We start from the raw sequence: 70,189 nt of genomic DNA, 5'->3' as shown, positions 1-70,189 counted from the left end.
AAAACAGGTAATATTTGTATTTAACCGTTACACATTACATATTTGGACGAATGTGGATGAACCTGAAAAATATATTTTTTGGTCTGCTCCTCAGGTCTCAAAGTAAAGGTAGTTAAAATAAAAAAACGGAAACAAATGGGTATTTAAATAGGAGTTTCTCACTGACAGGAAAAGGGCTATCAGAAAGGAAATGGAAGTAAGAGCGTGTCACACACACACACACACACACACACACACACACACACACACACACACACACACAACACACACACACACACACACACACACACACACACACACACACACACACACACACACACACACACACACACACACACACACAAACAAACACACAGGCACACACACAGACACACACACATACACATGAGGCTCCGCCTACAGCCCTTGGCTGGCCATCCTGTAGCGTGTTTCTGAGAACAGTTTGAGGCAGGAACCCCCCCCCCCCCCCCTCCCATCTGCATGAGCCATGGCTGCCTGCTTGTATTTTGGTAATCGTCATCCTCCCTGACCTGCTGGCCCGATCCTGGCGCCAGAAGTCTCCGAGCCCCCCCCCCCTCCCTCAGACCCCGCGGATAATTTAAACCAGCTGTTGCAAGGTGCCTCACTTGGTCCCACCCACCACACACACTCACACTTGCCTTCTCCGGAGCCCCCCCGGGGTCGTCCATGGAAAACACCAGTAGGCCGCCCGGGGCTCTGGAAGCCTTGCATGGGGTCTCTCTCTGGTCTTGACTAACTGAATCCAAATCCCATTCCTTCACTGTAACAGACCTCCCGTAAAGTGTTGTTGTGTGACTGTGTGTGCATGTGTGTATGTCTGTCTGTGCAGGTGTGCTTGTTTGCAAGAGAGTGTGTGTGTGTGTATGTTACATTTACATTTAGGGCATTTAGCAGACGCTTTTATCCAAAGCGACGTAGAATAAGTACATTTGTCATTAGAAGTGCATCAAAAATCACTGTCGGTACAGCAAGGATGTTCATAGAACCAAGTGCAAGTACAACAATCGCTAGGCTAACCAATTCCCCGTGTTACACCAATGATAGCAGCTACTGCAGTTGCTACACAGTTAAGAACTACGTATGTGTGTGTGTGTGTGTGTGTGTGTGTGTGTGTGTGTGTGTGTGTGTGTGTGTGTGTGTGTGTGTGTGTGTGTGTGTGTGTGTGTGTGTGGTGTTTTGTGTGTGTGTGTGTGTGTGTGTGTGTGTGTGTGTGTGTGTGTGTGTGTGTGTGTGTGTGTGTGTGTGTGTGTGTGTGTGCGTGTGTGTGTGGATGGACTGCTGCTGTATATTAAAACATACATTACTGTGAGTGTGCCGTCAGTGTCATGGGGTTTATGGTTGTTGTTGTTGTTGTTGTCATTGTGCTCAGTACAGTTACACTAGTAGTGAGAGTGACCCACATTCCCCAAACCATTCACCCCTGATCGTATGGAATGTGTTTCGCTAATATGGAATCACAGAGCACACTGATTCGATTTATCATTTTTCGCTCTGCTTGTTGTTTGTGAGCCTCTCTCTATCTCCGGCCCCTCGATTGGAGTCACATGAAGAGCATGATGAGTGCCCTCGGTGATCCAGAGATACTGGGGAGGGCATTCAGATACGCCATTGGTGGAAGGGATGAGAGAACCAGAGAGAGGGAGAGAGAGAGATAGACAGAGAAAAAGAGAGAGAGCGCAAGAGAGATAGAGCGAGAGAGAGAGGGAGAGAGAGAGAGAGAGAAAGTCCTCAATGTGCCATGAATAACTTTCCCCCTGAAAGAAATTTCTGGAGCAGAGGACAGGAAGTGTGTGAGTGTGTGCGTGTGTGTGAGTGAGTGCTTGTGTATGTGTCTGCATGTGTGTGCGTGTCTTTGTGTGTGCATCAGTATGTGCACCTTCATCCATTTGAATGGGCTTTTCCTATGATATGCACGATTTTGTCTGGTGTGGCAGCACTCTGTGCGAGAGGTGCCTCACTGTCTAAGGCCTGACCGCAGTGGGACCCAGCTCCAAGGATCTGGGGAACCCAATGCGTTTGATCCCCTCTCCCCCAAATCCAACCTCACTGCTGAGTAATGGATTGTTGGGGGTTCTGCGGGTGTGAGTTTGTGTGTCTCTGTTAGTATGTGTGTGTGTGTGTGTGTGTGTGTGTGTGTGTGTGTGTGTGTGTGTGTGTGTGTGTGTGTGTGTGTGTGTGTGTGTGTGTGTGTGTGTGTGTGTGTGTGTGTGTGTGTATATGCATAACAAAGAAAGAACAGTCACGCAGACGGAAATAAATAAAGAAAGACGGAAAACAGACAGAGAGAAAGACAGGCTGTCGGGAAAAAATATTGTGAGAATGAAACAACGAATTAACAACAAAAGCAAACATCTGGATCAGAATCCTTCGTGGATGGGAAGGTGGGGGGTCGATGGTTGGGGGGGGGCAGTACGTTTGTTGCTGGGCAAAGTCTGGCTTCTATGGGAAGAGTACTGGTTTGCAGCGAGGGTCTGGGGGCAGGATGGAGGGGGCGTGAGACTGGTACAAAGGCTCGTTCTGCCGGAGAACCATGGAGGAAAAAAAATAGTTCATGCTGCTTTGGGATTTCCTGCCTTTGCCCTGACTGCCCCCCTCCCCCTCTGATCGGGCCCGGCCCATACGTGGCTCTTTAGTTGACAATAGTTTCCAGAGCAGAGACGTATAGCAACAGTCCGGGCTTCAAATAGAACCTTAAAAGAACTGCACGTGTAATACAGTCTCCAGACCTTGAGGTTCTGAGCTAGACCTTTTGCCGGGCCGTTTTGCATACTTCAATTACTTCCCCCCCCCTCGAACCTCCACCCTCCACTTTTGAGCCCATGAATAGTTTAGAACGGATCGCCACATCAACACGTGTCTCCTCCACTCTCGGTTGTCCTCTTGGCATTCCCTGCTTTTCGCTTAGGATGGCGATATCTGATATGTGATCAACTACAGCTGGAATACACATCAGCCCCCCTCCCATCCCCCCATCCCCCCTTCCCCAAACCCCCCCTGTCGCCTGTGAACACACATGCACGGCGGCCCGTGACCTCTGCACACACAAACACTCTCACCCGCCACTGGCGTTAGAGCGCAGGGGAGAGGAGTGGGGAGACAGGTGCCTTCCCATTTGTCGCCCCCGCAGACGTGTCGCCTGGGTGTCAAACTGGAGGTGGTTGGTGGGTTGAGGATGGGGTGGACGGGGGGGGGCTCTGTGCCAGTATTGAGGGATGAAGGGGACGGCATAATGTAGTACAAACCACCCCCCCCCCCCCCCCATCCCAGCAGCCCTTCTCTGCAGGGGGCTTTGATCTTAGGTGTGAGTGTCACAGCTCGAGGGACATGTGTTGTTCATTAGCGGCGTGGTGAGAGTGCCGGAGGAGTAGCCGCTGGACCCCCACCCCCACCAACCCCCCCAGACTGCCCCCACCAAACACCTCTCTGTCGCCTCTTTGTTTGGGACACAGTGGCGTGGAAGTGGCTGTGAAGATAAAGCTCAGCCATATTATTGCACTTCCCGCCCTCTAGCGCTGCTCAGCCGTGTTAAAGGCGTGAAGGCATTGGGTCTTCGGCCACAGTGTGGTCTGACACAAAAGTCACCTCCTATACCTCAGCTCACCTTTGTGCTTGTGTGTGTGTGTGTCTGTGTGTGTGTCTGTGTGTGTGTGTTTTGTTCACGTTGACTGGATTCAATATAACAGTGGCAGTGTGTTTTCGTGTGTTTTTGTGTGTTTTTGTGTGTGTGTGTGTGTGTGTGTGTGTGGGGTGGGAAGTGTGTGTGTGTGTGTGTGTGTGTGTGTGTGTGTGTGTGTGTGTGTGTGTGTGTGTGTGTGTGTGTGTGTGTGTGTGTGTGTGTGTGTGTGTGTGTGTGTGTGTGTGTGTCGATGCCGACCCGATAAGGGGAGGAAGTCCAATAGACGGGTTTCATTGAGGAGAGCTGCTGCCAACAGGGCCTATCCTGCTAGAGGAGGGGGGGAAATGGAGACCAGATGTCTGAGATCCAGCATGAACATGTCATAGCCCTGAGACCCTGTACGCTCCTCCTCGGCCCTCCTTGGTGGAAGCCGGGCTGTTCTGCGTGCTGTCATCGGGGACGTGCCTCGGCCCCTCTACCACCTTGCCTCTCCTCTGATGGATGGACGGCGTCTCCAGAACCGTTCCCGGAGAGAATCATGGAAGTCCGCCCTTCTAGAATCAAAGCAGTCCCAGCGGTTCTCTGTGCTGCCTTTCTACTGCTGTTCTTTAGGTTTCATGCCTCTCCACATTCCTCACATTTCAGGCTAACTTCCCATATCCTTGGGCCTCGGATGGCAGATCTCTCAGCGCTCTCTCAGAGTTCTTTCTCTTGTTGGGGAAAATAACAAGCAACGGAGTAATGACTTAACAAGCAACAGGATAATAGCTTCAGCATGTGCAGGGTGGTGTTTGTCTATCTGTGTGCATGTGTGAGTGTGTGTGTGTGTGTGTGTGTGTGTGTGTGTGTGTGTGTGTGTGTGTGTGTGTGTGTGTGTGTGTGTGTGTGATTGTGTGTGTGTGTGTGTGTGTGTGTGTGTGTGTGTGTCTGTGTGCGTCTGTGTGCGTGTCAGCGTTCACATGTGTGTGTGTGTGTTTGTGTGTGTGTGTGTGTGTGTCAGCGTTCACATGTGTGTGTGTGTGTGTTTGCACGTGCACTCTTGTGCGTGCTTGGCCGTTGTGTGTTTGAGTGTGCGAGTGTGTAAGTGTGCCTCTCCCTGGGTCCATTGTTTGCACAACACAGGCGGTGAAAAAGCCCCGGCACTTGGGGAGCACTGCATGAGAAGCTCCAGCGCTGATGAATACGCTGCACCCTGCCAGGGACTGTCAGGGGCCTTGACTCAGTTTAACGGAGGGCCGCCGGACCCCCTGGCCCGCCACTGCGACTTGGATGATCTGGGAGGGGGGCGGGGGGGGGGGGGGCGGGTGGGGGGACACTAAGGGTACTTTCCATCGTAAACGGCTGCTGCCTCGGACTCCCACACTTAGAAGGAACGACTTGCTTTTCAGACATGCTATGTTGCAGTGGTGTGTTTGATGCATGAGAGTTTTTGTGCGTCTATGTGAGTGTGTGTGTGTGAGAGTATGTTAGTGTGTGTGTGTGTGTGTGTGTGTGTGTGTGTGTGTGTGTGTGTGTGTGTGTGTGTGTGTGTGTGTGTGTGTGTGTGTGTGTGTGTGTGTTTGTGTGTTTGAGTGTATGTGTGTGTTTGTGTGTGTGTGTGTATGTGTGTATGTGAGTGTGTGTGTGAAGAGTGTGGGCGGGTGAATGACTGAGTCAATATGACAGCTGTTCATACTGTAAGAGTGAGTGTGTGAGTATGGTGGGATTGTTAGTGTTTGAATGAGTTGGACTGTCTCCCCCTCCGTCGTCGGGTGTTTTGAGGCGCCGCATCTGCTCCTGGATCAGCGTCTCAGCTGTTTCCTGGGCCTCCATTCTCTTTGATCCCCCCCTCCCCCCTTCCTGGTGACAAATGGGCACGGTCACCTCAGCCTTAGCAGTGACAAACCGATCTGGCTCTTTTTCCCACCGTCGACTCGTCAGTCTCCTTCACACATCTCACCAACCGAGAGTCTGCCAGGGCACCTTTTGTCAGACTCAAGAAAAAAAGAGCGACATGAATCAATAACCACTCCGTTGTGGGTCTTTCTTTTTGTTCTTCAAAGTCAGCATAACAGTGCCAGCGCGTGATCCAACACGTCTCCCTCTGCCTCTTTCTCCTCCTCTTCCTCGCAAACAACAAGCTTTTTTAATCGTTATCCAACAAGGAACTCCCTTGAAAGTCTCAGCGTCAAGGGCCGACGCGGAGCCAAATCAGTTTCCCATCGCACCAGCCCGAACTGATGTAGCTCACACACACAGGCTGCAGGTCCTGACACGACTGCAGAATCGTTTACACCGGCTCTGTTTCATTTTTTCTTTTTTCTTTCTCTCCCTGCCATGGCCTCTGGCGAGGATCTCAACGCAGCTCCGCTCCTTCTCTGTCCTGGGAAAATAAGTTCAGGTGCATTACACCGTACGATGACAAACAGGTGCCGTCTGTCCTGGTGTGTCAGGTGGAGAAGAGAACCGGTAAACAGGCAATGAGCAACAAGCCACGCTCTACATTGTGCTCTTTGTTTCCCCTCAAGCACCCAAGCCAGGACTCTTTGACCTAGGATAGACCCCTCAATGATACACTGTGTGTTTGGGGTCCGCTTTTAGGATCCTCCTTTTGTTAGAAGCTTTTCAAGAAAGATATTTTCTTAGTAGTTGTTCATGTTTTTCTATGTGAATAGGATTATTGAGCAAGCATCCTGTGCACATCCTGTGCTGAGATGCCACACAGGAATTTGGGAGTAACGTTAGTCAAGGAGTTTGGGTCAAGCTACTCTCTGAGAATCTCTTGTTTCCTGTCTCTGATTCTGACTTGAGTTTATTTTCTCCTTACTCCTCCCAGTTCTGCTCCAATCCAATCCGGCCCATAGTGAGGCAACTCCTGGAAGGGAAAAGAGAGAGAGCGAGAGAGAGGGAGAGAGAGAGAGAGAGAGAGAGAGAGAGAGAGAGAGAGAGAGAGAAAAGAAAGAAAGGGGGACAGAGGAAAAGCATAAAGCTCAGGCGCCATCCGTTCCCTTAAGTTCTCCCACCTCTCCCTCGCTCTCTCTCTCTCTCTCTCTCTCTCTCTCTCTCTCCTCTCTCTCTCTCTCTCCTCTCTCTCTCTCTCTCTCTCTCTCTCTCTCTCTCTCTCTCTCTCTCTCTCTCTCTCTCTCTCTCTCTCTCTCTCTCTCTCTCTCTCACTCTCTCTCTTTCTCTCGCACTGTGTGCTTCTCACTGGCATGGAGTCTACAGAAACACATGTCTCTGATCAACTCCAGCCTGCGTCATCAGTTAGTAAACTCCAGGCTCCAGGAAAACCAACAGAGAGCACATTCATAGCCGGCGACCCTGTGACTGAGTGTGTGATTCATTACTCTTTAATATGCACCACCCCCCCGCCATCCCCCCCCTCCCCCCCTCCTCACACATACACACACACACACACACACAAACACACACACACACCACCCACACCAACACACACACACCCACACACACACACACCCACACACACACACACACCACACCACCACCCACACCACACACACACAGACACACCACACACACACACAACACACACACACACACACACACACACACACACACACACACACACAACCCCATCCTTTTCCTTACCAACCACGACCACCACCTCTTCAATCCTAGCCCTCCCAGCCATGCCCTGGCCGGGTTGAATCCATCATTAGACATACTTGTGGTGTCGGCACCGCTGTCCTCTCTCTCTCTCTCTCTCTCTCTCTCTCTCTCTCTCTCTCTCTCTCTCTCACTCTCTCTCTCTCTATCTCTCTCCCCCTCTCTATCCCCCAGATGTGGTGCGTCATCGCCCTTGGTAGGTCGGTTATTCCTTCAGCTGAAAAAGAGTGAGATCCTCACTTTCAGCGGAAGTTGGTGCTAAGTCAGCTAATATGCCGCAAGATGGAGGCAGCAATGATAAAGCAGGAAGATATCCCATGGGGGCGTTTGCTGAAGGGCTCTCTAGAAATGGGACCTAATGGTGGCATTGTGCATCGAGAAATGATTGTACTTGCTGAGTTTTTAATGATGGCGGACCAGGGGTGATGAATTAATGTGATGAGGTGAGGGGAGGTCCGGGGAGGGGGGTGAAGGAGGGCCACAAACCAACTGGAAGCATCGAAAATTCGCATTGGCCTAATTTTCCGGAAAATTGTTTTTCAGGTTGAGAATATGCATTTGAACTATCAAGGGTACGCACACTATCTATATGCTTGCCATTAAAAAGGGGTCTTTAGTTTGGTCTAGACAGAGGAGATTTCCTGGGGGAAAACATCCTAGGTTGCACGTGTTATAGCGAGAGTCATGTTTATAGGATGCTGACAGCTACTTCCTGTCCGACCAGGGGAGCTGCAGGACGGCCACTCCCTGGGCTGCAAAAGAGAGACCGAGGACCTACGTGGTATCCTCTGCTGATTAGCTATTTGCTTTGAAACAAAAACAGCAACAATAACAAAGAACAAAATGGCCCCTGCACGGCCACGGGATGGCTCTGCACGAGCTCAGCCCTGAGTCTGTGTACTTCCCGTCTATCGTGCAGTCTTAGCACGGCTGCACCGGGAGTGAGAGCTGCCCGCCGCTCAGCTGGACAATATGGCGATGTGTGCTCTCTCTCTCTCTCTCTGTTGCTATTAGCTCCGGGGTCCCGGCCCCTCTGCAGCATCTCATACCCTAAACCTCCCCCACCACCTCAACCCCCACCGACAACTACCATCCGCCGTCAGCCGGCCACCCCGCCCTGAGGAAAGGAGCCTGCGAGGCTGCTTGGGTGGGACGTCCAGTGGGGGGAGGGGAGGCATCGCTGGCTGGGAGAGGAAGGAGGGAGAGGAGCAAAGGAGGAGGGCTTAGCGGCTGCAGCAGCAGAAACATACACAGCACTGGGGGCTGGATCTCTGGACTCTTTTTCCTTTCTTTCCTTTTTTGCAAAGTAGGACAGCATAAACTCCCTCTTCCTGTCGGCCTTGTCTCGGAGGGGGGAGAGACGATCCTTCTGGGGAAGCAATGGCTGCTTCTCGACAGGGACCCGGCGGCGAATACACACACACACACGCACACACACACGCACACACACACACACACACACACACACACACACACACACACACACACCTCAACGTATACTTACACACACACACAGACACAGGAACGCTGATACATAAATAGAAATGCAGCTGTAGAGGCAGGCAAAGTGAACGGCAAAGAGAGAGAGAGAGGGAGAGAGCAGGAGAGAGAGCGAGAGAGCGAGAGAGCGAGCACTACACAAACACAGTGGGCTTGAGGAATGTTAAACACATGCTTTATGGAATAAATAGCAGGCACTTTTGGTAAATTACAGTGAGTGTTCTGGCAGTGTTAGCAGCACTGCAGGAAAGAGCTCTCCGATTTCAGACTCCACCGACCTCCCATCTCCCCCGGAGGAGCACGCAGAGGAGCCATGATGTATTTTAATTTCTCTATAAAAAAAAAGAGAGGGAAAAAACAGTTAAAACAGTACTTTATGATGTAGCAAAGAGCCCCTTACAGTAGGGAGTACAGATCGCTGTTGTCGCATCGTACGAAGCACTGCGTGGGAGAAAATGGAAAATAAATGGAGCGTGTTGACTTGGTCAAAGTTTGAAAGTCATCACAAAAACCAAGGGGGGCGGCGAGTGAGATGTGTGCGACGGAGGGGATGTAGACTTGATGCTGTGTTGCTCAAGCCTTCACCTAAGGACAACATGTCACCATCAGATTACATCAGCCAGACACATATCTGACAACGCACTCGCACACACACACACACACCAACACACACACACACACATACACACACACACACTCACTGTTTCCCATCAACAAAAAACATAATCAGATAGGCCTATGTATATATTTATATATATATATATATAAATATAAACCACATTTGTTTTGTGGCCTCACAAGTGTAAAAGATAAATATATCTATGTTCATAGATATCTATAGATATATATAACTTCTTACCAAAATGAGGCCACAACTAAAGCGTCAGATTGGAGCCGGTTCACGCCTGCTCACAGATGTGTGAGCATAGCACGACTCAGATTCCAAGTCTCCTTCGTGTGACCGGGAAACGCGGTGAATCACTTATTCACGCTAGGACTGTCTTCAACGCTGGCTGAGGTCGAACAGCACAGATTTCCCTGACTCATTGGGGAATAGAGAGAGAGAGAGAGAGAGAGAGAGAGAGAGAGAGAGAGAGAGAGAGAGAGAGAGAGAGAGAGAGAAGAAGAAGAGCTTGGAAGAGCTTACCTCACTTTCTTCTGGCCCCGTTCCTACACCCACGCACCTCCCTCACAGACACGCAGACAGGCGGACAGGCAGACAGGGACCGGGCTGGTTGACTTAGCTGAGTTCAGCCGCAGTCTGAGCACTGTGTGGTGACTCACGGTCTATGCAAAGGAAATGGAGGAGAGCACTACGATAAACCAGAGGTTGAGGCGCAACACCTTACAACACCAGGATGACAGCACGTCTTGTTTCATTAGAAACCAGTAAAAAATGTGTTCAAACCTACTGACCTTCTAGGACGGTTCCGTATGCAGAACCAGGTTTTGGATCTTTCCAAACACACAATCCAATCTACATACACACACAAGAACTTGCAGGCACGTACGCACACACAAACAAACACACATACCGAAAGTGCACACACATACACACAGCAGACAAGCAATTAGGCAATAAGACAAAAAAGGGAACAGCAGAAGCCAGAAGCTGGATTGCGTTACCCTTTAGTGTTTGTCTAGTGCGTCTGAGAACGTGTGGCAGGTGGACACCAGGAGCAGGTGCAAATCAGTTGTTCCTGTACATCGTTCGGTTCACCTCCAGTACAATGGTCTATTGACTTATAACACTAGAAATCAAAAGACCCCTCCTGTTGAGCCTAAGTCAACCAGTTAATGGTTAACAGGATAACCAACGGCACAATATGACAATTCCATTGGTATGCTGCTTTTTTACTGGGGGATTTTTTTCATAGTGGTTGGGATTGGTTGTTTGAGTTGTTGCTATTCTTCCATTGGGAATTGGAAATCTGGATCAGAGGATTGGAAATCATGAGTTTTAATAAACATAAATTACTTTATTGAATGAGAATTCATCAGTTATGAAATATGACAAAAAACATAACACACAAGCATGGTATAAAATTGAAATAAGACATCTTAAAATTGCACAACAAAAAAGCCATAACATTGTAAGGAAAGTTTAAAATCCGTCTCCATACAGGCCATTTAGCGGTCCTGGTCACATATCAGGTGTCCACGTCTCCATGGAGTAAACAATAAAAAAAGGCACGTTCTTTGGTCCAAACCGACTTTTTTTCCAACTATCTGGTGCTAATTTCTACTAATACTGCAACTGACACTTGTAAAAGAACAAAACTTACCAAATGAGGTAAATTAAAAGGCACGTTTTTGGTTGTAACACGATTTCAAGGCAGAGAAACAATAGAACTCCTAAAAAACAAAATGGCTTTAGTAGGCATGGCCAACACTGTGGTAACCTGGAGTGCATAAATTGCATCGTCTTCCTCATCATTTGGAGGGCAGGCGACAATGGCTTTGCTATTTGCTCAAGTTCATCTGATTAGACTCGGATCTGGGTGTCATCAAAACATGGGCTTACAAGCCATCTACACTGGAGGAGAAAAAAATGAAAACAAAGAATAAAATCACGAAGGGACTAACTGATGCCATTCTTCTGTGTGGACACACTTCCTTCTTTTTCATGAGCTCACCCGGGCAGTGGAAGTCACCTGCTGACACTAGCAGCGAAGGTCATGGCTGTTGCACCTGTTGGCCCCTCGTCTCTCTGCACTATAGTACCAGCGACAGCTGTGTCACTTATGGGTGAGAGAGAGTGTGTGTGTGTGTGTGTGTGTGTGTGTGTGTGTGTGTGTGTGTGTGTGTGTGTGTGTGTGTGTGTGTGGTGTGTGTGTGTGTGTGTGTGTGTGTGTGTGTGTGTGTGTGTGTGTGTGTGTGTGTGTGTGTTGAGAGATTTACCCCACCCACGCACTCCCCCCCGTCACTCTGGGCAGGTCGGACTAGATCCTGGTCCTGAGCTGGCCTGCCACCTAGCCCTTCTGATGCTTTAACTTATTTGGTCTGTTTAAGAAGTGGCCCGTCAAAGAGGGCCCGCACCTGAGCAGAATCTCTCAACTCAGCACTGATCCAGCAGCCCATAAAGTATGAAGAAAAAAAAAAAATGAAAGAAGTCCAAAGTTCATAAACAAGATATTGTATCTGTTCCTTTTTTTCCGCGATCCAAATCCCGGCCGCAGCCTTTGGCTTGTCACGGTACGTTGGCCGTCCTCTCCAAATGAACCCTGAGCACCGCGAGTCATGCTCTGACGACCCTGCTGGTGGTCCTCCGGGCTGCGTTCAGCCTTCCACTAGGCCTGAAGGCCTTCACACAGGTCCCTCCATTCCCCCCTCCAGGGGAGAGGGCCTCTCCCCCCCCCCCCCCGGCCCTCAGCCCGTGGCGGAGCTGGAGCAGCAGCCGGAGGAGCTGTGTTTCTGCAGCAGGGACATGCGGCTGAAGGTGCGAGAGCACACGCCGCACTGGTACTTCTTCACTTCGGCGTGCGTCTGCAGGTGGGCGCGCAGGTTGGAGCGGTCGGCGAACGCTCGGTTGCAGTGTGGGCAGGAGAACGGGCGCTCACCTAGAGCACAGGGAATGAGGAGGAGGAGGGGGGAGAAGGGGAAGGAAAACAAAGGGTCAGACACACATCATATGACTCGTTGCCTACGACTCCTTTTGTCCCTACTGGTGGATGGCCTTTTGGCAGGTGGTGCTAATGATTGCCCCCCCACCCCCCACCCCCCACCAACACAAAGAGCCAGTCAGGCGTCTCCGGCTTCACAGGAGTGGACCGTTAACACCTCTGAGGACCTGGGCTCCCAACACATTCTGAAGATAATGAGCAGGCACATGGTCACAGGCACCCACAGCCTGATTTATCATGATTCAATCAAAGGCAAATGAGATTAGCGCAGTGACAAGTATGCAGTAGTATGGAAGTAAATGCTCAATGATTGCAGAGGAGGGGGGAATCCTAGATGTTCTTTGTACCCTTTGTCAGAGAAACTCTAACCCCTATCCTGTACTCCTCCAGAGCGTCTATAAGATAAACACTCCCCCTCTATGTTGCATGAACATTCAGGGAAACAAGGGATCAATGATTAAAAGATCCATACAGGGCCTGCCAGTGTGATTATATCAATCAACTCGACTCAAAAATCTTTTTTTTCTTAAAAAGGCACCAGCCAATGACAGTCCCATCACCAACGTCTGTTGGCAAAGGCTCAGTAGAGGTGACCCTGCAGTGCCCGGCGGCCACGGTCTCACCTGTGTGCGTGCGGATGTGGCCGCGAAGCAGCCAGGGCCTGGAGAAGGCCTTGCCACACGTGGTGCACACGCAGGGCAGGGTGTGCGAGCGGATGTGCATCTTCAGGGCCCCCAGGCTGGTGTACTCTTTGGGGCAATGTTTGCAGAGGAAGGCCGGTCTGGTCGCCAGGGGTGACGCCGCAGCCTCCCGCTCCTCCTCCACCTCTTCCTCTCGGGGAGACGAGACGGCCAGGCTCTTGACTCCCGTGCACTTCATGCGCTGCCGGGGGCCGTACGTGTGTTTGTGCGTGTGCGCGGGCTCGGGGCTGGGGGGGTCGGAGGTTCTCCCCTCGTCCTCTTCTCCGCTGCTACTGGCGCTGCTGCTGAGGCTAGAGGGGGAGCTGAGGTCCAGGGGCCCCACGGCGGGTGAGGGCTCCAGGGAGGAGGCGGGCAGGTAGAGGGCCGGCAGCACGCTCAGGTCCCACACTAGGCTGGCGGTGAAGCAGGTGGCCATGTTGTCCCCGGGTGCGAGCTCCGCCAGAGGGTACCGCTCCAAAGAGAGTTCTGAGGGAGGGAGACAGGGGGTTGAAGGAGCAGTCACAAGTTTCAAATAAGTAATGATAAGGAGATGAGGGTGATTCATCAACCGCTGTGGTTTAGGTTTTAAAGTAGATCCAATAGGAGTAACTTTTGTTGTTAACCCCTTTTTTTCGATGACGTAGTCGAATTGATTTTGTGTTTGGGTTCTATCTTTACACCCTCTTCCTGTCATTTAGAGAGTGAAGAAGTTAGAGCCATGAAGTTTCATCTGCCGTTTCCTCCCACGTATTCACAAGGGGTTGTAACATGAATGGAGCTCTGTCTGCAGAAAGGGGGAAAAGTGCATCTAACGGGCCCCAACTTGATCGGGGATTTTCTGGTTTTGAAGGCATGCACAATAACAAAGTTTACGCGATTGGTTGTCTCTCGATAGAGTAGGTCTATATTGCGACATTAGAAAAACCCACTTACGATCAGACATAGGCTATTTAAGAAAACAGGTGGTTGCATTTTATAGGCTATTATAAGCTATAATTGTATCCAGTTGTGTACGAAAGCATTTATAATTTTCAGCATTAAGTATTCACTTTTTTTTTGTTTGTTGTACTCACCATTGTAACATTCCAATTCACTGTAATTCGGCTTTTGTTTGGCAAAATATTTCTTTACCAAAAATGATCGAGGCATTTTTTATGTTTTGGTGTTAAATTAATGTGAATGGAAAAGTATCCCGCAACCGCGACGCAGAATTATCCAATTAATATATCCCTTGGATTCTTAAAAAAGTAAGAAGGAAAAAAAAAACATCCAAATGTGGTCCTTTCTTCTACTTTTAAAACTAGACTGTGAGTGCGGCGGTCCCAAGATAACTAAATGTTCGCCTCTGTAGAAACACTCTGACATAAGCAACAGGGGTGTGCTCGCCCCGAGGGCACACCCCTCCTCCAGTCCTCCGCTAGTTAGGAGGCGAAATGTGCGCAAGAAGTACTACTTTACGCACAGACATTCTACAACATCAATTCGTGTTTCCAAGCGATAATTGTGCACTATAAGTGCATCGCCCCTCAAATATACTGTCAGATGCCACTCATGCCAGTCATCTGTATAAATAGTCTTTGATTAAAGTTGCCCATCGGGCTAGTATGCAGGCTCGCCTCATTCGCGACCATACAATCCACGTGGGTGCAGTCACTTCACAAAGTTACACAGCAATTGAAAACGTACTATCTTCTCTGACATGGACACTGGCATCACACTGGATGCTTAACTGTTTGTGATGCAATATACATTCGCAACCAGACCTACCATATCCTAGAAGGATATCCTCTGAGCCAATTTCAAAAGAGGGCTACTGCGACCTATTTAAAGAGAAAGATAATTAAGTGGGATTAATCGAATCCCTATTGTTAGATATCCGTGTGACATAACTGTGATTGAAGGATGCGTGATTATTGAAGGTTGCAGTCTCCTGATGGCTGTAACATCGCATTGGGTCAGGTGGTGCCTGCGGCATCTTATGACCCAGCTTGGGCCTAGCAGAGAAGGCCCTGCTGCCAAAACAATATATTTTGGCAGAAGGGCCAAAATGTATATAACTAGTATAATTATCATTATTGGGGGTGGGGGAAATGTTTTTCAGAATTATTTAGAAAAAAATATCCCGATCCCTGTTCTAAGTTGTTGAATATATTTGCAAGTAACAAAAAAATACATTATTCGTTCCCAACATTTGACTTAAATTATGTTTCTCAATCGTCATCAAGGCCTTTCGTGTACTACCTCATATTAAATCAGCAGATATTCCAATGGGAAAGATATAATGGAATGTACAAAATATCACTAGCCTATTTCTTTAATGATGAACCATATTCCTATTTAATTTAGTGAACAATTTAGATAGTATATAAATGTTCAATTCTACCACCTGCAGTACCCTTGCGTACCTCCTATGGTAGACGCACCGCTGAAGAGCAGTGGAACAGGCGCAAGGTAACAACTCTGGGCTTCATGAACTTATCAGAAGAGCAACTGCTCCACCTTCAGGATGTATTTGGTAACGTCTCCGAATTTTGGACAATAAATCACTACGATATATCTTATTAAGGGGATTTGGAAAACACATCTTCATGAGACGCTTGCATTATTAATTAGTTTGTATTTTTTTTCTGTGTAACTAAGAACTTTCTGTTCAACTTTTTCAAACCTGAGAGCAAAAAATTGGAAATTGATCCCAGATTTATATTAAAGGCATAGCGCTACATGCCTCAGTCACCTAAAACCATTTATTAAGGTTCCAAACAGCATCCATATTAACTTTAATGAGTTAATAATATAAAATAACATCTCACGCAAAATAATAACATATTTCTCGTCAAGCAAACCTACTTTTTTAAAGGGACAGCGTGGTGGTGTCTGATTGGTCGAATCGGTGGAAGGGAGGGGCTTCGTTGGCCCTGTCAGCAGTGGTCGATTTCAAATTCGGTGGCAAACAAGAACACAAAGAGAGCAATATTGTAGCATATCATAAATCTTCTTAACAAATAAATAAAGATATATGCTGCTGGTCTGCAATTTTCCTTTCGAGAACTGCAACACGATTTCCGAATATATTTGAGGTTCATCATTCGCGGGTAAGTAAAACACAAATAAATGGTTGTTATGATTATCGTCACACTGTTTTCTTACGTTGTTAATGACACTTGTTCACTTCAATAAATGATGGATAACTCTGGATTGTAATCATTTACAAAGCGAGTGCGACATATCGCTATAATGACGAAATAGTAATGGGTCCTTCATCTAACCAATATTTGAAAGCTTTTAGGCAAGCATCTGTCCAGTACATCAACTATAAAATCAAAAACCAACAATTCGCAATGCCTTTACCTTTAAGTTAAAATCATTGGCATGTCAACCATCCTCTCTAGACTTTTGGATTACTGTTGCTATTGCCTATTCACTATCAAGTCTTCTGCCCTTTTTCAATCCACATCCATGGCAATGAATGCAAAGCGTATGCATTATGTATACACTGCACCGTACAGTATTAGACCCTAAACCTCGACGACAACTGTTCTGGTAAAATGAAGCATTCAACTCCGCAGGAGATGCAGCCCCCTCCTCCTTGTTCTGACAACATATGGCCCATAGAGTGGTGTGGATTGTTTAAATGTATTACATGAAACCTTATTGGTCGCTGTAGTCAGCTGACGAGGTTGCCTGAATTTAATTAGGACAAAATAATAACGGGTTTCAAAGTAATGATGACCTACTTTGAAAGAGGAGAGGACCTTTGTTGTTTGATGATATATAAAATACGAGGTGATATGTAAAAGAGATTCGATATGTAAAAATTGGGGATTTCTAAAATTGTATATACCATATTATCAAATAGTATAACAATAAATCAGTGTGTGAAGTTTCTGTTCAAAGGCTGGGCCACTGTATCCAATATAGACTTAACTCATCCTTCTTTTCTCTCTATGCACAACAGCAGCAGACCATCAAGCTGGGAGAAGCCCTTCATCGCACCACCTGACCTCTAGAAGAACAGCAAGGGACAACGTCCTGGCTGGTGGGAGTCAGCAGAGATACAGACATGTTCACTGCAATCGCCCGCCTGCTTTTTGGTGGAGAGGAGAAGACTGCCGACGATGCCCAGCCCAGCGGGGAAGTGGTTGACGAAGGCTGGCTTCTGCTGAACCATAGAGGTTATTTGTTTTTGTATTATTACGTCGCTTATAGCGTCCATTCCTGTTGTCAGTTGTACGAACGAAGTATGTCACAACAGGCAGCTTACCAGAGTGCAGTTTTTAGTTTTTCAAACATTAATGGTTGATATTAAAATGTTCACCCTGTCATAGTCGATGTGTTCATTCTATATGAATGATAGTACCCTAACAGCCGCGGTGATGTTATGCCTCATGTCTCCACAGAAGCTGTCAGCGAGGGGTGTTCAGGAGAGGAGGACCAGATTCAAGGTGCTGTGTTGACGCCTGCTCTGAGTGAACACCCTGACCCTAACCCAGGAGATGGCAGCGGGTAAGAGGGGAATGAAAATCTCCACAAAAAGGTTGTTTCATATCTTGACACACCTAGAGTCGAGGTGCCTCCTGAGTGCCTAAAGTTTCAGAACACAGACGGTTGAGGATACAGTGTCCAGCTCCTAGACACTTTATTCTAAACTCTGGCTTTGAGTGTGCAAACCAAGAGATGTTTTTGAATGCATTTCCGACCTGATTTAGAGATGTGATTTCCTGTTCACCTCACCTGGGTATGTTTCCTCCTAGGCCGTCAGAGCCGGAGTTTCTGCTGGACCGCAGCGCTCTGATCGCGGGGGTCCTCCAGAACGTGGCGTCCCGGGCCGCTGCGCTGGCCAAGGTCACACACGCCTCTCGGGTCCAGAGGGCTCAGGCCGGGGAGAAGCGCCGCCAGCTGACGCGGAGCAGTCTCCAGCGGCAGAACTGCGCCCGCCAGCAGAGCGAGAGCCACAGGTCCCACACACACCGCGGCGCCTACCTGCAGCAGCCGGGCTGCCGCAGCCACACCCACTGAGCAGGTGGACACAAGGACCGAGCGCTCGGATCAGCGTCGGAACGCCACACGAGAAGCTAGGCTGAGATAATAAAGTCATGAATCCACCTCATTTATATCCTTTCTTTGTGCAGCTCCAGACAAATCGATCCATGTGAACCCTGTCTCCACAGCAAAATATTATCAAAGCAATTCAGCAACTAAAATCGTATGAAGTTTGACGTCTCGTGGGATGAGCTGCGTTGTTTCGTCAAAGCCTTCTGCATTTCAAGTGAAGCTGAATGAGTGACATACCTACCATGTGATTTTCTAGCATGCAGTTACGGAATGTGTAACAACTTTCAAAAAACAATAAACATGAACTGACTCGAGAGAATGTCCTCCATCATTTAATGATCATTTCAAAACCTACTTGCCCACAACGATACTATGGTATAGCAGAAGTAGATGAAATTCAACTGGTTCAGTAAATAATAAATAATATTGAATGAGTTGATGAGAGATATTTGAGTGGATTTAAAGGAACTTTCATTCTGTCATGTGTTCACTTTTTGTAGATAATGCCACAAATAGTGTGGATATTATTAGTGCTCTGCCATAATGCCATAATAACAATCTATTATTCGGCAACCCAATGAATCAACGCCAGAATGTATGCTATGCTAGTAGCATTGACTGCATTCCTTTGCTTAAGAAGGCCATTAAGAAGTATAATTATGAAGCCCCTCAGGTCTTCTACTAATTGAATACTAAAGTGCTTGGTGTTTCTTCGCACCTAGCAAACCAATTTTTGTGAATCATGTGACATTCATCACACTGAATGTCATGACAATGTGTTAAGACTATGTAATTGATTTGTTTTGACGATTATTTGTTTAAGCTGATATTAACAATTGTGGTTTGTTATGTGTGCTTGTGTGTGAGTATTTACAGATGGATGGCTGTACAGTATTTATGTATATACGCATATGTGTGTGTGTGTGTGTTTGTGTGTGTGTGTGTGTGTGTGTGTGTGTGTACTGGTGTATGTATTTATTGGCGTTCTTTTGAGTGTATTCGTATGTGTATCATGTGTATCTTTGTGTGTTTCTATGGATATATATTTATGCACGTTTCTGACGTGATTTGTGGGGGTGTATGGGTGTATATGAACATGTATATGTTTAGGTGCCATATACCATTTCATTGTAAATCTTTTATCTTCTTGTATCATACCATTTATGGTATGGTACAAGACTACTACTTTCCTTATCTTATCTATTTTATTGTATCTTGTCTTCTGTTGTCTACTGCTGCTACTGGAAAACTTGACTTTCCTTCGGTTTATATATAGCATTTATCTATCACTTTGGGTTCAGTGTCAAAAAGAAAACAACTCCATACTGAGTTTGCTGCAATGCCAGGAAGGAATTTTACAAAATTAGTGAATACTTTCAATGGTTAGACACAAGGTCAAGGCTTCACATTTGAGAATTCTGTTTCAATTAATGCAACTTTTCTAGTTTGAAAAACTTGTTCTGAGTTCAGAGGCTCCTGTCTCATGTCATACCCCCAATGGGCCCCCACCTGGACATACAGGTAAACCCACCACCTTCAGGACTACATTATTTGAAAGTTGTGACTCTACATGAAAAGGACCTCTTAATCCCAAATTAGGTTTAACTTTGTTGTCTACTAAGAAGTATATGGAAGAACCTCACTCACTCAATGATGGCAAAATACCTAAAGTCTTGGCTATAAAAAGGCTTTGTTTAGTCTCTTATTTGGGAAGTGATGTGGCCGGAAGAGGGCTACCTTGCCAATCGATAGTGTTACGTGTACCGTCCAATAGAGGGCACTCCTGCGATAAAATAACTTTGGAGTCATCGGATCCAAACAAACCAAAAAAACATTTATGCATTTATCACGAACTTGGCCTTTACTGTAAACATGACACATAAGAATTTGACCCACCAGCCTACGTATGATGTATATCTAATTATGAAAACATGTCCCTCAAAGGAGCCACGTAACGTCTGAAGAGCCAGAGGAGTATGGAAGACGGAAGTTCAGGTGGAAACGAAAGCTGCACACACTCGCACCTCTGCATTCTGGTTTCCTTCTGGGAAACTTGTCTCCCTATAAATTAGGCAACTTTTACTATCAGTTAATCTCCTTTGGGTTTGCATCTTCCTTTTAGATTCATTGGCAGGATATCCGTAAATGTCTGACGTGTCTATTCCGTGGAAGTAAGTGGGTAGCAGGTAGGAGAACGAGTGGAGGCGTGGTCGGTTTCACGTTAATATCAGCTGCTCGTCGAAACTTCCTTGTTCAAAACTAATGAAGAGGAGGCTAAGACGTTAACGCTACAGTGTTTCAACAACGAACTGATGAAGTTGAAATGGCCTTTAGACGGGGTAGGTACTACACTTTGTCACATGTAGCATAGACTCAGTGGATTTCTAGACCATTGCAAGGGGTTCAGGCTGGGGTCAGGTGTTCTCATCGGGGGGGGGGGCATAAGATCGTGTAAAGTAACGTTCAACGTCAATGGATCTTTGGCAGGCAATTTTTTTAAATTAGGTTTATTATTGTCCTTAACAAGGTCCATGTCAATGTTTTCTTTGAACATTGTAATTATTCACTTCACGATTCTCGTGGGCGGTTCCTCGTGAGCATAGTTTAAAAGCAAAGTAAGCAGGATCTGTGAGAGTTTCATACCTGGAGATGGTTACATATGCAGGTGTTTACTTATTTGCCTTGCACATTAGATTATCCACGGCTAGTTCTGCGAACTTTTGCTCTTCCATAGGAATTAAAAAGGATTTGCACCTTTTCCCAGGTTGAATTTCTCTGTCTTCAACATCCCTTCTGCTAAGCAGCCTGCCAGGTGATCCAGAAACAATCAAAGATACATCCTACAACCTATATACTTTATTTTAAAATTCAACAAAATGGAAAACAAAGCTGTTGGAAAAGAGAAATTCTTTATAGTCACTCGGGGGAAGTCATGGAAAGGATTCTCCCGGGGATGCATTGGTCGTGTGGAGGAAGAGAGGCAGGATGGAGAGGTGTTGGGGCTGATGTACACTGGCACCAGCAACACAGGCGGCCCCAACAGTGGGGGCACCGTGAAGAAGGAAGACACGTACCCCCTTACCCGTCACCAGGCCCAGCTGCTGCTCTTTGTGCCCATTGCAAGCAAGCGTGTTGAGCTGATCTGCGACCCCCAGCTGTTCTCTGCCATCTGTGAGCTGTCCCAGCATGATATAGTGATGGTGAAGTACAAGAAAGGGCACTTGCCAGCGCTGGTTAAAAACCTGATGAAGATTGGAAGAAAGGAGAATGCAGAGGACCTCCATATGCTTGGGTTCGAAGTGGAGTTTTTGGTATGGAAAAGGTCCCTTATGTGTTTCCTTTCATCATTCAGTCCAGTGGGCGAGGAACTTATCCTAGCATATTTAGTCTTTTTTTATTTTCTCTAACTATAACCAGTAACTACATAACTGGTTGCCACCGTACAAATAAATGTCAATGCCATAACATAACAACCTATAGGACATGTTCTGACAACTTGAGAGTAATGTCACAGCCTACTTGCTTTTACTCCGGCTTTGGTGGTTAATGTTGGAGTATGGGTTGGTTCCAGCCAAGATATTATTTTGTTAATATGTATCTTCTATTCAAAATAGAACAGTGTTTAATAAGTTATGTTCTGATTACTTCAGTTTTATAAGCAGCCCTGGAAGATATGTTTTTGTTATTCAGTTACTTTTTACTTCAACCTCTCCCACAAATCAGACTTAAGTCTTTAGTCTATAGGCTGACAAGCTCAAATCTCGGTGAACAAGGCGTTTCACTTTCTTAGCTTCATATTTGTTTTGACCAAGGCGGGGTTATGTTAGCGTGTAATTGGTGAACACCCACACGGCCAGCAGTCGTTAACTTAAAAAAGAAGTGCTACAAAGGTTTCAAATCTCACACCATGTAGAGTCCATTTTACAAATAAACGTATTAAAATCCCCTTTTTCATCCACTTCCCCTCAGGAAGTGCAGATAGCATAGTAGGACTGCTGTATCCGAGATTACCCTCTAACTAGCGGTTTTTATTTGTTATTTGTTCTCTCTCGCTTTCTCTCTTATAGGACCAGGAGAAGAGTGCTGGGACCAAGAAGCCAGCTCCTCTCCCTCTGTTCAACGCAGCAGACATTGTCCAGGTGGTCCCTGGCTACACGGTCCCCTTTAGGCCTCACTGGGCCGATGGACACCCCGGCGGTAGGTACTGCATGGTACCAGGTACCATGTTCTTCATAAGGGTCAGACGTTAAATGAGTGTACCACAGCAGAAGTACAGGATGGGAATAATGATCATAATTATTAGTATAATTATTATTAATATTATCTAGATAGGTATCTAGAGCTAGCCTCCCAACATTTCTGTCCAATACAAGAGGGGAAATTCCTTCAATTATTTATGCATTCAAATTATAGTCTCGGAGTAATTGATGTTAGGATGTCACTGCAAACAAACATTAGCTACGTTACAATAATTTGCAAAAGAAAGACAAACCATCAGCTTATACTCTGGAAATAGCTTTTTAACATTCCATTACCAGGCTTTATGGAAAATACCAGTAAAACACAGTTTATATTCGCTAATGGAACCCGAACAGTTACAAAACTGTTTATTGTTATTGGTAAATGGAAAACCTGTCTATGAACCGCATCTTCTGTTCGGTTTTCCAATACATAGAGATTGTGAGTAAAGCAACTGCTACCAACATACATGCGCACAGTAAAAGCAGAAACATGGGATCTGATTAAGATCAGATCAACAACATTTTACGTGAGCAGACAAAAGTGAACCGGAAAAACCTGAGATTGTCATGCTGTAGAATGCCCGGCGGCGCATATCACATGGCCTGGCACTTGTGCACATTGCATGCTCACGAGTTGTGTCGCATACCTGGGATGTAGACCTGTATTGTGGAATGACTGGCGGGCCATATCGATCGGTGTCAGTGCTTGTGACATAACCTCTTGAACCACACCATGTGATAATGTTGAACCGCCCCACGTGTCACCAGGTGTCGACAGGAAGGTGGTGTCACGCATCAACTCCCTGCCCAACATGAGGACGCGTTTGAGGCCGAGCGAGACACGCACGGACCAGCGAATCACAGCGAGCCGTGGCCCCGCAGCGGACGAAGCCCCCCTGGACGTGGGCTCCATGGTGGAGGTCACGTCCAACACGGGGGCCACTGTGTACGGGGTCATCCGCTGGAAGGGTGTACCTGTGGGCAAGACTGTGGAGTGGGCGGGTATCGAACTGGTGAGATTCAAGACGTGGTTTAGGGTCAAATGCAAAAGAATTTCAGCAGCAATCGCTGGAAATGACATTGCCAGCATGAACATGTATGGTGGATATTGCAGTAAGTCCATCAGAATGTGTTCCGAGTAGGTTTTTAATGTGGCGCGGGGCCTTCATCTGTCCCCTCTCCGTCTTCCCAGGACTATGACCTGAAGGGCTGCTCAGATGGGATTTGTGGAGGCCAGAGATATTTCACTTGCCCAACGGGCCGGGCTTTGTTTGTTCCCATGACGATGTGCAGTCCTGACCAGAGGTTCCACGGCTCCTTCAACAGGAAGAAGACCCTCAAGAGCGTCGACATCCCCCCTGGTGGGACCCTGACGCCCCCCCCCCCCGCCCCCACCGTACTATTTATTGGTAGATCCCAAATCAGATTGGATGTTAATGATCCATGTTTGTTTGTGTTCAGACATCGAGTCAGACGATTCTGAAGAGGACACGCCACCTATCTCTGAATCCCAGGCCGCGTCTCTGTTAGTGGGGAGGATGAGAGGGATTCAGGGGCATTTCAATTCTTGTTACCTCGATGCCACGCTCTTCAGGTAAAGCTAGTGGGTGCGCATCATGTGATTCCCAGTACATCCTCCTTATATCTACAAAATACACCCTTCATTAATATATATTTAAAAGCAGGTTTTTCTTTCTCCTGTTGCAGTTTATTCTGCTCTTCCACCGTCCTGGATAGCTCCTGGCAAAAGCCGGATTGGAAAGAAGAGGCCACCTGTCAAATACTGAGAAAAAAGATTGTCAACCGCTTACGCAGGTTTGCTTACTTTTTGTTGTCATTAGAAAGCTGGCTGTTTTGTTTTGGTGCTATCAGGGAGTTCTCAGAAACTAGAAGCTTTTGTACATAACTTAATGTGATAAATGAATAGATAAATGAATCCATTCGATAAACCCTCAAATATAACAACGTTTTATTTTTATCAGTATCTTAATCCTGATTGGACAATGATAGTGCTCACTGTTCACTGACCGTCACCTACTCTGTTCTCTTCAGAAAAGGCTTTGTTCATGCAGAGAGTGTGATGAGCCTACGCAAACAGCTTGGCTGCCACACTTTCCGAACAGAGGAAAAAGGTAGCCACTGCTTCTTCTTATGATTATCAATGTCATGTTATTACTATCAGTTGTTATATCTGTCTAACTTTTTTATTAATGATCTAATAAGAAAGGGTCATGTCTTTGCATAAATTGGATTTTGCACCAGTCTTTTGGTCCTAATTCTGTCCTGATGTCCCTGGCCCTCTTTCAGATCCTGAGGAGTTCATCTCAATTCTGCTTCAGCGAGTTCTCTGCATAGCACCGCTGCTTAAACTCAGGTCAGGATGAGAGCCAGCCCGAGTGTAGAGTTAGTGTTTCACTGACTCGTGTTGAGTTGCTGAGATGGAACCAGTGTTTCCTCATAGGTCCAACATGGAGAAGTGTGAGGGCGCGTACACCTACCAGATCATCCTAGACAAAGAGCAGGCCGGGAGGGTGCCGACCGTTCAACAGCTGCTGGACGCTTCCTTCCTGTCATGCAACCTTAAGTTTGAGGAGGTGGGTTGACGTTCTGCGAAGTAAACAAGACCTGATGATGTAGACGGCAGGTGGCCATTCATGTATGGATATCAAACGCCTATAAACCGTTTGTGTGTGTTGCCCCACAGGCCCCATCGTGTCTCATATTGCAGATGCCGAGGTTTGGAAAGAAGTACAAGATGTTCCCACACATCATCCCCTCTACCCATCTGGACCTCAACAATCTCCTTCACAATGGTGATGACCGGGTTCCACCTTATGAATTCACATTCTAGGAGCAGGATAGTTTAGGGGTTCAGGTGTTCGACTCCCAGTCAAAGGGCTCCGGGTTTAATCCCCAAAGTCTCTAGTTTGTGTCTTGCTGTCGGCACTTTCCTGAGCAGGATGCCCTAACCCCTACTTGCTCCTTTATGAAATGTATTGATACAGTTTTATCTTATCTTATCAGCATTCACTATCCATTTTGGATCAGAGTGTCTGCTAACGGACAAAAATGTAAATGTTAATTAACATTTACAACATCGAAAACGTCACTTTTTACCTCTTTAGCTCCCAGAGAATGCTTCATCTGTGGGCAGCCAGCCACCAACGAGTGTGTACAGTGTCTGCAGGACCGCAAGCTCCAGCCAGGGAAAATCAAGCAGTACTGCTCCGTCTGCAGCACACAGGTAACCAGAACACTCTACCATTCAACCTGAGTACCAGGCCGAATATTAAAGCTTTTTTATCTTGCAATGTCGTATGTAGTTTAAGATGTTGATGATGATATTAATTAGAATAATTATCTATACATTGCCATTCGTTGTGTCATACAGTGCTGTGAGTGCATACATTCTGAGCATGGCACTCTTTATTGACGTTTTTTTTATGTGCCATGCCCAAACAGATGGGACCAGATGCTATTTGTTCCCCTCTAAATCTCTCTCCGTCTTCTCCCTCTCCCTAACAGGTGCACACTCATCCCTCGCGGCAGGGACACCGCCCCAGAGCCCTGGCACCTGCGCCTGCAGAGCCGACCACCGGTGCAACCGTTCCCAGACACGCAATGGAGCTGTTTGCCGTCCTCTGTATTCAAACCAGCCACTACGTGTCCTTTGTCAAATACGGCCCTGACCCCCACTCATGGCTGTTCTTCGACAGCATGGCCGATAGATGTGGTGAGAGAGAGTTCATTTTTTTGTGTGCGTGTCAGTGTATTTTGTTACCCATCACATAACATCGCTTCACCTAAAAAGAAAATATTAAAATGGGACTTTTCCCTAAAGCCTCACCTTGACTCTTAAGAAAAGGCGACTTTGTTGTTTATGCTAATGCTGATTTTGTTTTGGCGCTTCTGCTCACTGCACTTAAGCTTGTCTTGTGCTCAGGGAATGCTCCGCGACGATTTGAGAGATAACATTGCTGGCTGACACAGAGACGTCATTAGCTCCACGTGGGCTGATGTCTTATCTAAACCCCGCCCTCCCTCCCTCTGTATCAGGAGACGACCAAAGCGGTTACAACATCCCAGAGGTCACGGCTTGCCCACAGCTCGGCGACTTTCTGTCCCAGTCGGAGGAGGAAGTGGCCGCGGTCGACCCCTCCCGTGCCGCCGAGCCCGTGCGCAGGTTGCTGTGCGACTCGTACATGTTCCTGTACCAAAGTGCGTCCGTGCCGCTCTGTGAAGAGAGCCGGCTGTCACTGCGCCAACAGGAGGGGGGAGGCTGCGAGGGGACGGACTGTTCCCAAAACAAAGCCACGACGCTAACCTTGTGATTCTCCACGGCCACCGGGGAAAGGCTACGGGACAATTAGGTGGGACACAAAACCCTGTAGCCTTCTGGAGTATTGTTGAGAAAAGCTATTTGTTGGAAATGAGGATCAATGACCTACAACACCACTTTGAAAGTGGTGTTCCAAGAGTGGTGCTGGGAATCTTTCTTAACTGTATATGAAGTATGAGTATGAGACTTATAGATGTATGTAAAATTTGAGGGATGGTCGTGCAGGTCACATCTATGATGTTATTATTCTATATTGGTGTGGTATCAGGTCTTCTTCTCAATAAATGGAACAAATGTTGGAATCCTTCAACGTTAAACAGTGCAATATTGTACTTATTTTTATTTAATGCGACTGGAATGAAGTAGTGACTTTAGAAAATAAATACCTTCAGTTAGTCTCTTTTTAGTTATAATAAAAGTTTAGAGATGCATTCGTAGTATAATTATAAACAAAGCAAACAGTTATTTTTTGTGTATACTTCCATGCACTCATTTGATACATTTACATGTTGTACTATTGGGTAGCCTAATAGAGGAGAGAAAAGTATATTGTATAATAATAATAATAATAATAATAATAAAAATGATTCGTTCAATGCAGAGTAGGGGATGATAATCTTGCTATAGTTTGGATTTTGGACATGTAGGATTAAACCAAGATGAATACATAGTACCAGTAATATTGCGATCGTTAACCGGGAGACGGCGACCCCTAGCGGGTTTGCAGAGGTACAGCACTAAGCCATTTGAAATTCGATAGTACTATTTTTCTAGGAGAACATAAAATACATTAATAAGCAAACTGATTTAAGTGCTACAATAAAGAACAAGAATAAAGTTTAATTATTTTATAATATTAGTTTGCAGTCTGAAAAGATTTTTTCAGCCTGCTGCAGAAGATGGATAGGGTTTCAGCGGTCCTGATGTCAGTGGTGAGCTCGTTCCACCATTGTGAATCCAGGACAGTAAGGCCCATTCCCATTTCTACCCCTTACCCCTTCCCCTTCCCCTCCTTCTTGTTTTTAAAGTAAAGGGGTAAGGGGTAGAAATGGGATTGGGCCTTAGTCCCAATCCCATTGCTACCCTTTACCCCTTTACCTTACCCCTTCAAAACAAGGGGGAGGGGTAAGGGGTAGAAATGGGATTGGGCCTAAATGATCGATATTTTGTAGAGTGGCTGCTGGGCTCTCCATTAGGAGGTAGCAAGCTTTTGGACCGTCATAGGTTACGGGCTGGGGTATATTGTTGGAGGATTTTCTGTAGAATTGCTCAAAGCCATTGGCAGCAAGCCAGAGACTTAACTCGGATTGGAGCAGCCCCTGGTAGCCAGTGTAGGGTGCGGAGGAGTGGTGTAGTGTGATAGGAGGTGTGGTGTGGTGTGAGGTAGGTTGAAGACCAGCCGAGCTGTGGATTGTGAATGTGGTGACTTCAACTGGTTGTAATGGTAGTATAACTGTGTAGTTGTATGAACAGGACCTCCCTGGAGAGGTTTGGTCTAGCTGTCTGTAGCCCTCCCCGTTTAGGGGGTTGAAACCTCAACCTCAGCATCAGCTGGACCCACAGGTTGTCCACCAGGTCCCCGTTGATAGTCGATCAGCATAGTACTGTGTTAATTACAATAGCATGAGGAAATCGGGACAAGTAGCATTATTTATATTCATATTATTATTTAAATTATTCATATTATTATAAACATTGTTATTATTATTCCTAGTAGTATCCCTAGTATTATTCATATTGGTATTCATACACATATTAATCTTTATATTATTATTATTGTATCGTATTTATCAAGTTAGGATAAGGGTTATGACATTCTTTCATCACAATTTGGGGTGCTTGCCTTTACTGCCACTGTGTGTTTGAATAGTATATTGCAATAAACTGCTAATTTGTTGAGTTGTGAATATCTCATGGTTCCATGACCGATTGTTTAGACTGAAATGGCCCAAACAAAAAACAAATGTGCCCACATCAATTTCAAAGGAGAACATACCAGTATTTTGATTCTCTTTAATTGCTGCTGACATATTATGGTCATTTTCTGTTTAAGTGCAGAATTTTAGACTAGTTTGATTATGTGTCCCCCAGAAGTAGTTATCTGTATAAAGTCTCTGCAAAGGTTTCAAATCAACACTGTGCATTTGGCTACTGTAGAAATACATTAGTGTAAGCTTCGTCCACTCGGGCAAATTAGCCTTCTTCGGTAGACTATCGCTGTAACAAAACAGAAAACAAGGGAGTTATTGATTTCCGGGCCAGACTCTGTGCAGTCTTCTGCTTCCCCCAGAAGTTCTTCTATAACATAGCAGGACTGCTGGATCCAAGATAAATGATCCAGGCAGGATCCAGCAATCCTATTCATCTTTGGTCCTACAAAGTTGAACTATTTGGGGAAGAGGCCACGGAACCTGGGCCCGAAACCAGGGCCACTGTGGCATAGTCTTTTTCTCTGCGAGGAAGGTTCCTCGGTGAGTGAAATGACCCGGAAGTATCAGGGGCAGCCATGGTAAGAGCTGTTCAACTTCTCTAAATGCCATGGAAAGGGGCTCCAATGCTTCCTTTCTTAACCACTTGTACACTGGACAATCCTCTACGAATGGACTGGAGATAATGCCATCCCACAATTGCTTGCAGCAGGAACATCTAAAACGACTAATCATTCTGCCGTTCACATAAACAAATGATCAACATGACCAATGACAATTATTTTACTACAATCATACTAATTGAGATCTATCTCCATAAATATGACTGCACAGGAGTTTGAGCGTGAGTAACCATATCAATGTGAAAATTATTTAATTTCCCTTCTGTGTATGGGAGTCTTTACCTTTGTTTTTTGCATGAAACGACACAGTATAAACGCAAGGGGCAAAGCATGCAAAAGCTGCAGTTTTAGTTGTCCATCTTCGGAACGTTGTAATTTTATCATGGCGGACCCACGTCCAACACATCCGCCGTCGCACAATGACGTAGCTTAGTGTAAATGCATTGGGATATTTTAGCACCGCTGTGTTTTTTTTCCTAAAGCCTGAATAATTATAATTCACATCTTTCCTTGACCTTATTCTTCTCTATCGAGGTAAAGGAAAAGATCAGATGTAAGGGATAAAAACGTGTAAACTTCGAAAATACATGTATTCTCAATCAAATCTAAATTATTATGTCATGGATGATTTAGATGGAGATATAGAATACATTGCAGTGATATAGAATAAATTGCAGATACGTTCTCACTGAACTGAACTGATACTGAACTACCATTGATGATAGAGCACACACACACACACACACACACACACACACACACACACACACACACACACACACACACACACACACACACACACACACACACACACACACACACACACACACAGTTTGTATTTTTGATATAACAAGATGCAAAAATCTGCATTTTAACTTGTGTCTTGTAAAATTGTATCAACACTCACGTTCAGATCTGTATCGTGTACCGCAGTGTAAGCTATTGCATTAACAAATATTGCAATGTAAAATAGTCCAAGTACAATTTAAATACTGATTTAGAATTTCCATATTTCTCTGAACAATTGAAAAAAATACTCTAGTTGACGCAATAAATGAATAAGTGGTTGTAATTTGGTTTCGGAGTACTTCAGCGGTGAGCAAGTTGGTCCGTTTTTGAGCCTGTAGGAAGGGGTGAAAGGTCCCGTATTTAAATTACTTGCGCATGCGCATCGGTGTACAGACGGGACTTTGTCTGCTGCTCGTGTATTTCTTTCTTCATTCTGCCAGCAGCTTCTCGCCGGTGATTTAACTCTGCACATTTCTCACTTAGTTTTTTTTTCTTCTCAGTCCGACAAAGCATAGGAAATGAGTGGGGATTACTCCCATAACAACAACCAGGTAATACAAAGCATGGCTTATCACCTCTCTAAAGTTTGACTCCAGTTAAATCCGATTAATTTATTTGATGGTGTATTATGTGGTTTGGTTGACAGGTTGGCTAACTGTTACCAGAGCTAACTCGCGCTAGCTCGGCATGTTTTGTAGCCATCACATTTGATTGTAAGACTTTGCTAAACAACACTCAGTTATATTTGTTAATTAAAATGATGGCCATGAGAGAACAATGATGTCTAAATATCTCAATCACTGCATCAGTATAAAACGATGTAAGAATAGCTCATTAAGTGAGCTTTGCCTCGGCAGTAAAGGCTAGACACACTTTAGTGCCATGTTACCAGCCAGCGTAGCATGCTAACCCTAGCAGGCTAACCAGCAAGCTAACTACTGCCTCCCTGCCGTCCACCAAGTTTAAAGTTAGTTAGCCGGCTTTCAAGCTAACGCTATCTAAACATGCTTATTTTTTCTACATTTTCAGATTGACTGTGGCCCTCGAAACAACGGTGAGTCCACGATATTGTGTCGACAATACAAAATGATGACTCAAAATTTGACGCGTCTACACAATTTCATAACGTTAGTTCTCAGCAGAGGACAGAAATGGCGACCAGAGACTAAGTCCTCTCCCTCTCTCAAAAGCGCCTATTGTTCAAAAAGAAGGGCTTCAAAAGGCATTTCGGCCATTTATTTACTCTAATGGGTCAATAGTTTTAGTACATTCTGACGTATTTTATGTGTTAACATGATCCGTTTTTCTTTTTAGTGTTCTCAGATGCCACATTTGTTATCTGAAAGTGAGGGTTTGGGGTTTGCGGACTTAGTCTCTACGCCATTTTCTTTTTTCGCTCTAGCGGCCTGGCTCTACTGTAGCACTGAACATGGGCTATGAAGTGCAGATGGCTGTCTGGAAGCGAAACGCGCAGGGACAATACTCGATCCACTCTCCATCGTGCAGGTTTAGATAGGCCTTGCACGTTGTTTCAAGTAAACGTTCTTTCCGAGATGGCGTTTAAATATAAAATAGTTATCCATGGTTTTTAGTAGCATTAGCCATTGAAACCAATCTGGCTACAGTTGCCTTGTGGGGCAAACAGTTTTGTACAGGGCACACATTGAATACAGCATCTATATAGATATTTATAATGTGTCTATGTGTATATATAGTTGGAGGCTTTTCCACGGGATGTCCCTGATCAGAAATTAAGCCCCAATTAACTTTACAAAAAAGTATTCTAGAAATGATTTAAATGTATTTATTGTGTGCCATTGTTTTAATGTGGACGGTGCATTATTCTATACGTTCTATCACTGCCCAGGGCATTCTATAAATACAGCTGTTATAGGGCAAACTAGTTCTGGCTTCAGATGATGGACTTCTTGGACACTGTCATAAACAGTGTATGTCGTTTAATTGAATGCTGAATTTACAAGACGGTTGTCTACGGATAACTGTAATTGATATATTTTAAAGGAGACATATTATGGTGGTTTCACAACAAGTAAACATAGTATTTGAGTTCCAGAAAACATGTTTTTGTAGCCGTTTGCTGGAAATAGCTTTTAGGAAAAAGAAAATCTTGCCTACCGCTATTCCCCTCTGGTTCAGTCCCTTCAGAATTCGCTGTTTCTGGTGTCTGTAGCTTTAATGCAAATGAGCCTCTGCCCATTGACCAATGAGCTGTCGGACCGAACAACTGCATGGAGGAGAAGTTTGCAGACTCCTGGAGCTCTATATCTATATATGATAATATTATGTATGGGTATTTGTATAATATTATATCTAATATCACGGCCAAAAGCTATGTTGGCCTTGGATGTTATTATGAATCATAAAGTCTGCGTCTGACGTCTCTGGCACTTTCACAACAAGTAAAGACTCGTAGTGGGGGTTATCTCGGCTATGTTCTGATTGGAGGCGAGTGGGGAAGTGGGAGGTAATATTCAACTGTGCCCCCCTCCTATGTAGGAGGGGATGTCGAAACTGTCTCACTGTTTTGGTAACGAGGTACTTTCAGAAATGCATATCTCACTCAAAAAATGTACAGACTTTTTTCTAAGTTTGTACGCGCATGTGAGCACCAGAGACCCAAAACAAAACCCGAAATCCCAGGAAAAGGGTTGTTTTCATATGTTCCCCCCCTTTAAGGATCAAGGGGACGGTTTTCCTTAGTCGCGTGTGTTGTGCTGCTAAACCAGCAGCTGTTATCATAGTCTAAATAATCATGTTCTGACTTGAAGTGAGTTCGCTGCATGTGTTCCTCTTTGTTCATAGTAACCTTTTAGAATAGATCACAACATACCAGTAAATGAACTGTCCCTATTATAGTTCCACATTAATCTCAATATTCCACTTCATTAATTTCATCAGTCTTTTAGGTAAGGCATTTCGGCTACCTACCAAACCTAACTTATTTTGTCAGCAATAGTTAGCTAGTAGTTATGTTTAGCTGAAGTATTGAGTATAGATTCATCTGCATGTGTTTTCTGTTTAAGATTGATGGGGCATGATAAGCTCCTCATGTTGTCAGTCTTATTTGGCCATTTCTGTACATCTGAAACCAGAGAAATTGTGCAATCAATGACTGTTTCCTGCTTGCCGTTAGGAGGGTTTTCTTAACCTCTGCTAAACAACAGTTTTTTTTTTAAGTTAAGAAAATGCATAGTTGGCTTTGTTTGCATGTTACAACCTGTCCTACATTGCATATCAGCATCATCAAATGTAGTGACACTAGGGGATGCTGTCTTTCCATAAAAATGGATCTTTGTGGCACAAGCATTTAACCAAATAATTTTGTTGAATGGGGAAAAAGTGGACTTGAATTTGTGAACATTTTGTTTGTCATCTGTGGTTTTATTAGTAGTAGTTTGTATGAAAAAAGGACTCTCCTCCTCTTATTCCTGTATTGTCCCAAAAAATAACGCAATGTGGTAATGAAGAAAAGCTGACGTCCATTTCCTTCATCCTAAGATCCTCACAAACATAAAGAGAAGCACAAAGAACATAAAAACAAGGACCACAAGAAGGACAAGGAACGGGAGAAATCCAAACATGCCATCAGGTAGGGCTGATATCCTATTGGGCAACTACATGATTATGTTGCGTTCTAGCAAATGTTTTTTGTCTGCTGGACCTGCAGGATATATCCTGTGAATACTCATGACTCTCCTCTGATTACCAAGTTTGTCGTTGCGTCATTGGTATTGAATTCCAACCACTCTGTTATCAAAGCAATCGTAATAATCGAAATTGACGTGGTGTTTGAGTTCTGCCTAAAGAGTGTTTTTATGTTGTTTGCCTCTAAAACTCCAGTGACCACAAGGACCCTTCTGATAAGAAGCATAAGGACAAGGAGAAGATGAAGCACAAAGAAGGCAATGCAGACAAACACAAGGACAAACACCGGGACAAGGAGAAGAGGAAGGAGGTAATTATCATACAAATTCAATGTGGCAATCATCGTCGTTCTCTAGACCTGGCTAACTTGCAGGGTTGTTTTTTTTCAAGCTCCATCTACCTGTTATATGTATAATACATTAGGAAACCTTTTCTTAATTGTATTTAAGCTAATGTGTAATTTACTTTCTAACGTGATGCATTTCTTTCATTGGGTAATGGGTGTCCTGATTCAAGCAGGGGTTGACACATTCTAAACAAATATGGGTGACATTATTTGTCGGAATGTCCTTGAAGTACTCTTGTTATTGCAAATTTAACCCAGAGTCAATAGAGTCTAATCGATACGCATCCCTCTGTGTAAAGCCGAAAGGCTCGAAACCATGGTTAGTTTGTATTGTGAGTTGAGTTACATGGTACCACCATAATAATTTTCCCATCTCACTGTGAATCATGCTCTTGGGACTGCAACGGGACTAGAGGATATAGCTAAATGGACTGTGTGCTAATTCAAGATGTACAAAAAATGAGTACTATGAAAATTGGTTTTCCAATAAGAGTGCCTGCTGTGATTAATGACTGAGCTCAAGCAGTAATGTTCCAGCCTTTATTTATATATAAATTCTTGACTATTTCCGTCCTTAATTTTGATCCTCATTTTCAGGTGAAGTCTGCCGACGGCAAGGTCAAAAAAGAAAAGGAGAACGGCTTCTCCAGGTAAAGCTTGAGACATTTCACCGTCCACTGCCTCTAGCGATTGGCACACATCTTTTAAAAGAATGGGAGAGGATTGATTTTCTGGGATGTCTTCTTTTCCAGCCCCGGCCATGTGAAATCTGAGCCCGAGGATGACTTTTACCACTCTCCCAAGCAGGAGAAGACTCTTAAGAGGGAACGTGAAGAGGACTTTGAGTGAGTTTAATCAGTCCACCTTAATGCTGTACTAGCATTGGTGTTTTGTTTTGTCATGTTGGATATGGAAGTTGAACCGAGGGAGCTATTTAGAAAGTTGAATATATTATCAAATATTTTGTTAAATGTCTGGGTTGAAGGTTGGTTTGTTGTTGCCACCCTGGCTAACTGATAGTTTCCTCCTTTTCAGGTCAGAATTCAAGCCCAAGAAGATCAAAATTGAGAACGACAAGGCCAAGGGCAAAAAAAGGAAACAAGAAAATGAAGTAGGAGACATTTACTGTGGTCATGAGTGATTATGCATTTTAGGTTGGATCCCATTGATTAATGCTCCTGCAACCTCTTTTTAAGAACGGGATGTTCCACATGATGCCCTGCTGTTGATACTGCACACTACTCCGGCCCGGGTTGAACGCAGGCTCACGCCCTCCTGTGTCTTTGTTTTCAGGACGTAAAGCCGAAAAAGACTAAAAACAACAAAAAGGGAGAAGTCGCCGACGGCAAGAAAAAGGGCAAGAAGGAGCCGGAGGAGAAGTGGAAGTGGTGAGTTCAAGGACTCGCGTGTCCGTAGTGCGTTTGAGCTTTGCGTTCCATACATGGTGGTGCAGCTGTTTTGCGGCGGGTGGAAGGGTAACTGTGGCGCTGTGACGCCCCCAGGTGGGAGGAGGAGCGCTACACGGACGGTGTTAAATGGCGGTTCCTGGAGCACAAAGGACCCGTGTTCGCGCCCCCCTACGAGGCTCTTCCCGACCACGTCAAGTTCTACTACGACGGTTTGTCTTTTTAATCCCTTTTTTTCTCAACAGTCTTCCCTGTGCGTGTCCATTACCTGATAATCGGTCTGGTGGTTGGCTGTTCACTATGATTTCACATGCGGGGCTGTTGGCTCAAAAAATAAACCTGGCCCAAGCACATGCTCGAGCAAAACCTAATCAACCAGATTGACCAACCGCTGCTTCTCATTTGTTTGTTTATGATTCAGACGGATAACCTCCTGGCTAGGATACCATTGTGTGGGATGTTTGGCCTTGGTAGTTTAAGATATAAAGAGCTTACTGATGGATATTTTGATGTGTTCACCAGGTAAACACATGAAGCTCGCCCCAGCAGCTGAAGAGGTCTCCACCTTCTTTGGTAAAATGCTCGACCATGATTACACCACGAAGGAAGTCTTCCGGAAAAACTTCTTCAAAGACTGGAGAAAGGTAGGAATGAGTGAGGAAGAGAGTATTCACATCTATTGTAGTCTTTAAATAAATATTTTCAAAGGAGTTTTATTTTGGGAATCATACAAGATCAGATTTTAAGAATGCTGTCTTCTGCTGGTCCTCATAGGAAATGAATTCTGAGGAAAAAAGCAAAATCACAGATCTGAAGAAGTGTGACTTCAACGAGATCAACGACTACTTTAAGGCCCAGTCTGAGATCAGGAAGGCCATGTCTAAAGAACAGAAACTGGTGAGCCATGCGTCCCATTAAATGTTGCATTATATTCGTGGTTGTTATAAAATCTATGGCCAACGTCTTCTGCTGTTAACCACTTGTTCTTCTGTGTGGTAGAAAATCAAAGAGGAGAACGAGCGGATCCTGCAGGAGTACGGCTTCTGCCTCATGGACAACCACAAGGAGCGCATCGCTAACTTCCGCATCGAGCCCCCCGGCCTCTTCCGGGGCCGCGGGGACCACCCCAAGATGGGCATGCTGAAGCGCCGCAGCCGTCCGGAGGACATCATCATCAACTGCAGCAAGTGAGTGCCCTTCCCTCACAGGGGAGGACGGGTGGCACATGGAGGGCTTCGTGGTCACTGCAAAAACCATGACTGCTATTGATTGGCCTGATATTGAGATTAGTATTTATCCAACAGATTATCGATTCAATTTGCCAACCATTAGCTGACACCTTGATGACCAGCCGTTCTTTCTTCGCTCAAAGACAATATTGAATGTCAGTTATTATCTAACATTGGCAGAGAAAACATCTGCATAAAATTGAAATTGCGTCACATTGTTTTGTGTTCCATCTAGTATTGACACTCCTCACGCCGAGCATCATCGCAATACTAGTGCTCTTTACGGCAGTGCTTGTGATTCCTATGGCTGCTTATTGCTGAGATTTTAACGGTTTGGAGTTGAAAATAAAGCAGGCGTACAAAGAAGAAAAAATAACATTTTAAATCAAATGATTGACTTAAATCAATTAATTATGAAGACTTAAGTAAATGTAGGCCTTATCATGGTGTGTCAATATTCTGACTTGACGTCTCCCCCCCCCCCCCCCCCCCGTCTGCTCCCCGTAGAGACTCAAAGCACCCCAAGCCTCCCCCCGGGACCAAGTGGAAGGAGGTTCGCCATGACAACAAGGTCACGTGGCTGGTGTCCTGGACGGAGAACATCCAGGGGTCCATCAAGTACATCATGCTGAACCCCAGCTCCAGGATCAAGGTACACACACATCTATTTGTCTAAATTGATGCTGGAAAGGGTTTATATCAGTGAGGGCTTTAACTTCCAGCCCTTCTCAAATGCCTCTTGCACCACATAGCGCTATCTATGAACAACCATTTTGTATATAAATTGGATCTCCTGACCTGTTTTTTCTGCATAACCTTCCGTGATGTGGCACTCTTTGGCTCATTGGCGTGCAACTGCTTCCATTTGTTAATCTCATGTTGGCCTTTTTAAAACCCCTTTTTGATACTGTAATGGTTCTAAATCAGAGTCGTGATTATAAAGCGTCTGTCTGCTTTGTTAGGGGGAGAAGGACTGGCAGAAGTACGAGACGGCGCGTAGATTGAAGAAGTGTGTGGACCGCATCCGGAGCCAGTACCACGAGGACTGGAAGTCCAAGGAGATGAGGATCCGCCAGAGGGCCGTGGCGCTCTACTTCATTGACAAGGTGAAGTCCTGAGTCATGGTGGAAACAAGACCCCAGTGCAGGGGGGTGGACTGACTGTATGGGCCATCTACTGGAGGAATGCGGTCCTGACTGTTTAACTGACGCCCTGCTGTTTTGCCCGTGACCAGCTGGCTCTGAGAGCGGGTAACGAGAAGGAGGAGGGCGAGACGGCGGACACGGTGGGCTGCTGCTCGCTGCGAGTGGAGCACATCAACCTGTACCCCGAGAAGGACGGGCAGGAGTTTGTGGTGGAGTTTGACTTCCTGGGTAAAGACTCCATCCGCTACTACAACAAGGTCCCTGTGGAGAAGAGGGTAAGGATGGTGGATGAGCGCTCTGGAACAATGCGCCCCCTTTTTTTCTTTAGTTTCGGTCTAAAATGTGTCCTTTTGTCTCTCAGGCGTTCAAGAACCTTCAGCTGTTCATGGAGAACAAGGCCACAGAGGATGACCTGTTTGACCGGCTAAACGTGAGTACAGTGCATCACACCATCACGGTCAAATTTAGAGCCAACTCATGAAGGGACATTTGTGTTCCCAGCTTTAAGTATGTAGTGGGGTCTTCATAAAGCATGATGTCTTGTGTGGTGTTTAGAGCATGTTCTCTTCCTCCAGACTTCCATCTTGAACAAGCACCTGCAGGAGCTGATGGACGGACTCACGGCCAAGGTGTTCCGTACCTACAACGCCTCCATCACCCTGCAGCAGCAGCTGAAGGAGCTCACTAGCCGTAAGCACCCACCCATGAATACCGTCTCTGGCAGCAGCCAAGAGAAGCTCTTTTCAGAGCTGTTCAGAGACTTATCTCCAAGCCTAATTCGGTGGAAAACCCGTTTTGGCGAGGCCTTAATTTTACAAGCCTATACCTGGCTGGCAAAAGCTGCCTTTTCATTTGTGGAAGCTGCACATTGCAGGGGGTCTTTAAATGACATGCATAAAAGTTATGAGGCTTTTTGATCTTTTTCCAGCGGATGAAAACATTCCAGCAAAGATCCTATCCTACAACCGGGCCAACAGGGCTGTGGCTATCCTGTGTAACCACCAGAGGGCAGCACCCAAAACCTTTGAGAAGTCTATGCAGACCCTCCAGGGGAAGGTAAGCATCCATCAGTACATCTTGTTCTAAAACGCTAGTGACTGGTCTGTGTTTCCACTCAAGCAGAAATTGTTGATGTTAAGCTTTTTTTTATTGAAATGCTTTGCCCAAACCTTTAACTCCCTCGTTTCTGAAATGAGAAGATATAAGCTTTCAGAATGGATCAGATATATTAGAAATATTCGTATTCACTTATATTGCGTCTAATTTCTTCGTTGTATAATATAAAGCGTGAATTTTCCTGATGTGGGCAGTGATGTGCAGTTGTTTTAAAATGTCCCTGCTTTTAATTATTTTAGATTGACGCAAAGAAGGACCAACTTTCAGACGCCCGGAGAGAGCTGAAGAGCTCCAAAGCGGACGCTAAAGTACGGAGAGACGAGAAGTCCAAAAAGTAAGTGTATCCGAAAGATGTGTAGAGCAGATATTGGAGAAAAAGGACACGCCTCCTTCAGGCAACGCACATGCTCACCTCGCCGCCCTCCTCTTCTATCAGGACGGTGGAGACCAGGAAGAAGGCCATTTCCAGGATAGAGGAGCAGCTGATGAGGATGGAGGTGCAGGCGACCGACCGAGAGGAGAACAAGCAGATTGCACTGGGCACCTCCAAGCTCAACTACCTGGACCCTCGCATCTCTGTGGCCTGGTATGACCCGTTACACCACAGCATTGAGATGACCCCCTCCAGCATGGTGGGCTGTACAGAGTCCCAGAGCTCTGACGGCTCAAAGCTCTAAAAAAAAAACACAATGAATGCTGTGGACCCAAAATGGCTACTCCTCAGGGTGGAAATGGCTGACCCCTTGTGGTTTTCTGTGTCCTCAGGTGTAAGAAATGGGACATCCCCGTGGAGAAGATCTACAACAAGACCCAGCGGGAGAAGTTCGCCTGGGCCCTCGACATGGCCGAGGACGACTATGAATTCTAAGTCAAAAAATGTCTGAGTTTTTACCTAAATGACGCGCTCTTTTAACAGACATCTTGTTTTTAGCTTAAATGACTTTTCACCCGGTGGCCAGACCCGATGAGGGCGAGTGTGTGTGGGTTTGTGTGTACGTGTGGGGTTGGGCGGACGGGAGTGGCCAGACGATGAGGTGGCTTGAGTGCGTCGTGCTGCCTGCTGACCTGAGGCGATACACTCATCATCAGAGCTTCGAGGGTTTCCCTGTGGTCTTTGCGATCCCCATCCTACACTAATGCCCCACCTCGCTCACATGCACACAATGGAAGGGTGGGGGGGAAGGGGGGATCTGGAAATACCTGAACTTTGAACTCTGTGGTCCTTATAGCTACTGTATTCAGCAAAAAAACACATGTGTAATTTTATTTCTGTCTTGTAAGCCCACCCATGTAGTATTAATGAATTCTATATTTTGATAGAAAAAGCTAAATCAGAAATTCCTTAAATACACCCAGGCGCCTTTTTTTTTGGAGGAAATGCAAAACTCTTGTTTTGAAGTGTGCGTGTACGTGTGCAGGAAAGGGATACAACAAAATCAGTGTGGGTGACTATTTAAACTGGATTGTGTTAACATGTAACAACGTGAAATGCTGGGACAGGGCGACGAGATACTGCAACCATGTCGATATTTAACAAGCAGAATGTGAATATTAATTTACAGCCTCTATCAGGGATGTCTTTAAAAAATGTAAATGTGAACTTTTTTTTAACCAATTAAGTTGCCAGCGCCCTCAGTCTGTGCGTAGGCCTGTCTACATTTGATTTGAACTGAAATCATTTTAATGATGACGAGGAAAGAATATCCCTATTCTGTTACTTGAAGATGATATTTTAATGTATTTTAAGTTGGTCAATGGAGATTTTTTTAATTTCTTTCTCCCCTTTCCTGACAAGGTGTTTATGTGAGAAAGATTTCAACTTTGCCAAAAAAAATACCAATCTGTTACAACACAAGGCAGGTTTTTCTAATGATGTTTGACGGAACAGACGCGTAACAGTACATTTGATGTGTGATAGATTTGCGAAACAGGAGGATGATGTTGGTGTCGAACAAAAAAGAAATCAACGTCCTCTCCCTGTACCATGAGGTTCGTCATGGCCCCTGATCATTTGGGTTTCTACGCACCACTGTAGGTTTCCAAATCAATAAAACCCCTACAACTCCAACGTTGGCATTCTGTTTTTTTTTGTTTTTTGTGCTCCATGTAAACGCATGGTTTCTGAGAGCAGGTCTGCCACCCCTAACATGAGGGCCTCAGAGCCCTAAGCTGCATGTTGATTTTGGACTTGATGCCTGGAGGCTTGCTGCCAAAATCCTTCTTGGAGAATATGCATATTTGCTTTAACATCAATCTATAATCTCCTCCCTGTGGAAAATGTACGACTGTTGGAACGAGGACATGCGTAAATTGAAATGTAATGTTGGGTACGGAATCTGAAGTGAGTCAACGTAGAATTCTTCTATTGTTATTTCACACTCCACCTCAGGAAGGATTTCGTATCGTTTGCAAGCATCTGGCCAACCGGTGTCCAAATTCTTGGTGTGTAAATCCACTGTTGATTTTTCATGGGGAAATTGATCTAATCCTCATTTTCATAACCTTTACCCTACATAACATCAACATTTTATTTTATTTGGCAAAGATAACCTCCGTGTGATTATGCTTCCTATGGTAGCGAAAATATTTTAAACTGCAGAGGTGAATTTCTTTTTTAGATAGACGAGGTCGACTTGCCACTAGGGGTCACTATACATTAGTCTCATATTTACCCCAAAAGCTTTGATTGTTTCTACCACCGGCAACCCTTAACTAATTAATATGCAGACAGTTTTTTAAGTGTGAATCTCGCTAGAACTCCGAGTGTAAGAAGATGGGGAGGCGTTAATGCTTGGTGAGTATTCTGTTTATTCTGTAAAGATTCAGAAGTTTAGAAAGGATGATACAACAGTGCTTTATGATCAAGAGTTTTTCATAAAAGATTTAAGTGATCTTAACACCGTAAGTCCAGATTCCATTAGTCTCAAAACCAAAATATTTTTTGTAACATTCGACACAAGTGCATACACTGCTGGTAGGAGAGTGACCTCCAATTTCACTTTGGATGGTATAGCACCGTTCTTAGCTTTTTAGCAGCTCAACAAAGATGCAGCTTAATAGGATTTATGTAGTGAATGTATGTTTTAAAAGAACACAAGAATATTCAGAGGAGGGGAAAAAGCACCTCCAAATTTGGCTCTCTAGCTACCATGATATCTCACTCTGTCATGTCAAGGGGTCAAATTGATTATTTTTGCATTTAACAACATTATTCATTTAGTCAGAAACAATAATTGATACAATTACAGCTTAAACATTTCCAAGTGTACAGAAAGCAGCACAAGTTATTATTTTTCCACAGATATAGACCAACAGTGACTATTGTTGCACGGGCAACTTATTGTTGCACTGACAATCTTTTTTTTTTTTTGGAAAGCGCAGCAGCTGAAAAGCTAGGTGATAGCAAGAAGGTGAAATAAACACATGGACAGAGCTGAGTAAGGCAACTTTAGCGTGACAGGCTTCTCTCCACATTGGGTTTGCAGGGCAGTGTAGTGTATTGATTTTCACAAAACTATCAATATGCTCACTCTGGGGCAGTGTGATTTTAGCATTGCTGTCTTCTTTTCTTTTTTTATAGTGCATTATATGGTTATAGTCTCTTGTGTGTAGCCAACATTTATACAGACCTAAAAAAAACATATTTTGATTGCATCTGGACTTACAGTGAGTATAGGATTGAGTAAATAGAATTTAACAAACAGAGTAACGGAAACAAGTACAATTCAAGGCAGTGCTGAAGTACTGGTTGCTAAAAAAAATAAAGAAGTAAAAAATAAAAGGTTCACAAAGCTAACAAGAACATTTCCTTGACACATCCTTTTTTTCTGTTTGTCCAGTCAGTACAAACCATCTTTTATAGTGCAGTTTTATTCATATATATATATTTATATATAATTCTCCCTCTGCCCAAAACATTATCCGTTGCCATTCTCCTATTTTTTTCCTCTCTTTCGGGTCAGTATGCCAAGTCTAGTGTGCGCGTCTTCTTTCCCTCTTTTGTTTTTTTTCCTTCCGTTAGATCCGTCGCTCCCCCCGGGCCGAGCTCCGTGTTCGCCCCCCGCCCCCCCCCAGCCCACCCCACCCCAACCCCCCCCAACACGACCACAGAGAAGCATGAAAAGGCGTTAAAACATTACAGGACTCAAAAAAGGTGAGAAGTTTCTTTCTTTTGATGATGGCAGGAAGTGATGGCAGGTGGGTGGTGAGAGGGACGGAGGGTGGTGGTGGAGTAGGGGGGGGGGTGTAAGGGAGGAGGAGGAGGAGGAGGAGGAGGAGGAAGAGGAAGAGGGGGATATTCACAGTTACAGTCAGAATCCAACGGTCCAGCTACAATCACTTCTGCTGTCATGATGATCACACACACCAGGGGGGACCGGGCAGCAGGCCGGGCCGACGGGCCCCGCCTCTGGTGGGGGGCCGGCCAGACCCATCACACCTCTAGCAACTCCATCCTCAGGCGATCCCTAGACACACACACACACACACACACACACACACACACACACACACACACACACACACACACACACACACACACACACACACACACACACACACACACACACACACACTAGGTCACATGTCACATACATGAAGTGGTGTAATCTACAGCGAACATTCTCATAATAAATGCGGGAATAATGTGGTGCTTTGTGGATCCAGATGATGACCATTGGAAACAAGCCCCTTTGGAAAATCCATCTTAGCAAAGACAATTGTCATAATTTATTCACCTATATTAGCATGCCCTCAATCTATAATTCAATAGCCCAGACTCCTACTGATCTATAAATAGCTACTCAAACACGGACCTTTGATTGCTTGAATAAGCTGCCTATCTGTATCCATATGCCCTTCCCCTACCTGTTTTACACTGTCAGTCATAACAACTTCCCTGTTCATCAATTCATCACATAACAACCACCACCCTGTTCCTACTGTCAATCAGAATAACCACCCTGTTTATACTGCACATCACAACAACCGCCCTGTTTAACATCGCACTACAATCCCCATGTTCAGTGTACATCAGACCATAAACACCCTGTTCATCATGGGACTCGACCTACAACCACACTGTTTATAATGTGCATCACAACAACCACCCGGTTTTACTGTACTTAACAACTTCATCGTGTGCAAGTGTTTTTATTGTTCAATTCCACAATCTGGCGAAGGACATTCTTGCAACAAGGCTAGGGTCAGGGGCTCATTAACCGGATGAATGTCAGCTAAGATTAACAGCACATATTTTATACTGTACACGATAAAAATCACACAACGAACCGAGAGACAGACGTTGTGACCTACCTGGCCTGGCTGGCATCCGTCTGCTGCTCCATGAAGGACTGGTTGGCCATTGGCTGCGGGTGGTCCTTGACGCTCTCCAACCAAGTGTCCTGCAGGACCCCAGGTGGCACTGATGTCCCGGGCCTCCCTCGGTCCCCGGCCTCTGCGGAGCCCATCAGGCCGAGCAGCGGGGAGTATGCATCCTGCCACACCTCGCGCTGACACAGGTTGATGCCTGCTCCCGCTCCCTCGTTGTGCATGGTCTTGTCTTGCTCCGGGGAATTCCTCCGCACCATCAGTGGGTCCATTGGCGTCTGGCCGTTAGCCTCTCCGCGGGCGTTGGCCTCCTCCGACTCCATTGGCAGGCGCTGGTAGCTCTCCAGCCACTTCCGCTGGCTGTTCTTGTGGATGTAGCGGCTGTCGCTGAACCAACGCACCACCTCTGACTTGGGCAGGCCAGTCATGATGCTTAGGTCCTCGTACTGCTGGCTGCTGGGCCAGGGTGTGCCGCAGAACACTTGCCGGAGGATGTGCACCTGGTGAGGGGTCATATTGCCCCAGGGGGATGGAAAGGACGGCTGTGATAGGGGACTGTCGAATGTAACTGGGTTCATTGTTAAAGGCGCAAAAATATCCATATCTGACTTAGGCTCCAGGTCGTTCATCTTCTGTTTCTTCAGGTTGATCTGGATGGGATCGAACTTCACCTCTGGACAGCACGGGTCCTGCTCAGGGGGGTCGTCCTTGATGAGTTGCTGCAGGATCGACATGCCTTTGATGGGGAAGTCCTTGGTGAACGGGCCCTCCTCCAGAGGCGACAGGCTGCTGCAGCTCTTGGTAATGACAGTGGTGCTGGTGCTTTCGTTTGGGGAGTTGCTGGTTGCATGGTTGGGGAAGTCGGGAACACTGTCGTTACCTGTAGTGCTGGGGCAATCACTACTTATACTGCCGTTTTTGGTGTGTTGGTTCGTATAGTTATTGCAGTCGCCATTAGGCTTTGTGAACCGGGACTGCTCGTGTTGAGTCATAGTGCTGTTGTTGTTATAGGTGTTGCAGGGGATGTCAGTTATGCTGGTGTTATTCACAATCACTTTACTCTTGGTAGTGGCACCACCTTCCATCTCCATGGGTATAGTGTCCATTTTGACGTGCGTGTTGCTGCCGTGCTCCTCATTATTGCTCGTGTTGTTAGAGCAGGTAACCATTCCGTTAGTGGGGCTGTTGCCGTTCACGTGCTTCTTTTTTCCAGTTTCCCCGCCGTTACTACAACTGGAATAACTGCTGATGCTGCTGCTACTGCTGCAACTGCTGCTGCTACTGCTGCGACTGCTGCTAGTGCTACTGACGCAGACACTGCCTCCAGCCATGTCCAGGCCATTGTTCTTAGTTGGCTCAAGCGGTGGTAGGTGGGTGTTCTTGCTCAGCACCTGCGCCGTTCTAACAACAGATGGAAACTTTGGGGGGTAGGCTGGAGCAGAGTAGGTGACCCTCGTGACCTTGGGGTTGGTGGACATGTTAGCTTGTGTGGTAATGACCCCGGTGGATCGATTCCTTAAACTGCCGAAGGGGATATTGGGCATGGGGTAGTGTGGTCCTACTGGGCCCAATAGGGCAGGCTGGGAGGTGACGGTGCGGTGGGTGACCATGTGACTGGCATGCTGTGGCACTACCGGCTGCTTCTGCTGTGGCTGGCCCTGGAAAACAGTGTTGAACATCTTCCTCCTGGCCTCTTCAATCTCCTCAGGAGACCAGCTGATACCCTGCTTGAGCCGCTGGGCGGTGAACCACAACTTGATCTGCTCCTCTGGGAACTCTGAGACCACCGTCAGATAGCAGAGCTCTGCTTTGGTCGGATAGGGGAACTTGCCAAAGGATGTCTTCAGGAAGCTGCTGGTGTCCATGGCGGCATGGTAGGTCGGGATGCTGCTTAGAGGGATCATCACCTTTGGAAGGTCTTTAAAGGAATTGGAGGAATGGGAGGAGTAAAGGGGAGGCGTCTGCTGGTGAAAGACTTGATTGGACGTCGTCGTGGTCACGCGGGTGACGGTAGTCCTCGACATAGCTGGGGCACCAGAAACATTGAGAGCCCCGTTTTGGAGTTCAGGCACATTTGTCAGCATGTTGAGGTCTACATCCTTTCCAGTGTCTATCTTTCGTACCTCCACAGTGTGGGAAACCACTATCTTTTTGTGCTCTCCCTTGGTTTTCATCATCTTTGCAATGGGTGTTTTGGTGAGAGACAGCCCAGACTCTCTGTAGTCTTCCCCACTTTCAGTGAAGAGACTTTGCTCCACGGTGGTCAACCCGTCCCTCTTGTTGACTTGGAGGGAGGCTGTGATGGAGCCTTGCATTATTCCTCTGTGGGCCTTAGCGTTATGCAGAGCCAGGGCCTCAAAACGCACAACTGATACCCCGCAGTTGAGGCAGTAGAAGGTGGGCTGTGCTCTGAAGTCTATGTGGCAATTATGCATGTGGTCCAGAAAGTAGTTCAGGTCTCTGGACTCAAACCGACAGTTTGAGCAACTGTACGTGCCCCCTTTCTGTCCCCTGTTGATTTCGGGTGGTTTGGGGGACGTGTGTTGGTTGTGGCCGGACCCGTCTCCAGAGATGCTGAGTATGCTATCTTCTGGGATTGTGGGCAGGAGATCTGGCAGGCAGCCCATTATGATCTCCTCACGCATGTGCTTGGATTTGGATGGTATCATGCAGGGCACAGTGGACTTCCTCTTGCTAGCCATGGTGCAGTGCTGTGTGTTGTGTGTGTGAGTGACTGGTTGAAGGTCCGGTCTGATGGAAACAGAGGGCGGGTGGATAGTGGAGAGGTCAAACAGAGGTTTAGTGTCATGGAGCAGTTAATATGACATCACAGTGTTGCTTCATGATGGCCGGTCCGCCTCTTTAGGATTTCTGGTCCATGGACAAGTTTGCCTTTGTAGACTGCTGGAAACCTAGGACATAAGAGATTTAAAATGAAAAAGAGATTGTCAAAAAGATTTAGCAGATCAATTTCATTCAAATTAGTGCATAACTCGTCTCCCAGTCAAGCTTGGCGATTTCCCCAAATTTGGAAATACAGAGGAAATAATGAAAGTTCATTGTTGTTAGTTAAGACATGTTCTGGGGCGTGGATTCCGGCCCATGGGACCATTATCTGATATTAAAAGATAAATCATGAAAACAATTCTTCAGAGCATCAATATTTTTAGGGAGACAGTGTTTACATGTATTATGTCCACAAGAATTGTGAAAGGCTTCACTAAATATCTCACTGCAGCATGTCCACATGTCTCATTAGTCCCATATCAGACACTCTGCCTTAATGGAGGATTGTAACAGATGGCCTGGTAGATTTCTGTTATATCCTTGGATCCTCATTGCTAACCACTTCTAGAACTATCTTGAATATGGCCTTTTGAATTTGACTAAAGTATAAGATTCCGTCAAAGTAAATTAGGTTCCGTTGTTGTTCTTAATCATAGTACATTAGGACTCATTAATTACTGAAGGAACGAGTCATTTCATTATTTCCATGAAGGACTGCCGAGTTCATCCTTCAGAAGTGTTGAGATGTAATTTAGAAAAATGTTAATTGTCCACACCAAGAAGTGTTCAAGGAGAAGCTAACAATGCGATTAAGTACCGTCACCTGCCTTGCTGCACATATTCTGAGATCCCGACTGAGTTGAAGTGTTTTGTTCATTTGACTCTGTCGGTGCCAGATGTGTCCAACGCTGCCAGCAACGTGACATTGTGATGAGCAACCAAAGGAAAAGTGAAAATATATTCATAACTGTTTTTAGGCTTAGTGTTCCACTACAGACACGTTATTAATTAAAATCATTAGAAAACGTTTCATGAAATTTTTGAAGGTATGTTAGGAGTTTGTGTCAAATGCAAATGAGAATCCTGACAGGGGAATTAATAAAAAATTAGTGAATGTTTATCACTGAAATACACTGGGTCAACCTGACCGGCTTTTTGGATATTTCTGAAAAGCAAACATATGATAGTTTGTATGTATGACAACAACCTACCCTTGTATGACTATTGGTCAAGTGCGTGCAGATACACATTCAAGCATTCTATAACTGTGAGTGTGTACTTACTGGGAAATTGCTTCGCACAATCATGTGCTTCACATTAAGGCCAGCGACTATGCTGCCAAGATTGGATCCCAGCCACATTTAAAATTTGACAGAGGCTATATTGTACAATCCAATCATGACGCAGTGCAAAGAACCCTATGGGTGCATCATATGATTAGTACCTGACCCAGATAGTCATGTCGGTAGCATGTTCTAATAAATTGCATGTAGTATGAGGATTCTTGCCTACATGCCTATACAGTCTGAGGACTCAATACAATATTTGACTCTTTAAGCATTGAAGATGATATCTAAGCTGCCTGTCCCATCGTAATAACACTGGTGGTTGGAGGATAGTGAGAAAGTGTGTTCACAGTGCTCAACTCTTCATAAAGGTCCCACTGGAAACAAGTAATATCATATCTAATAGAGATTTTTATGGCTCTGGCCAAGGCAAAGTTCATATCTGCCCAGTGATTGTTTATCATTGGTAAAGATATCCATTGTTATCTTCCCATACGATACAGTATGCGAAACATGTTGCCTGGAAAAATATAATAAAACATATGCAAGTCAGAGCTCTCATTTCAATGCCCTTTCGGTGAACTCCCGACACACACTGCACAAACACACACACTCACGCACACACTTCCTTTTTACCGTTCCCCAGCTTTGTGAGACCCGCAAATGTTTTTTTGTTTGACACACAGCTGAAAACGTCTCTCGCTCAGTCATTAGTGATCCATATCATTTAGCCTGCCGCTTTCCGTGGAAAACCCATAATTTAGAGCCTGTTTATGCTGCGCTTTTAGCACACCTTAACCTTTCATGCTGGATTATGGAGATGGCGCAGTGTTTAAACGGCACATACTCGTGACCGATTGTATGTCTCACAGCATTAGCACATGTGCAAAAAGTGGACTTTAATACATAGGCGTTTAGCAGTCCTGCCGTGCACTCTCACCAGAGCCGACTCACTGGTGAATAAAAGATGAACAACCTGTTCCAGGACGAACGTAAAATCTAAATGAAAGAACCAGCTAATAGGACACGCTGATCTCCAGACAGACTGCAAGGTATCCTTGATAACCTCATTCCTTTTCAGACCTTTAGACCAAAAAAAACGGTAACCAAACACAACAAACAGGAACAGCAACTCCAACAACGACAACAAAAAAACTAGGTCAGGAGCATCTTATGCACTAATCCTAGTTCAGTGCACGCAGACGTGTGCATGTGCTGTATGTTACGCCGCTGGAGAGGTCATGATACTCTCCCGTTCTCTCCACAACAGCGCACTCGATTAACCCCTGGTGAGGACAAGGGGTTCACAGAGTTTGTTCCACTGAACTAAAAGGGATTTTGGAAGGCTGTCCTCACGCAAGAGAGGCATCTGATCATGCACATCCAAAACATCTGTGTGAGAGACCTTTGTTATGCTTTTCCATTCGAGAGACTCTTTTTCTGTATGGGGAGATTGGTCCTCGTTTGGTGTCCTTGTTGATGTGGTTGCCGCTTGCATTTTCTATTGTTCATTCTTAAACAAATAATGTTGTCTGTTTTTCTTTTCCTTCTTTTCTTAAAATGGCAGAACAGTATAAGTCGCAAGATGTTTGGACATAGCTGAAATGGGGGGGAAAATTATGCTGCAGAGATGGCAATTTCGGTCAAGGCAATTTGCCTTGTCTGGTGTACTATCCTACAGCGGGCCCAGGGGGATTCTCCGTGACAGGACAGACAACGGCGAAAAACCCGCCTTGCTGCATGTGAAACCTCCAAAGAACCAGTCACATTTTTTTGCTTGGAAACTTATGTAAAAAAACAACAAAAAAAACAGGTCACCGATCAAAAGAATGGGCTGCTTTATCTGGCGAGGGAGACGTGCGATCAGACACAAGACAAGGGCCTTGCAGATGGAGAGCCATTGAAAGGAGCTTTCTGAAAAGCCCGTCCTCGTGTTTCAGCCGGCGAGCTAGACAATGTTGAGACGATGGCAGTCACTGGTGTGTCGTATGTCCCCGCGCCGGCCCTGCCAGCGGCTGCTTGGCATACATGGAAAGAAAAGCGCGGTTTCTTTCTCACATGAGCGGACGAGGATTGAAAAAGCAATAAGGTGATGGACCGCAGACAGACTTCTCTCCACTTCCGGGAGCCACGAGGGGCCAACGGGGATGTGTGTTAACGACCACCCAATACAAAATAAACAACCATTTTTTGGGGTGTATAAACCTGGTTATATTACACGCGTCCCACTCCCTCGCTACCCTCTTGTCTTATTTTATGTCACAGTGATTTGTTTTACCATGAGGTTTCCCTCTCGCACCCTTTAAACATTTCCCTAACAACATTATATTTACATCTCATTAATAATTGATCACTTGCTCCACAGTTTTAAATTACAAACAGTGCGCTGCTCCTCTTTCAATAAATCAATTTCAAACATGAAAAAGGCACTTCGTTCCTTTCATCGCCACATAAATTGCTTCAGTAATTATAGTATTTATAAAAAAAAAAAACATCTCCAATTTGAAGTGGGCTACTACAAAATGGAAGGCAGAGGCGCGCTGTGGGGCGGTCGCTGGAAATTACTATTCAATCAACAAACACCTCCAGTGAAATCAGAAAAAAAACCCACCGATGTGTTGGGGGTCACCTACAGCGGACACGAACGCCACAGCGATTGGGCCATTTGTCTTGGGGCTCGTCGCAGAAATAGGTGAGTAGAATGGAAGGAAAAGGAAGGACAAAGGAATAGGAAGTGAAGACAGTTAGGAGTGAATTGAGGAGGGGGGGGGGGGGGGGTGACTGATGATAATGACACGCAGCGCCATTTCAATATTCCAGGCGCACACACTCACACACACACACGCACGTACACACACACACACACGCACAAACACACACACACACACACACACACACACACACACACACACACACACACACACACACACACACACACACACACACACACACACACACACACACACACACACACACACACACACACACACACGCACACACACACTTCAAGCCTCCCCTGAATAATATTTAACACCTGCACCATTTTGAAATCTTAAATCTTTGAAGTAAAGAATCTGCTTCAGGTCCCTTGATGTCGGAAATGGAAACCAGACGAATGAAAAAAACGCCAGTGATATCATTATTATTATTAATATTACACCGTTTAGTTCCAATATTTGAGAATGTTGTTCAATATCAATTTGTATTTTTTTTTGTATTGTATAAAATCCACTGCCATGATGGCTGAGAGGCAGCGTAGCTAGGGGGAACTCACGTCCGATATATTTAAATTATCCCCAAATCTGTCGAGGGAGAGAATTCTTCTGCCAAGCATCCATTAAATAGATTAACGTCATGTGAGAGGATCAGCTGGACACCCGAATAGGAGCCAGAAACAGATAGCAATTACTGGGGAATTACACAGTGAAGCGGACTTGAAACAACATGTCCTTTACAAAAGTGGGATCCGGCCTCGGCAACTCTGAGTGGCACGCGTTTTTTCCGGGGGGTATTTTATTTGGGTTTTTTGGCTGGTCCTGTCCACTGCGGAGACGTGGGTGTCTCCTGGGTCCCGTCTCACCGGCCGCATGGAGAGCAAGTTGTGTGTTTTGTGGGCTGGGGATGGGGAGGGGGGGCCATCTTTGGTCCGGTGGGGTACGCTGGCTGGCCATGAAGGAACAAACGGTGGCAGGGAACAATCAAGAGTCATCATGGGGTCGCTAGCCTCTGCGCTAATACAGCCTCCCACTACACACACACCCATGCCCCAAACACTGCTGCCAATCTTCCTCGGTAAGTGCTGTTAATATGTTTGTGTGTGTCTATGTGCAGTCCATATGCGTATGTGTGTTTGAGTGTATGTATGTGTGTGTACTTTGCAAGAGTGTGTGTATATGTGTGTGTGTGTGTGTCTATTTGTGTGTGTGTGTGTGTGTGTGTGTGTGTGTGTGTGTGTGTGTGTCTATTTGTGTCTGTGTGTGTGTGTGTGTGTGTGTTCGGTACGTGTGTGCGGTAGGAATGCGTGTATGTATGTATGTGTGTGTATGTGTGGGTCTATGTGTATGTTTGTGGTCAGTGGGTGTGAATGTGTGTGTGTCTATGTGTATCTGTGTGTGCGTGTCCCCTGCTTGGGTCGCAGGTGTTGTCAGACGTCTTCAACCTCCTCAACATACACCCCTCCCTCCCTCCCTGGTCTCGCTCCCTGGCCGCCCACCCCGGCTCTACCTCCATGCCTGCAGTCCCGTCCGCTGGGAGACCAGTCGGCGGTGCCACTCATGTGTTAAAATCGCCATGGCAACCCCTCTCTTCCCCCACAACACTACACACAGAAGGGCCACTCGCCCACACCCACCCAACCTCAAGACACACGGGCGCACACGCACACACTAACACCCACATAAGGAGGCAAGGTACACACACACGCACGCACACACACACACACACACACACACACACACACACACACACACACACACACACACACACACACACACACACACACACAGTCTGACTCAAGGTACAGACACACAAATACACACACACATGCAATTCCTAAGGCTGAGTCCAGTGCAGGACAAAACTTAATCCACATGGGCCTGGCAGACATCTTTAAACAAGTGCATTCATGGTTTAGTCTGTTTTCACATCACTTGGTTGAGGTCAATGGGGACTTTTATTTTCTAGACACAGAAACATGCCGTATTCCTCTGTTGCCTTGGTGTTTATGGCACCGGATTTGCGTTCCCGGGCGTGCATTGTATACGACGGCAAACCGCCGTTCACTAACAAACAGCCGGAAAAAAAACGTACAGAGAGAAAAACCTGAAACATAATCGGAGGGAAGAAAGCGCCATATTATATAGAATAAAAGAAGGAGGTGCCGACCGTGAGTGTAAATCAGGACAGAGGTCCGGGCGCCACATCTCGACGCATCTCTCCTGAAGCCCTGTGTCGTCTCCTATTAAAGCCAGCGCCATTGAAAACCTACATTGTTCCCCTAACCCTACTGTGGCCCTGATGAATGACAGACAAATAAACCTTGGTGCACGCTGGGGAAGAAGAAAACACTGACTCATGCATCCCTTTTTTCACCACTTTTGGGTAAATAAGTCCTTCAGTTCTGTCGCCAAGACTACAGGCATTGATTTGGCAACTTAAAAAAAATAAAAAGAAAGCAAGAAAGAAAGATGGCGCCGCGCGGCACGTTGCTCCTCGGTCCATCCCTAAGATGGCTGACACCAGAGGCTCTTTTTTCAACTGCCAGAACTTGGTAAATGCCAGCTCCTGCTGACCTGAACCTTTTTGTGCACTAAAGTGGCCGTTGCTCATGAGCCCCTTGCCCTCTCTTCTCTCCATGGTGTGAGCATTGGGAGGCTTCTTTCAGGGTTGAAACTGCGCACACACGCCAAAGCCTGTATGAGAAGAGGCAAACCTCTGGATTTGATATGTACTACTATGCGAGGGGAACGAAGCAAATACCAAGCCAAAACTAAAAGTAAATGTGTGTGTAAAATTACATTTCTTCTGTCTTTTGTTTGTTCTATTTACAAAAGGCAAATAAGGACAACGGGTGAAGTATTCTGCTCGGAACAGGAGACATTTCATGGATGTTTTGTTCGAAAACAGCCAGGAAATTGATGTGGCTGGCATTACAGTTGATTTTCCTCCCAACTTGAGGAATGTTATACACTTGATGTCAGCTTAAACAGCAAATCACGACCACATGACCTTCCTCTGTCTCCCTCCCTGACAGGAGAGCAGTGGTGAACCGTCGGGGGCCACAACACAATGCCGGCCCTGCCGGCGTCTCTCTGCGCCGGAACGCTGAGATCCTTAAAGTACAGTATGGTGTAAGTGCAGCAGCACAGGGCAAAGTATGCTGCCGGTGCCTTTTTATATTTGCAGAGGTGAGTGGGCCCACCGGACCCATTACCCTGTATCTGTGTATACAAACCCTCTGTGTTTTGGCCATAACTAAAACTGTGAGCTGTTCCTAATTGCAGAGAGTGAGGGATGAAAGGCAATATGCGTGGCCTCATTAGAACAGTTCCGGGAAGGGGGGTGGGGTGGAGGGGCAGGGTGCGGTGGAGGGAAGGCAGGAGAGGGGGGGGCGGGGGGGGGGAGCGTTCCCAGGCACCCACAAAGGCGATTGACATTCCCCCAGTGCAGCACCGGCTTTCGTTCAGGAGAGAAGCCCCTCCACAGGCACCTTACTCCCTGGACCCAAAGCGGGAGAGCCCGGCTCAGTTCAGGCTTGGCAAGTGACAGAACCCCCCCCCCCCCATCCTCCCCCTTTGTTGTGTCTGCAATCACACCTGCAGAGTGAAGAATGTGAATGAAGCAGGGATATGCTTGTGTTGTGTGGATTACACAGAGCTTGCACCAGCACATTAAAGCTGAGATATATTCTGTTAGGACACTCCTGGCAACAGGGGAGTTGCCAGAAAATTGACAAAAAGAAATGTGGTATATGTGGTAATTGTCAGGTCTCAAATGGACCATATATAAGTCACAGGGTTATTACAAATGAAAAGGGCTGCTGTTCTTGCTGCTTGGCCAATACGGGTTTTTTTGGTGACAGATGTTTTGGACACAGGACCCACACATGGCAACATTAGTCAGCAAAGAGGTCCCTCCCCTCAGGGGAAAGGGAGACACATGGCAATCATCGTTACACCAACATGTCATGTATGTTCATACAGTACATGTTGCTAAAAATACATTGGACTGCGTGAGCACGAGTAATATTATATCATCATTACTCAGAAAAGGGGTTTTCAGACAGAGGTGAATTTGTAACCATTATGCAGCCGATATAGACAACGTTGTTTAGAGGGAATTTTTATGGTATGTATTATGAGGAGCCGCGACAAGCCTTAAAAGAAGAGGAGGAAATGAAATAGTTTTGTACGTGGTGATAAGGGCCTGCCTAACTGCTCTAGAAAAAAAAATGATTTGTTAGGGAGTTAAAAATCAATAGGAATTCATAATAGTATTTAGTATGCAGATACGATTCGTGGACCCAGACTAAATTAATCTGACGATGACTATGGCTACTATTTGAAGTTTGTATTTTTTCAGAAGCGAAAGTCCTCACTTTAAGGCAAAAGGAAACATTCGCCGCGTTGGTTAATAAAATAAGGAGATACGTCACATTCTATAGCGTGCGAGAGCGCAAACGAGTCGATGAATACATTCTTCTCGTAAGTGTAGCAAACTGGCGCGTTAACCCGTTCACTTCGCACGGCTGTGGGCAAACACTGTCTCTCAGCTTACTTCTCACCACAGATCGGCTACTCTAGCAAAGATAAAGCCTAATGAATATTCCCCAAAAAAATCCTTACTCCGCACACCCTCCACCCCCCACCTACTGTCGCCATTTTATACATTGGCGACTTGATATAAACTGCCTAGACTACAGCACCATATAACATGCAAAAGCGAGGCATTAGTTTCTGGCCACAACTTGGTATCGCACACCCGTAATAACAAGTATGACCGTTGGATTGTTACATATTATTCTTACCTTAATGGTTGGCCCGGGAGACGGAATCCGACATTAATATATAAATGAATAATATTAGATTAGCTCCCTTCGTTCAGCTTTGAGAGGAGGGGGTGGGATGTCTCCTCAAGTGAACCCGGTGAACTGGCGTGAACTCGCTAGTGACCACATGCAAGGTACATTACCTATCCTGGTACACAGTATGGACAGCAAACAACTATGGTCGGCGGCGCAGGACGAGGCAGCCAAAATTATAGCGAGTGTATTTCCTATGAACACGTGATTCAAAGCGTCACCCAAAATCCAAAAGCCCTTTCATCTAAATTTTGGAAAGGGCGGGGAGGGGACGGGGATTGTAAGGGGGAGGGAGGGTGATACGTACATTGGGCACAGGCACATTTGGGTATGTTGTTAGGGTAAGGTCTCGGAGCGTCTACGTATACAATGGCGCCACGGAGAGGGCTAAACGGGTGAAATATATGGCGAGGGATTTTGGTTTTTACTGTATCCACCACACGCTTTGGGAACCCTAATGTATTTTTTATGTAAACATTGTGAGGCATACATTTTAAAGATTTTCACATAATAATCATTTTGATAACCCTCGTGACCTTGTTTGGCCTTCCATGCGTCAAGACGCGCGGCGTACGCTTTGCTGTATGCTGTCTACAGCACACCATCTTTCTAAAACACAAACACTTAAAATTACTTTCGGTTTCTGAATACCTTTGTCAAATCGAATCCAATATTTGCAATACATAGCACTTGCTTCCAATGAAAAATACTTTAAGCGCCATGGCGCCTAATAGGAAGATCACAATCATAGCATTTTCATTAGAACCCATTATTGACTAAGTGAATTCCACACATTGATTTGATTTATTGGGAACCATCCGAAGACACTACAACGTAAACAATAATACCATAACATGTACATACATACATACATGAGTATAATCTAACTGGCTATATGGGACGTACAATCATTTATAACATAGGCGTGCATGATTTTATAGTGTGCGTAAAATCAGTTTCCACGTCAGTCATTGATTAATCTCGTTCATTCCATGTGGCTGTTGTGGGTGTTGTAGGCTACAGTAGTAACCAGAGATGGGTGAGTCAAAGAGGGATGTACTTTAGGTTTGTTTGCCTCCAAATGAGCCAATGAGCGTCAACTTGGCCCAGAGTGACAGTCTCACAATGCATGGCCGGAGCGCAAGTGTGCGTTGACGACAACGGGCCAGCCAATGCTGATCTTCGACACCAGCAGAGGGGCAGGAGCAGAGGGAAAAAGCTAAAATACAAATTTCGTACCGTGAATCCTCGTCACCTTTTAGGCCTACCTGATACGTTGCGGACTCATTTTAAAAGTTCTAATGATGGCGGCCTTGTCGCAATGTTTAGAAGATTCACCCGCAAAGTGGGCTACCAAAAAGACAAACGATTTGAATCTCCAAGAGTTGTACAACGAAAGTCACCGACTTGCTTTGGAGGAGCTTGTTTCCTGCGGGACGGACAAGTTTATAGACTTTCTCAAAAAAGAGAGAATTCCCAACTTCATCTCGGATGAGGAAATACAGCGGTTAGTGCGGAGTGCTGTGGTCCCTCGGTGCCACTCGATCCACGGGGATGACTTTGAGCAGTCAGTTAGCAGTTCAATGGACTGCTCCTCCGTTACATATTTCCCCGAGATCTCCGATGTTGACCCCCCGCTGTTGGAAGTCGGCTGGCCAGCTTTTACTACAGGCTCCTACCGAGGAGTTACCCGTGCTGTTGCACATTTTCAGCCAAGCTACGGAGAGTGCATTTATAGCTGCAAGGAAGCTGCACGACGAATGATTAAAAGTGCAAAAGAGGTACGGATATTGCCAAAAATGCAGAGTAAACGCTTATCGTGTCGTTTTTGGATGCAATTATTAATTATATCGTAATAAGTTATAACACACACACACACACACACACACACACACACACACACACACACACACACACACACACACACACACACACACACACCAACTAACTTCATATGCAGGCCTAAAGGGTTTGTACATTGGATTTACTATATCACGAATGGACGTGGCCATGTTCAAGACTTCCAGGCCACACACACACACACACACACACACACACACACACACACCTATATATATATATATACTGTACGTGTGTGCGCGTGTCCTAGTGGATTCATGATTCATTCCAACGAATTTGGGAAAGAATATGTTCCTTAATGTTGGATATGCTTGTCAACTTCAAAAGGGAGATGTGCCCGTGCTACGCCCTCATTATGTGCCCCAACCTGCAACTTGAGCGTCATAAAAAAGGAACGTGCTCGAATCGGCGCGGAATGAATAGAACAGCAAAACTCTACGTATGCTTCTTTATGAGTAGGAATGTATCTAAGTCTTTGTATTGTATGTGTACTATTTAACATATTTTCTCTTATACAAATCATACAACACATATAAGAGTTAACATCTTGAAGGTTTGTCCGTTACAATGGCTGAAGAGATGGGTAAGCCTGTATTATATGAATTTGCATTTAATATCATACCCAGCAAAGATCAACCCAAATAAATAAATATATTATTTTAAGCAGCGCAGCTCCAACATTTGGGAAGACAATGGGCCCACTTGTCTCCAGCACAGAAATGATTTGTTTGCTGACCAATCTTTACAGCTCATTGCCATGGTAACAGACCAGAGTCGATAGAAAGCTCATCAGAGTGCACATTACATGGTGCGTGTGTGACAGAGTCCCACTGCGCCGCGTGTTTGAACGAGGGCCTTGAATTTGCCAATAATAAAATAAAAAACCCAATCATGTGCCCCATCTAGTACTGCAAGGCTGCAGTCTCAAATGAAATTCATTGTATTACCTTGGTACTTTTCCATTGCAGGTGATTGCCATAGTTACCGACTCACTCACAGACCTGGATATCTTCAAAGATCTTCAGGAGGCATGCACCCGCCGAAATGTGCCAGTCTACGTCCTCCTCGACCAAACCAGCGTTTCTGCCTTCCTGAAGATGTGCAACGATATCGGCATCCGTTTGGACGACCTGCGGGTATGTCAGCCATGTGTACACAGGGTGGTGTTTTTCTGCCTGCCCCAGGACAATTGGAAACATATCTTTTGTATTAATTTATTTTGCCTTTTTCTTTCATACAGCAAATGAGGGTGCGATCTCTCCGTGGCACAACATATTACCTGAGATCTGGAGCCAGTATATCTGGAAAGGTCCACGAGCGCTTCATGCTTATTGATGGAAACCGCGTGGCAACCGGTTCCTACAGGTAGTTCACCAGGTTTCCCTCCCTCCCTGAAACGGGAGACATAGCTATACTGGCACAATGTGGTGACGGGTTTCTGTTCCACTGTCAAACACTCACCTCATCAAATAGTGCTGTTGCCGGATAAGGATTGATGTTCTTGGTGTCGGCAGGTTCAACTGGACCGACGGGCGCCTGAACAGCAGCAACCTGGTGGAGCTCTCTGGCCAGATCACAGAGAAATTCGACGAGGAGTTCCGCATCCTCTACGCCCAGTCGCTGCCCCTCAGCACCCCGGCCCCCCCAAGGGCGCGCACCAGCGGCGGGCACGAGCGCCTCCTCCTCCTCAAACACACCAACGCCATGTCCTCCCCGCACAGCGCCAGAGCCGGAGCCGGCGCACACATGCTGTTCCTGACCAGCACGCCTGGTCGAGAGCCGCGGGCCCTGGCGCCGGACGGCCAGCCCCCCCGTGACCCCCTGACCGGAGAGGCCGGGTCAGGCTCCTCCGTGCTCGGGGATGAGTGGGCGGAGAACCAGCCGCAGCACATTGAGGAGATGCCAGAGATCCACAGCGAGCCTCCAACCGCCCCGACGCCAGATGCCCCCAGCGAGGTCGCCACCCAGGCTCGCTGTGTCATGGTGGACTGTGGCTCTCAGACCGACCCCAGGGGCCTCGGCCACCCGAACGGCCCTCACCACGCACCAGAGAACACTGTTGCTCCATCGCCCACCGCCGAGCCATCCACGACCACCGCCACAACAGCCAACCGCGAGCCAACAACGAGCCCCACCCCGTACCCAGCCGGTTCTCCCCCCAGGGGGCTCGGCCCCGTCTCCCCAACCCGGCGGGTGTCGGGACCCCGGTCTCCGGTCGTGACCCGCGACCCAGCAGCAGGTCCTAACGCCGACGCCAGCCTCCGGGACTGCTTCACCAAGCTTAGCAGAGAGCGCCAGCTCCACTACTCGTCCATCCGCAGCAGGCTGGAGAGCATGGTGAGCGTGTTGTCCCAGAGGAGGGAGCTGGCGGATGTCACCAACGTCAGCCACACCACAGCCGCGGCAGCAGTGAGGCCCAGGGCCCAGCGAGAGTGTGGGAAGGAGCAGAGTGCCGGGATGCTGCCTGGGGAACATGTGAGCGTGGGCACTTGGCCAAGAGCCAGATGTCTCCACTAAATATCTCTCTTATACACTGCAAAGAGTTAAACGATTTTAGTACAATTCAGGAGAAGATGGAGGGTTTTTATGGTTGATTTTAGGGTGTGCTGGGGAATTTAACACTACTATACTTTTCTGAAAGAGTGGCTTTATGTACCTCAATCCTGTGCCTTTTTTATGTCTACGTGTTTTCTTGTCTGGAAGTTTTTTTACTTTTGTTCTTTTGTGTGTGTGGGAGTCGGAGGCTGGGATGATGCAATACCAAAGCGGATTAATTAAGACCACCCAGAAATCGAGTTAGAAAAAGTGCAATAATGCTTTGGTCTTTGTTGTTGTAAGTGATACCCTCTACTGAGAAAGGTAGTATCTTCAAAACGTAGTTAGACTAATGAATTTGAACCTAAAAAGAATCTGTATAGTTAATATAATGTAGCACTTGGAAAATGCTGTACCTGCTGTAACTACATGGTAACATTCCAGAATAAATCTCATTCTATGATCAAAAATATCTTTCTGATATAGTTACAGTATTACGAACGTCTTTGATGCCTTACTCACATTCCATAAAATTAACAAAGCATGTGTGTTTGAAAAGTTCCATTACATTCTTATCTAGCAATAAGAAATAAGAACTCAAAGACAAAAATGAAACTTGTTTCATGAAACATGAGAATGAGTAGTTAGTTGGAAGAATTACAAGATAAAGCACAGAGATGGCTAACAACAATTTCCACTAGTTATTCTATCCCCTTCTGGTATGTTTTCCTCACTCTATTGACTGAGACTTTCTTGACTTTTGCTCTCTCTGGCTAACATTAGTTTAATGTGCATTCAATGTTTAACAAATAGTTCAGAGGGAAAGTTGCCAGAGAGAATCAACACCATGCCTTGTTGCTTCTGTGCACTCCTCTGATTGGTTGGCAGACATCACCTGAGGTGCTGGCATGGCAGCTGATACTAGAGAGCCAGAGAGAGAGAGAGAGTTCAGAACACTGGGAGGTTAAGGGCGAGGGAGGAGAACGAGGCACGAAGGAGAGCAACAGATAACTCACTGTTTCACACACAACACTGGTGCCAACCTATACTTTTTGTAGCTTTGCTCTCACTATTTATATTTGAGTGTTTTTATATTATGTTATTTATAAAATTATGTGTTATGGGAAAATGCCCTAATACTGCTGTCATGCGAGGCCAGTAATTATTATTATAATTGCCATATTGTCATAATTTCTATTATTTCAATTGCAATTTTTTTGCATTGTACGAAAACACTACTTATGTTTATTCAAACTCTATAGATAATAATTATAGATATAATTGGTATAATAAATTGGAACAATGGAGCAATTATAATATCGACATAGTTTCTAATTGCCGAGACCACAGCAGGTAGTGGTAGATCAGGAAGTAGGTAATATTCCAAATAAGGTTATCACTGCCAATACTGATTGATTTAGCTCAATTTATCAGTTGTATGCGAGCCTAAATGGAGCTGTTCACAAAATAATGTGGGAGTGGGAGTTTGGCCAGCAAGTGTGTGTGTGTGTGTGTGTGTGTGTGTGTGCGCGTGTGTGTGTGTGTGTGTGTGTGTGTGTGTGTGTGTGTGTGTGTGTGTGTGTGTGTGTGTGTGTGTGTGTGATTAATTGTGTGTGTGTGTGTGTGTGTGTGTGTGTGTGTGTGTGTTTTTGTGTGTGTGTGTGTGTGTGTGTGTGTGTGTGTGTGTGTGTGTGTGTGTGTGTGTGTGTGTGTGTGTGTGTGTGACTATCATGGGTGTGCGCATCTCTCGCAAGTCAGGCACATCAAAACGCTGTCGTATTTATTATGTAAAAATCGTGCACTTAAGGGAATTGTTCTACGAGTAAATGGAGTGGTGTTAATGTATGAGAGGAGGGTGGTTGATTTTAATTGGCTGTTGCGAGACATCCAGTCGTGTGCTAATGAACGAAACAGTAGGGGACCCGCACAGCACACAACAATTCGCGCAGATTATTTTCCGCTCGTTGGTAAATTTCTTCCTAATAACGTGACAATGTGCAAAATATTTCCAGGGCTTCAATTGCTTTTGTCAACTACATTCATAGGGCATTTGTGCTCAAGGGCGCGTCGATGACTTCTCTCAGCCACCAGAGAGAGCTCTGTAATTGGAAATGAATTGAAGCGCGTGCTACCTTTCAGAAAATCCGTCTTGATATTAGGATACATACCGAAATGTGCGTTTAGAATTACGCAATATTTAAGGGTAAATATTAGCTTGATGAATTGTACGTATTTTATATTATTTTATTTATATATATATGATTATGTATACATATAAATATATATGATTATGTATATATATATATATATATATATATATATATATATATATATATATATATATATATATATATATATATATATATATAAAAACACAGACACATCCTCTGCCTGGGAGTCTTTGTATAACAATAAACTGGAATCACTATAGGCGTATACTCGTTTTTTAAATGATTACGAGGTGGCTAGAAAAAGTAGACACTGCCACCAAGTGATGTCTTTCTGTTATGATTATCCATTATGTTTCAAAGGAATTTCTTATACTGATTATTATAACTCTTGTTCTGGCAAAACATTTTTACAATTTCTACTTCATATTGGTTTATAGAAAAACAGGTTTTTTTAATGTAATAGTTCAACCTATCTATGTCACTCTGTGGTAGTCATTTAACGTCAAGCAAAGCAACAATGAATGTATAATTCAATATAAATTGATTCATTCATTCATTTTGATTGAAATCATTATAAAATGTATAAAAGAAGAACCGCCTATTGATTTGCCCAAATAAATGAGTGTTAGTTAGTTTGATGGTCATGTAGCCTCTCACCCTTACGGTGTCCCAATGGACAACAAAAAGCAGGGATGACACAAGCCTCCCAATTAAATATCCTTGTGTCCATCACAGGTTAGGTTTATACTGCCCCTCTCATTGCCTTGTATTGATCAGCTCATCATCTGCATGCCACACACATCACAAAACATCACTAAAATATACCCAGATTTAATTTTCAATAGGACCCTAACCCTTACCCTACATGAGGTTGAGTGAGTGAACACAGCAGGAAACAGAGTGGGTAAAACCATCAAGAGACTGTCGATGCTCGCTGCTGTTTCTGGTTCTGGAAGATGTCGACTGTGCGGGGCAGGTCACATAACTACTAGAGGTCATCTGATTCCAAGTTTCTGGGCTAGTTTTGCTTGCAGAAGCAGGTTGACAGAGTGAATCCTTGTCTCTACAAGTGAGGCTTTCAATTAGACCAACTGTGGCTGATGAGGTTGAGGCTTGATTACCGTACCTTCATTAGTCAGAACGTAAGCTATTGCCTCTCCCCAGGGCACCGTTTGGCACCAATAAAAACAGCAAAGCCTCTTACTTGGTATTTTACACTTACATTTACCCTGCACCTAAACAAATATGCAGACACACGCTCACGGACACACACACAAGCACACACACTTGTCTACTTGTTTACTTGTTATCAGCTTAAAAACAAATATACACAAACAGACAGACACACTGACACACAGAAACACACACACGCACACACACACACACGCACGCACACACACACACACACACACACACACACACACACACACACACACACACACACACACACACACACACACACACACACACACACACACACACACAGACACACACACACACACACATACACACACTCATTGGTCAACTTAAATCAGCTTGGATGGACCTCGGAAATCCGGTCGTTGTTTTTAATTAAAAAACAAAAAAAACTAAAGACAGCTAAAACAATTGCTGGTGCGGTGAGCCGTCCACCTTATCAACCGTCCCTGTCATAATGAATCTTGTTGTCCATGCCACCTCAGCCTTGTTTCCCATGAGGGCAGCGGAGGGTAGTCACCACTCTGTGGAGGAGGAGGTGGAGGTGGTGAAGGATGAGGATGCCGCCGTCTCGTTCTGCCCCAGGCCACAAAACACTGATAATGAATGTTCATCTCATTGGAAAATAAGTGCACCCATAGGCCCAGGGAAAAAACGTGCGGTCAGGATTATGCCGCTGCCGCTGCCGGCCAGGCGTTGTTTGGGGTTGAGTGAGTCAGTCTCCTGACAGTGACACGCACGTTCACCCAGGCTGCATGATAGCCTGTCACTCCCCAGTTGTTAAAGCGCTGATGCCACTCTGCTGTGTGGGCCGATGCAGGTGGAAGCTAATGTACATAGGTCCTTTGTGCTAACTGCATTGCAAGGTTTAACATGCGCACACAAGTGCCTGCGCATGCACACGCCGCACCCCCGCACGCACACCACAAACACACACACACACACACACACACATCCACAAACACATAAACACGCACGCACACACACACTGTCCAACAGCAACGGGAGCTGCTATTTTTAGACAGGTACAGCTGCTCCTTAACACACAGCCCCTTAAAGCAGCCTTACGCAGGAGATTTATGGCAGAAGCCCTTGTGAAACAGCTGTAGCGTCTCACCACTTGCTCAAGGAATACAAGCTCAGGTCTCTCCAGCAGACCCCATGTTGTTGAAGTAACCCCCTTTATTCGCCGTTCACTGCACCCCAATTCTCACCATGGCAGGACGGGACAGCCATGCCTTGAGTGTACGGTTTGTTGTACTTTTAGTGCCGGTAGGCCTACTGTATTAACCTCCGGGGCTCAGGACATCTGGCGGGGTGGAGATGAGTCATTCGTTGCTCATAGGATTCTTGTGGCTTCACTATATCCCCGCTACCTGGTTGCAAAAGCACCTCTCGGCAGTGTGTCAGTTCAGCACCCATTCCTACATTATTTGTTTATCCAAGAAATTCCCTCCCTATTCTGATAAAACGGAGGTTGCTGTTTGCTCATGTCTATATTTTCCCATTCCTGTCCTGGATACGATCGGATTGTATTTTGTCCCTGCTGGCATGTTTCCTTGTGGCTCTGTGTTGTCCCAACACTCTGCAGGCCTTGGTGTTCCTCAGATACACCCTTTACCACTGTCCTTTTCTCTCTTAGTCACAACCACAACAACACCACCAGTGTTCCCAACAACTCCACTAAGTCCCAGTATATATCCAGGTAGTGCAGAAAATAATAGACTGTCTGTCCTTTTTGTGTGGGTGTGTGTATGTGCGTGTGTGTTATTGTCGCGTTATCAACTCAAAACAAGCACAAGGCGTTAGCTTGTGTTGTTCCTGCCGCACTCTGGGGCTAACGTCCCACGTCGCTCTGCAGCGGCTGTGGTATCTATTTCAACAGCTCTCTATCTGTTTATTGATGCATGTCTTCCATTGATCGGGGCATTGATTTGCCATGCAATCCATTACCCATCTGTCTGTTGCAGCGGGCTTTTAAATGATCTGTCAGATTGAGCTATTAAGTGGAGTGGTGGCCATGTCCAAAGGTTGATGTTACGTTCAGCCAAGAGAGGGAGGCCGAGGGATGCACAGCTATAACTAATAGGGAGGAGAGATTGTGTGTGGGGCTATGTGTGTGGATGAGAGTGGATGTGTCTGTGGCTGTGTGTCTCTGTGTGTGTGTTCATGGTTGTATCTGTGTGCGTTTATGTGGCTGAGAGTGAGAGGGGCGGGTGGACTTACACGTGTCCTGAGGCGGTTGATGGGATGAGATAAACTAATATAATATGGAAAAAGGTGTTTACACAAAGGAGTGTTTCTTTAGAATTGGCCTATTATTGGGATATTTAGCATTGTGTGTGTGTGTTCCGCTTCGAGATAACGTGAGATGCTCTCAGGGTGTGTAATTGATTAGGGTGTCTCTTGGGTGATTAGATGTGTAGGCTGCTGTGATAACAAAACTGTGAGTGTGAATTATCTCCTTCCATTCTGCCGTATTGTCCCAGTTTCAGTGTAGCCAAGTTGTCTGTAAGCACCAGGATCAAGCAAACTTTTACAAAGAAAACGCCACCGGCAAAAATGTAGATAAAGGGCCTAAAAGATGGTTTTCCGATTGAGATTCACGGCGGTTTCATATATATTCATGAATTCGCACAGAAAAGTCAAAGGGAAGCAGTATGATAATCTTGCCATAATTGCATTTTTTTTCTCCCACTGTTTTTGGCAGGTGTGCTGGCGGCTCCTTGGTAAATCATATGACTCTCTCCCATGTGTGTGTGTGTGTGTGTGTGTGTGTGTGTGTGTGTGTGTGTGTGTGTGTGTGTGTGTGTGTGTGTGTGTGTATCCACTCGTGAACAGCGTCAAGGCAGTGAACAGTGGATAGACTCTGACCCATGAATCTGAGGAGTAGTCATCATTCGACGCTGCCACCACGCAGCGCGACGCGGGGTGTGTGTGTGTCTGCGTGATCCCGTGGATTCATGGTTAAATACCGACAATCATTTGTTCCCTCGATGGTCAATTATATGTTTAATTAACTGAGACAGACATTAGATAATTGAACTATCGACTGGCCTCTCTAAGCAACATTTATCTTCTGATTCAGCGAGAGAAAGGCTCCCCCACACATGGATCACATTGAGTTCAATTCAGGGTCCCGCGATCCAGTTATAACCGGAAACGATCAAATAAAATAATAAAAAAGCGTCTTTGATTTTGCTGACGGTTCCCGTTTGACATCTTAATCTCGAGCCAATCTCTTTCACGCGGAGACGACGCTACCTACCATCGCAGCAATGCATCCCAATGCAAACCAAACAAACAGCTGCATCTCAAGTGGCCATCCATGTTTTCATACACGCGTGTCGGCTCAGTGCACGTCAGTGCAGCCCGCCCCCCGCTCCCCCCAGCCCGCCCCCCAACCCCCCACCTGAAATGTGCTGACACCGCGGCCCTCCTGTCCAACAGCCTGCTGCCCCCTCGCGAACTTGGATTTAGCTCAAGGGTATTGCCACCCGGCTAATGTGATGTAGCTGTGAGAAGGAAACAAATTGGGCTGACGTCTTACACGTCGCCTTGTCTTGATTGTGTGATGGCTTCTGCTGCTAATGTGTTACGATGGGTAGACCGGTAGCGCAGCGGAGGGAAAGGGAGAAGAGGAGGCGGAGGAGGGGGTTGTGTGTGTGTGTGTGTGTGTGTGTGTGTGCGTGTGTGTGTGCGTGTGTGTGTGCGTGTGTGTGTGCGTGTGTGTGTGCGTGTGTGTGTGCGTGTGTGTGTGCGTGTGTGTGTGCGTGTGTGTGTGTGTGTGTGTGCGCGCGAGAGCGAGCGATCCCGCCTAGCACGTCTGTGTGTGCGAGGATGAGGGGGGAAGGGCCCTGGTCTGCAAGATCAGCACAACTGGAATTGCATTGATTCAGTTAACTGCAGAGTTGGGGCGTGATGTGGAATTCTGTTTATCAGGAGGTGCAGTTTACATGATAGGCTCCATTTTGGATCTCATTTTCTACGTTGTTTTTCACTGTTTCTCCTTGGTGTCTCCATTACAGAGATGAAATATTCTCCCAGCTCTGTACATTAAGCCACGCCACGAAGGATATTCATTTGTCCACTGAAATAAGCAGCAATGTAAAAAGAAAAAGACCACTCTGTGTGTGAATATGTTGGAAGTAAATAAAGGGCTCACAGAAAGCTTTTACTCCGGTGTTTTTTATCACAAGCACAACAAGGAAGTGTAGTTGGCACTCACACACGCAATGATGTCAGCAGAAAGGGCTTTTTCCGCTTATTAAGCTGAGCCAAAAGCATCCAATGCAAGTAACTGTAATCGTATCCTTAGAAATTATAAGTAGCCATTCAATGATTAAAACCATTTAATGTTTATAAAAAAAAAAGGCTGGCTCCATCAGACAGCAAGCTCTTTGTCCCTGCTTGTAAACACCAATATCATAGGAAGGCATACAGAGCTATGTTCACAAACAACACGTTGTACATGTATAATATATGTTACATATTCAAAGGACAACGTTGTGCTGTTAATTACCATACAGGATGGAACAAGCATTGAAGCCCTTGAATAATAGCTTGTCAGGTGTTTTTTGCTAATAAGGGAGCTGTTTGTTGTGGGTGCTCGTCCTTAAAAAGGCATTTTTAAGAGACACACTCGAAAAAATGCTCTCTTCCTTTCCCATTTCTTTAGTCTGCTGTAGGGAATTTGTCTCTGAGGCTTTATCGTCACTGCCTCAAATTTCCCCCGACTAGTTTGTCATTTTGCTGATCTGCACGCTTTTCCATATTTCACTATTCTTATCATCCACTGGCAGTAAGATGATCCATTTCACTTATTTCTTAGAAGTGTGGCCGTGGCATAAGTCAATATCTACAAAATGAATCCTGCAAATGGAAAGCTTGCTGAGGAGGTGCGGCGAGTGGGAGTAGTTAGCGTAGCACTGGTGCTCGTGGCACATGACACTATTTTATCCAGAGTCAGCAAGGGTAAAATGTCAAGCATTTCTTAGGGAAGCGCCTCCATAGGATTCTATTCAAAGCTTTAATCTTAATTGAGAGCATCACACATTGATATTCCATGGGCTTCTTTGCCCTTCGCCTCTCAGCTACTTTCATTTAGAGGACGGCCGTCCCGCACTACAGCACGGGGAGCGTTTTGTCACACAGCCAAGGGGCCAAAGGCAAGGTCAGCCTCTCGCGTAGTTGTGGTCGGCCGCGGAGCAGGGCCCGATCCAGGGGCCTGCACGGGAGGGCATTCCTCTCCTGGTCTCGGGCCATACCCACCCTCTTCCCACCGCTCCCTGTCAGCGTGGTCATTTCAGCGGGCTGGTTATCATAACAGCGCATTTGTTCCAAATGAGTGGCCTAATAGTCACAGGTGTGGACACAGGTGAAGAGGATCGTTGAGAGAGAAGATGTAGATGCTGTGCAGACAATGGCGGGACACGTCTGAGAGCTGAACTGTCTTCAGCTATACCTGATCTATATGGGGAGTGCAGCGCACACAGGGAGGGATTATAAACGTTCTAAAATGCCACCGAAATGGGGTCAAATGTATGAAAATATACGGTTGTTGTGGAGGGGGTTTCTACAAATGCTTGTGGTACTTCAAATATACTAATGAAGGATCTTTGTTTTATTTTATAATGTATTTTATTTCAATAGCAATAAAACCCCATTAATAATAAGCTAATAGATACAATTTAATATTCAGAAGATTGAATATTCAAAACAATTCCAATCAAATCATTTATTTTATATAACACTTGCTATTTTGATGATTTATGAATGAGCATGATATGTCCAGTAAATATGTCCAAATAAAATATTATCACCTTTACCATTCGTATTAGTTTGCTCAGTAAAAGTACAATGTGCATAAGTTACATTTAACCATACATACAAGTGCACAGCACTGCAGAGAACACTCCAACGCGGACAAAAGCTGCCCACCCCAAATCTGGGAAATGTCCCCCCAAGCAGATCTGTCTAAAAGCGGGCACAGTCGAGCTAAAGCAGCACCTCTTTGACAATGTTAGTCCTTCCACTAAAACCTGCCAGCGCCCTCTGACGCAAACATGAATGAAATCACTTTCTGCTGGCATAAGACATTATGGAGGAGTTAGTTTAATATAGGTGTGGTTATTCTGGGTAACACACTTTTGTCCTTTCTGAACGTAACTGAATGTAATGTATGAGATGTGATAATGAGTGACAATTTAGTGACAAAACTGGTTGTTTATAGAGGTAATATAGTAATTACCTATGTGTGGAGGATTGTGTGGAGAGCGTTCTAAATCGCATTTTGCACAGCATCTCAATCATCTGTAATAAAATAATGCTAGAATCCATTGCCCCGGTAAGATCCAAATATCCGCTTACAGAGACTCTCTAGTAGTACAGTTGAGGCTGGGAATGATTGCAAAACAAACAGCTCCATTAAAGAATGAGCTCCAGTGTTTATAACAGAAGTGGGCCGTGACGAAGACCGCCTCAAGAAGCCACGCCAGAGAGTGTTGACAAGGGTCGTATA

General features: G+C 45.6%; 5 protein-coding genes across 6 annotated transcripts; 3 read left to right on the top strand and 2 right to left on the bottom strand.

The window, feature by feature from the left end:
* Positions 1–11,655: 11,655 nt before the first annotated feature.
* snai1a (snail family zinc finger 1a) lies at positions 11,656–14,414 on the bottom strand. Its single transcript, XM_056605966.1, has 3 exons — positions 14,120–14,414; positions 12,990–13,532; positions 11,656–12,303 (listed from the first exon to the last, which is right to left on the bottom strand). The coding sequence occupies exons 1-3, from the start codon at positions 14,193–14,195 to the stop codon at positions 12,113–12,115; spliced, it is 810 nt and encodes a 269-aa protein (XP_056461941.1). The 5' UTR covers positions 14,196–14,414; the 3' UTR covers positions 11,656–12,112.
* Positions 14,415–19,889: 5,475 nt separating this feature from the next.
* cyldb (cylindromatosis (turban tumor syndrome), b) lies at positions 19,890–27,628 on the top strand. Its single transcript, XM_056606801.1, has 15 exons — positions 19,890–20,093; positions 20,221–20,437; positions 20,863–21,409; positions 22,166–22,295; positions 23,108–23,352; positions 23,532–23,700; positions 23,801–23,933; positions 24,047–24,154; positions 24,392–24,471; positions 24,647–24,713; positions 24,801–24,933; positions 25,044–25,152; positions 25,465–25,583; positions 25,865–26,072; positions 26,396–27,628. The coding sequence occupies exons 3-15, from the start codon at positions 20,975–20,977 to the stop codon at positions 26,668–26,670; spliced, it is 2,211 nt and encodes a 736-aa protein (XP_056462776.1). The 5' UTR covers positions 19,890–20,093; positions 20,221–20,437; positions 20,863–20,974; the 3' UTR covers positions 26,671–27,628.
* Positions 27,629–30,410: 2,782 nt separating this feature from the next.
* On the top strand, positions 30,411–40,906 carry top1a (DNA topoisomerase Ia). Its single transcript, XM_056605615.1, has 21 exons — positions 30,411–30,569; positions 31,048–31,072; positions 33,538–33,628; positions 33,880–33,994; positions 34,628–34,680; positions 34,783–34,875; positions 35,066–35,141; positions 35,324–35,418; positions 35,533–35,648; positions 35,959–36,080; positions 36,211–36,333; positions 36,436–36,623; positions 37,173–37,317; positions 37,628–37,771; positions 37,900–38,085; positions 38,172–38,240; positions 38,386–38,500; positions 38,739–38,866; positions 39,166–39,260; positions 39,363–39,512; positions 39,692–40,906. Exons 1-21 carry the CDS (start codon positions 30,537–30,539, stop codon positions 39,792–39,794), a joined length of 2,265 nt encoding a protein of 754 aa, XP_056461590.1. The 5' UTR covers positions 30,411–30,536; the 3' UTR covers positions 39,795–40,906.
* Positions 40,907–43,026: 2,120 nt separating this feature from the next.
* Positions 43,027–56,171, bottom strand: zhx3a (zinc fingers and homeoboxes 3a). Of its 2 annotated transcripts, XM_056606318.1 has the most exons (3): positions 55,853–56,171; positions 44,240–47,166; positions 43,027–43,392 (listed from the first exon to the last, which is right to left on the bottom strand). In XM_056606318.1, exons 2-3 carry the CDS (start codon positions 46,954–46,956, stop codon positions 43,359–43,361), a joined length of 2,751 nt encoding a protein of 916 aa, XP_056462293.1. In that variant the 5' UTR covers positions 46,957–47,166; positions 55,853–56,171; the 3' UTR covers positions 43,027–43,358. The 2 variants fall into 2 exon arrangements, with proteins under 2 accessions (XP_056462293.1, XP_056462294.1); XM_056606319.1 differs by lacking the exon at positions 43,027–43,392 and having other exon boundaries at positions 44,236–47,166.
* A 927-nt stretch (positions 56,172–57,098) lies between these two features.
* On the top strand, positions 57,099–60,808 carry fam83d (family with sequence similarity 83 member D). Its single transcript, XM_056605929.1, has 4 exons — positions 57,099–57,687; positions 58,735–58,902; positions 59,007–59,131; positions 59,281–60,808. The coding sequence occupies exons 1-4, from the start codon at positions 57,208–57,210 to the stop codon at positions 60,281–60,283; spliced, it is 1,776 nt and encodes a 591-aa protein (XP_056461904.1). The 5' UTR covers positions 57,099–57,207; the 3' UTR covers positions 60,284–60,808.
* The last annotated feature ends 9,381 nt before the right edge of the window (positions 60,809–70,189 follow it).

This window comes from Gadus chalcogrammus, chromosome 13 (genome assembly GCF_026213295.1).
Source record: "Gadus chalcogrammus isolate NIFS_2021 chromosome 13, NIFS_Gcha_1.0, whole genome shotgun sequence".
Lineage (NCBI taxonomy): Eukaryota > Metazoa > Chordata > Actinopteri > Gadiformes > Gadidae > Gadus > Gadus chalcogrammus.
This window is presented reverse-complemented; position numbering and strand designations above follow the sequence as displayed.

What these genes read in the sequence shown, in the direction of transcription:
- snai1a (XM_056605966.1), bottom strand. Translation starts at nt 14,195, where the DNA reads ATGCCTCGATCATTTTTGGTAAAGAAATATTTTGCCAAACAAAAGCCG. An exon ending in TGAATTGGAATGTTACAATG is followed by an intron (nt 13,533 to 14,119) that starts GTGAGTACAACA and finishes TCCCTCCCTCAG; the next exon opens with AACTCTCTTTGGAGCGGTAC. An exon ending in CCACATCCGCACGCACACAG is followed by an intron (nt 12,304 to 12,989) that starts GTGAGACCGTGG and finishes CCTGTGCTCTAG; the next exon opens with GTGAGCGCCCGTTCTCCTGC.
- cyldb (XM_056606801.1), top strand. Translation starts at nt 20,975, where the DNA reads ATGGAAAACAAAGCTGTTGGAAAAGAGAAATTCTTTATAGTCACTCGG. An exon ending in ATTGTCAACCGCTTACGCAG is followed by an intron (nt 24,155 to 24,391) that starts GTTTGCTTACTT and finishes TGTTCTCTTCAG; the next exon opens with AAAAGGCTTTGTTCATGCAG. An exon ending in GCACCGCTGCTTAAACTCAG is followed by an intron (nt 24,714 to 24,800) that starts GTCAGGATGAGA and finishes GTTTCCTCATAG; the next exon opens with GTCCAACATGGAGAAGTGTG.
- top1a (XM_056605615.1), top strand. Translation starts at nt 30,537, where the DNA reads ATGAGTGGGGATTACTCCCATAACAACAACCAG. An exon ending in AAAGGAAACAAGAAAATGAA is followed by an intron (nt 35,142 to 35,323) that starts GTAGGAGACATT and finishes CTTTGTTTTCAG; the next exon opens with GACGTAAAGCCGAAAAAGAC. An exon ending in CGCTCTACTTCATTGACAAG is followed by an intron (nt 37,772 to 37,899) that starts GTGAAGTCCTGA and finishes GCCCGTGACCAG; the next exon opens with CTGGCTCTGAGAGCGGGTAA.
- zhx3a (XM_056606318.1), bottom strand. Translation starts at nt 46,956, where the DNA reads ATGGCTAGCAAGAGGAAGTCCACTGTGCCCTGCATGATACCATCCAAA. An exon ending in ACGGATGCCAGCCAGGCCAG is followed by an intron (nt 43,393 to 44,239) that starts GTAGGTCACAAC and finishes GTGTGTGTCTAG; the next exon opens with GGATCGCCTGAGGATGGAGT.
- fam83d (XM_056605929.1), top strand. Translation starts at nt 57,208, where the DNA reads ATGATGGCGGCCTTGTCGCAATGTTTAGAAGATTCACCCGCAAAGTGG. An exon ending in TGATTAAAAGTGCAAAAGAG is followed by an intron (nt 57,688 to 58,734) that starts GTACGGATATTG and finishes TTTCCATTGCAG; the next exon opens with GTGATTGCCATAGTTACCGA. An exon ending in GTGGCAACCGGTTCCTACAG is followed by an intron (nt 59,132 to 59,280) that starts GTAGTTCACCAG and finishes TGGTGTCGGCAG; the next exon opens with GTTCAACTGGACCGACGGGC.